Here is a 72089-nt window from a genome sequence, read left to right on the forward strand (position 1 = left end):
CTTTAGTTTTATCGACATTTATATTCAATTTCCATTGTAATGATTTAACAAGCTGCAAGTCAGCTTCTGTCTCTGACATAAGGAAAACGTCATCGGCATCTAGTAAGATTGAAACGTTCATTTATTACTACACCCTTGCCCAGAACTCTGATGGATATTGCCTGATCGATTAATATGTTTCATAGCTGGCGACTTGGCTGCACAACCCGCAAAAAAATTGAGCAGGTCCCCCCCTAAAATTGCTTTTATGATTGCCGATTAGGCTAAAGATTTTAAACCAAAAAAATAACTTGCCTCGGAATAAGTTTTGAATGGACGGACAGACAACTGAAAACAAAACGGGCCATGGGTTTCCCACCCCTATAAAATCAAAATTAATTCCCTCTGAAAAAGTACAGTGACATTGCCCGCAGACTACCCAACCGCAGACCAGGCAATGTCACTGTACCGGGACATTTCATCAATCAATGACAATATGCGGTCCGCTAGGACTACCTGAAAAAAATTGAGCAGGGTTCTTCCCACGGAAATGCATTTTTGGTCAGCTCCTTGAAGATTATAAACAAACACAAATCACTTCCCTTTAAAAGGGTTTTCAACGGACAGACAACCAAAAAAAAACCGAGCAGATAGAATTGCTTTTGAACATCGATCATCAAGCGGCGTTGGCCTACCTGGCAGAGTCTCGAGGAGTCGATCGCTTTCCAGCTCTTTCGTCTGACTTTCGCTTCCCAAATTTGTCTTCTGACTTTATCACTTGGAAATCTATACATCTTATATTTCCCAGATTCGTTTGAACAACCAAAAGCAGAACAACCAGTCATTTTGTTTGGCAATAAACAACATTCCCGTACCAAGCTGACGTTCACGCACGGTGAAGTTAGACACAAAATGGCGCCACGAAATCACGTGACCAGAAATATCGGGTCAGCGCATGGCGCAACTCTCTTTATACAGGGACTCTAAGTATGTACAATTATAATGTGAGTACATCTATAAAGTATGTACAATTAGAATGTGAGCATATCGATAAAGTATGTACAATTAGAATGTGAGTACGTCTCTAAAGTATGTACGATTAGAATGTGAGTACATCTATAAAGTATTGTTACGTGTGTGGGTGTAGGTAATGAATTACCCTAGTCGAGATAGAATTGGATAGATTAGCGCACCCCGAATGTCAAGAAGAAGAAACCTTCATGGATCCAAGTTAGGCCGACTGTCTGGTAAGATCGTACATGTGTCTCCATACGAGGGATGTTGCTATGCTAATTAGGTTGGGCTGAAGAATAATCTCCAGTGTGTATTTGCCCTGTTACCGGCTAGACTCTGCCTTGAAGGACCGTGATTGACAGGCACGCCCCGAGCTTCGTCATTGGGCATCAAGCAGGCCATGAGGCCCCACCCCGAAAGGAATGATTGGTTTAGAGATGAGATTATGTGATGAGACGTCAGGATGGGTCGAGTGTGACGTCAGTGAGGGACAAAGGAGGGTGAGTCCCTCCCTCTCGCTCTCTTTGTCCTGGGCTTCGTGGCAGGTGGTCACAGTTTGGCTCTCTCTCTTGTTACGTGTTCCTCCCCGACCCCCTGGTCACGATGTACCTCCGAGCCCCGAGAGGAGCCACGGCAGAAAAATATGTTATTCTGTGTCAGAAATCAATAGTGAAACCACACCAATGATTATAAACAAACAAATATTGTATTAAAAATCACACAAGAATAACGGTACAACAAACAGCAATCCAAAGTACACTCAATACATCTTATGATGGTACCATCAACTAGCATAGGATAACTCACAGTGTTCCCAGTGAGTGGAAAAACCTTCCCCAATGTCTCTATATTCCCATCCTCAAGACGAAGTTGACTCCTGTGAGGATGGCAAGGGCAGTCGCACCACCGAAGCAGCTCAGCTGTAGGCGGTCGAAGCGACGCAGAAAGTCACGTGGTCCAAAACTAAGCAAACTCGCGGCGGAATGGGAAATCCCAAAGTTCATCCAGGTATGAACGTTCCCTGGTTCAGTCGGCGAACCGCCACTTAATCTCCAGACTCAGCGTTGTGCACACACATCCCCGACAGACGACAGGATGGTGAAGAAAAGCTACCGCGTAGCTAAGACCTTTTGCGATGAACAAAACGCGAGGGTCAAAATGGCCGACGGCTCTTACCCAGCGAGGATTCTTCGGAATTGCAACGCCCAAACCTGACCACGCAGGTTTATCAATCCCCCAACGCAGGTTTATCAAATCCACACCTATCGCAGGGACTCCTTTCAAGGGACCTCAAAGTTCACTCGCAACTTTCGTTCGACAACGCTCGCTACGGAGCTTGAAACGACTCGCTTCTTGTCCGACCTCTCTCGCCACGCCCTCGCCTTCTTCTTCTTCTTCCTTCTCGTCGTCATCCGGTTTCCGGTTGCATTTAAAGTTAACCCTTTTACATTGTGATAATACTAATGGCCATTTCACTTAAACAATGATAATAATAATACATAGAACCAGAAGTGTGTCAAGTGGATGAAAACCACAACAGCGGAAGTGACGAATCCGTAACACTCTGTCCTAGGCTTCGTGGCAGGCGTTCACAGTTTGGCTCGCTCTCTGGTCCTGGCTTTGATAGTGGACGGTCACGTTTTATAATGCTCTACCTGTGCCTTCGGCGGAGGCGGCTGCACTTTGAGCGGTACATGCTAGCGAGGCGAGTGATACGAGCCCGGTGGATCGTGACAATCGGAGGAGGAGGAATTTCGGCTGCCGCTCCGTGGGTCGGTGGCTGCTCCGGGCGTGACTGCACGCCATCTTGTGCGCTCCCCGTGCGGCGACTCCCATTCGATGACCACCAGGCTTTCAAGGGCAGTTTGGGGACGCCAGGCTGAGTACCGGCCAACGCACCACACAAACACATTTTCTTTTATTTATTTATCCCTGTGTCTGTATATGAGTCAATTTGGAGGGTCCCTCATTTCGGAATTTTAGCTTACCTCACCTTCCCTGTTACTTTGCCTTACTTTCATAAGCCCCGTATTTATTGCATTCCATTGTCGTACCTGTCTTGTTCGTTTCTGTATTCCTGGCTTCGGATAAACCTCCGTCACGTCCGTCCGTTCAACTAAGGCCACGGGACCTCCGTTTCCCTCGCGCGCCATCCAGAAGAACTGCCATCGATTCGGCTCATACGCCTCGGAGTCGAAGCTCGATCAGCCTTCCGTTTCTGGGGATCTTCATCCCTGGCGACGTGACAGTATGTACAATTAGAATGTGAGCACATATATAAGGTATGTACAATTAGTGTGAGTACGTCTATAAAGTGTGCACAATTAGAATGTGAGTATGTCTATAAAATATGTACTATATAATCACACGAAACAAGTCTGGGCGAGGGTATGCAATCTTTGATTGCTTGTTATAGTTTGTTATTGTGATCTAGCAGCTATACAGTGCATTCAGAAAGTATTCAGACCCCTTCACTTTTTCACATTTTGTTATGTTGCAGCCTTCTGCTGAAATCGTTTAATTCATTTTTTCCCTCATCAATTTACACTCGATACCCCATAATGACAAAGAGAAAACAGAATTTTAGAAAGTTTTTCAAATTTATTAAAAAGAAAAAACTGAAATATCACATTGACGTAAGTATTCATACCCTTTGCTATGACACTTAAAATTTAGCTCAGGAGCCTCCCATTTCTCTTGATCATCTTTGAGATGTTACTACACCTTGATTGGAGTCAACCTGTGGTAAATTCAATTGATTGGACATGATTTGGAAAGGTACACACCTGTCTATATATGGTCTCACAGCTGACAATGCATATCAGAGCAAAAACCAAGCCATGAGGTCGAAGGAACTGCCTGCAGAGCTCAGAGACAGGATTGTGTTGAGATAGGATTGAGAGACAATATAACATGGTGGTTTGCACGGGGAAACTCGTAGTTGAAGAATGACAAATTATTAAATAAATGGAAAACTCGGGAAAAGACGAGCACACAAGTGACAAGTTTGTAATGTGTCTGTGCAGGACCAAAGAAAAGGTCATTTGCGGAATTCCGGAACTCTGAGTAATGCAGCTGTGCTGGTCATCTATGGGTAACATATTATGGCATGGATGTGGGATCAGGAGGCAATAACTCAATCGCTTGTAGATTCAGCAAGAGCTGTCTGTGCAGGATGCAAACATGTTCTACTGCTGCCTCGGATGCAGTATTGAAAGTTATTCTTTTGATAACAAACTAAATCTTTTTTGTTTACTTGTTTGTTTACTTTGTCTACTTACTTTTGTTAGTTTAGTTCTTTGTTTACTTGTTTTTGTTCATTTATTTGTTTGTTTACTTCATTTTATTGGTTTACTTCATTTTGTTTGCTTGTTTTTGTTTGCTTGTTTTTGCTCGTTGTTTACTTTGTTTACTTGTTTGTTTGCTTGGTGGTTTACTTGTTTGTTTCCTCGTTTTTTTTGTTTGTTTACTTGTTTGTTTACATATTTACTCATTTGTTTAATTTTGTTTTAAGCCTGGAATTACCAAGTCACCTCCTAATACTGGTTTTCATGAATCATTAGTATTTGCTGTTAAATGCCAATTAGAATGCTTGATGTTTATGATTGATTTAATTCAATGATTATAAGAAAATATATTTTTGGGGTGTGTCTATTTATTACATATGGCCTACCTGGGGATTTAATTCAATGATGTTGTGGTTGTGTGCTTCCCCTTCTCTCCCCATCTTGTCTTCCGCTCCCTCTTTTTGTATATTTTGTTTGTCTGGTTTGTTTTGTTTGTTTGTTTGTGAAATAAATGTTAGCTCTTTCACGAGCCTCGATTCAGTATACAAAAAAAAAAAAAAAAAATGATTGGGGCAAGTGCATTAATGGTCATGGTGTTTATTGGGGACGGGGGAGTTTGTGGTTGGGTTTAATTTCCGCCTTAATTGCATAAGTAATAGATGGTGCCTTGCGGATATATAAAAAAGCCAATTGTAATATACTTATCATTATAAGGTTTCATTGTTCATTTTTAACTTTCCGCAGGAGATCTAGGAAACCATGTGCTGCCCCCATCGGAGGCCTACGATATCATGGTATGCATTGGACGTTTGAGTGATGCAATGCTTTAACTGTTTGGTGGTTTGAGTTTCATTTTTATATCGCATAACTTCCGTTTTACATCAGGCCATTCCAGACCACCATTCTCCTCTACATTTTGGGTCATGTCTATTGATATGGAAAATCACAGTCCAGCTGGACTAACAACCACAGTCAATAATCCAATTTTGGAATGGCAACCAATTGACTCGAGTGACCGAGACGGGCACAAGCAACTTTCCAATAATTTATGGGTTGTGTGTGGATGCCAAACAAACATGGATGAATTCTGAATACCGTGTGGGAATCGAGGGTTAAGTAGACCATTTCCTTCAATAAATCTCATTCTTGTCTCGCTGTAATCTTATCTGGGTAGGCAGGGTATTGTGTGTGCCATCTGATATGCCACTTAGTTGTACACATTAAAAACCCCACTAATGTTTTGAAAAGTAGAGGTCAATGTGTTGGTACCCTGGCCAAATGTCAAGATGGTGCCGTAATATGGGAATATCGTTGGCTTCTGCATAACAGGCAAAAGTCTACCACACTAATGATGCAACCATAGACACTGTGCACTATTAGATGGATCTCTTCATTTAAAACTCCATCCAGAAAAGAAAATGCATTAGGTACTCTCCGAAGTAGCTTTGGTTTTCCAGAAGAAAAATACATTTATTGGAGCAACCCTTATTAAGTTCTAATTTGCTTCCTTGTTTGTTTTAAAGAAAATGTAAAAGTTACCCAGCATCATCTTTTTTTGAGCAAACAAGCGATGAATGGATTTGTTCTATTATGACGGACGAGTCCTTTCATTGAATTGAACATGATCCACTTGTTCGCACTTGACAGCTTCTTTTCCATGGGAGAAAAGTTGAATTGTGTTATAACACATTATCATGGAGTACGGTAGTACTTCATATTGAGGGATGATCATGGGGAAAAAATGGCCACCGCATCAAATGGGTACAAATGTGTGCAATGCTCAAATATAGCATTGCGGTTCTCATTCATGTGCTGTTTGTAATGGATTGCAGCTGTGGAGGAACCCAGGTAAGATTTGAAATGGCAAAGGGCTTACCTTGTGTAGCTTTTCTTGGTTGCTTTGTGCGGCTTTCCCTGACTATAGGGGCTGAGTGTTAATTGTGTGTATGCACATACATACATATACAGTAAAGCCTCGCTGGCCGTGGGGTTACTGTCCAACCCCCCAAAATGAAAGTACAAAAACATGAATAAATAAATAAAAGACATGTAATTGGTGCGGAGGGAGAGAAAGGGTTGCTAAAATTGAAGCGCAGATGCGTAAAATCGCAGACCATGTGCTCCTGGACTGCGAGGTTTTACTATATATATATGTATACACACCTACACACCCCACCAAGCAAGCTTATATGTTCAAGATGTTTTGATCCTAAAGCAGCCTCTTCAGTAAAGGTCTGGCTCTGCTGTCAGTATTCCTTCCTTCATTCAACAAAGATTGATATTCAAGGAATATCGTTGGACTTTAGTAATCAGATCTAATGTGGATAACTTAAAATCAAGAATTGACACTGCATTCAAAAAGGATAGAGCATGGACAAACAGCCATAGGTTGGCAATCATAGCACAGGCTTTGATGGACCAAATGCCCTCCTCCTGCTTTGAAGTTCCTTGCAAGAGAACTCATTTTAAAAGAAAGATCACGATTTTTTATTTTTTTTGAACAGCATGGAGTATCAAAGGTGGAGGAACATCCTTATTACCCTCGCCTGAGGAGAGGGTATTGCATTTGAGTCCGTTTGTTTGTCTGTCTGTCCACACAGAATAAATATGATTTTCTCTGCAACCGTTGGTCCAATTGACAGGAAATTTTCACCATCGGTGCAACTCCACCTGTAGAATTTTTTTTTAATGATAATTATGACGTCATAGGTCACGTTGTTCGGCCGCCATCTTGGAAAAATAGAAAAACTTTGCACCTCTATACTGATGCAGTGCCCTCTGCTGATTGGGCAGGAATTTGGAATGCTGGCGATAACTCACCTAGTCTTCGTGAAGGACACCGTGGGATCTTTGACGTTCACCAATGAATGCCACAAGACTGGATCCCCGTTTAAGGTCCATCCGAGGGATGGCACACACGCACTGATGAATCACCTGGCCTGTGAAACACCAGGATGACGATTTGTAGATGCGTCGGGATTCAAACCCAGGATGGATGGCTTAGAAGCGAGTGTGCGTACCTCTAGGGTCATATCCTGTCAGTGCGGAACACCAAACTATGGTGAAAGTACAAAGAGTATTTCATAATTATCAATTTTCAAATTGATATCACTAGTACACCCGCTCACTACGGGTGCGGAAAGAAGGGTCATTCCTCTTATGGGTATATAAGATTACAGTCGATCTATGGTCGGGTCTCGATAACATTGGGTGTGTGTTCATTTACCAAGTTTCTTGTGGATAGATCGCCAAGTGGTTTTAGTATTTGAGCAAGCACTCCATTCAAAACCGTTAAGGAACGGCTGGCTTGGCAAGCGCAAGCCAGCTGCTTGCTAAATGAGCACACGCCGGTCTTCCTCCCTTTCAGTTTCGTATCAAACAGGAGGAGCGAGTTTGAAAATTTTGCACCAAAAATGCCACGGTAGCGGCAGAAAGGGCCATGTTAGCAACCCAACATTTGTGGGTTATATAGAGTACCATAGACCTTCGCTCAGTTCTGTAAGTAAACCTTACTTCACAGATGTCGGGATTCCTCCAAATTTCTTCATTTAGTGTTATAAAGAGCATCGGCGACTGTTTAAAAAGCTGAGCATACGTGTTTGTGGTTTATAATATTTTTACTTCCTGGAGAAGCCGTTGCTCCCACAGAAACGCGATTATAACTATAAGCTATTTATACACGTTATTACTGCAGGAAAAACGCCTTGGGGATGTGGGACATTATTAGTATTAATATTGTTTTGTAATAACATTAATAATATGCGATTATCATTACTTTTGTTATTAAAAGCGTCTTTGGAAAAACGCCACGATAAAGCTAATTTAACATGGATATACACCTCAACATGCAACGCCTTTGACGGCAATGGCGGGGAATACCCACTCTGGGGGGAGAAAACCCCCTTAGGGAGGGGGGGGGGCAAATGAATGCGCTACAACCTTCATTGTGTAACCCTTCATGACCCTGTCAAGTTTGGTTGAGATTGGATAAGTAACGACAGAATGTATTGTCGTCAAAAATTCATCAGACAGACAGACAGACACGAAATGGCACATTTTAGTATGATGATAAGTACACCTGTATAATTATAGTCTTTCGAATATTTCTCCTTTATATTTAAGAAGGCAATGGAAAGTAAGTGTTTTTTGACTCATGTGCTTGTATTTATTCTCTGAGAAGCAATCGAAGATTTATTTTCAAAATACGAATGAGATGCAAAAAGAAGAGTTGGACAACACAAGCCAGCAATTTCCCACAAGCACAACAAGGTGCCCTCCTCTGTTTCACCAGATGGCTGAAGCTGTCCACCCAAGAGTTCCTGCCCGCCTTGCCAAGCTGGAGGCTCTGCAACATGAACGGGGCCAGCTCGCACACGAACACTTGCAGCGAAAGCTTCAGGAGGCAGAAGAACGCCTAAAGGTGACGGTGGCTTAAGTCGTCGTCGTCTTCTTCTTCTTCTTCTCAAACATGTCTCATGTGATACTTTTCTTTGGGAAGTGAACACAGGCCAGGTACCTCTTACAGGTGTATGTCATGAGATGAGTCGCTTTTGAGTGTTGAATTGCTTTGCATTTTTCTATCGGAGTAATAATCCAAAGTGTCTTATTTAAATATATACTCTATTCGTCAAATATCTTGCCCTGAGATCCTATATTTCAATGGAATTTTTCCATTGTTTTGTGAAAACACAAAGCATCTCCTCAACCTAGAAAGCATCTGAAAATGCAAAGCCCATCCGCATCCGTTTGTTTTCCAACGTCTTTTTCTTCTTCCACATGCTAAAAATGACGAAAGCAGTTTAAAAATACAAAATGAAAAATTGATTATTTTATGCAGGCTTGACCTTTGACCTTTTGATCTAAAGAAGAAAAAAAAAACAATCGGCTTCTAGGTTTTGATTGGTGAACCAATTCAGTGATCCAATACGCAAATTCTTTAAATTTCAGATAAATTGCATGAAATTGATGATTTTGTGCAACCTTGACCTTTGACCTTTTGATCTTGAAAATAGCATTTGGCTTCTAGATTTTGATTGGTGAACTAATTAGGTGTCCTTGTATGCAAATTCTTAAAATTTCAGGTCAATTGGATGAAAATTGACGATTTTATGTGATGCTGACCTTTGACCTTTTGACCAAATTATTAATTTGCCTTCTCCATATTCTCATAATAAAGCTTTATTGAAAACCTGGTGACAAAACTCAAATGGTAAATTCAAATTTCAGGTGAATTGGATGAAAATTTATGATTTTGTGAAGTTGACCTTTGACCTTTGACCTTTTGATCTAAAGACACAGAAGTGATTGGAAAATCCCGTCTCCTGGTGCGTAGGGAATGGGATAATAGAACAACACTTGATAGAGCGCATACCTCCACCTGGCTGAACAGTTTGTTTTGTATCCCACTGATAGGCCAGATCTGAATTGGGGGCTGAACCAAAATCTAATTGGCTTGTTTTTGTCACCGACCCAACACATCCACCTAGTTTTGTCATAATCTGTCCATAACTTTAACACAAATGAAACATCGTGCTGACAGACAGATAAACAGATTGGGGTGTAAACAACCTCCGTCAACCTTTAGTGGTGGTAGTAACATCAGCAAGAACAGTGGAATGTCCTCATCTTATGATATTGATAGTGCAGGTGTGGCCGATTGCGGCTTCTTCTTCATCTTTTGCACATAGCATCATTTGCTGAAGGCGCAGCACAGATGCAGTGCCCCTTTATTTTCGAGCAGGAATTTGTGATTTGTCCAAGGTGCCGGCGATAGCTCGCCAACTTTTCACGAAGGAGACCGTGAGATATTTGTCGTCCACCAACGATCAGTACCTGCAGACCCAGGTAGATAGCTCGGTAGAGAGTGTGCATACCTCTCGGCTGATCTGCCATCCCACAACTTAACGTGAGACGATGACACTCATTCCACGTCGCTACGGCTATGGTGCCTGAGACGTGACGACTACAAAGTCAGGAGATGTGTACACTGTATATACATATAGTGGACAAAAAATGGATACATCTTGGTAAATGAGGGACACCAAGCAATGGCTTCTACACAGGTGTGGCCCAAGTTTTAATTAAGTTAAAAAAAACTTCCCGGTATGCTTAGGGTCAAGTATAAATATGCTGCTCAGGCCTGTTTGCCTATAAATTTACTTTTTTTTTTATGTTGAAGGCTCCAGTCATGGACTAAAGTCATCATCGAGGCAAGGCCTTATAAATAAAATAACTGCAATGATAAATGTGAGAATAGAAAAATAAAAGAGAGAGAATGTAAAGGTGAGCAGTGAAAATGAGTAAGAAAAGTGTGTGATGTTTGTTTGCGAGAAAGAGAGATTGAAGCTCACCCGGTAGCTGTAGCTTGAGTGAGACAGAAAGTAAGACCAGCAATCCTGACACGGAGAGTGTAAGATGGTTCCGGGCACCACTTTAACGCTCCTAAGTCTGAACGGTAGTACCACCCTGAGCGGTTGCTGTATAGAACCTGCTACTTAAAGAAATAGGGGCAATACCCCTGGCGCTCACCTGGTAGAATAAGCTGTATACTGCACTGACTCAAGGTATTTTAAACCAATTTCAATGGTTGCTAAAAGACAGGACAGCATGTAGAATCATACTAACATAATCATAAGACTTTAAACAAACAAACAAACAAATACCTAATTTGGGGGGCAACCCCCCCTCGCCAAATTTTAGAAGACACCGTCTCCTTACTGTATGGCCATTGGCTTACTGAGGGAGCTCATCCTCCCTTTTACAGGTATTGTTTTTAGTTCTGCAGGGTGTCACAGTCACGCTCCCCAATGACAAGCCAATGAGGGTAGTCGGTTTAGTTGCTGACTACCCGATCCTGTGGCAGAAAGTCAATCAACTCACACCTGCACTGGGTTGCATGTTACCAGTGGTAGTCAAGAAATAAACTGATCTGACTAAGAATGATGGCTGGCATGCCTGCAAGGGTAGCCCAATGGTTTGATGAGCATGACACTGATGTCATGGCCTCAGTCACCAGATCTAACCCCAATCAATCATTTATGGGATATTCTGCAACGATGCCCGAGACAGAATTTTCCACGTCCATCAAACAGGTGTGAGTTGATTGACTTTCTCGTGCAAGAATGGTGCCGCATCCCTCCTGCAGAATTCCAGACGCTGGTGGACTCTATTCCATGGCACGTACATGACCCTTGATGACACAAGTGAGTTGAGATGTCTATTCCATGGCACATACATGACCCTTGATGACCCAAGTGAGTTGAGATGTCCATTCCATGGCACATACATGACCCTTGATGACACAAGTGAGTTGAGATGTCTATTCCATGGCACATACATGACCCTTGATGACCCAAGTGAGTTGAGATGTCCATTCCATGGCACATACATGACCCTTGATGACCCAAGTGAGTTGAGATGTCTATTCCATGGCACATACATGACCCTTGATGACCCAAGTGAGTTGAGATGTCCATTCCATGGCACATACATGACCCTTGATGACCCAAGTAAGTTGAGATGTCTTGCTCCAACTCATATTTGTCAAATTGCCCCTTGTTTGTCATGGAAATATTTACCTGCTATGTTATTGTGTCAAAGTGTGTGCTGCCAATCTTTAAGTGGATAACGAGATGGTTTGTTGACCAGTTGGTTAATTTTGTTGTTTGCTTTTTTAGATTGTTTTCCTCGTTTAAAAGAATGAGTAATAGTTTGCGGTTTCTATTCCGGCATTGTTTGAGCAGCTCCTTTCATTCATGAATTTGATTATCGAGCGATGGACGACGAGGCCATTCAAAATTGCTTCATGATGCTTCGGTTACCTTGTCGAGTTGCGCTTCATTCCAGGTCGTCTAGCTCTTGCAGGAAATGGAGAGGATGAGATCACGTAAAGCAACTTCAATGGAGAGGCAGGTGGTGGAGGGCGTTCAACGTGCTCGGGAGCAGTCGTCGTGGCCTATGGAGGCAGCTGGTCCATTGAAACACGATGAGTATTAGAAATGTGTACATTAAATGTGAACATTGAGGTTGGAACAGTTGGTGACCGAAAACCCTGAATTTCAATAATTTCTTATATCGACAGGTAAATGTGATTGATGGCAAAATGATAATAAATGCTGAACAAAGAAGTTTTTATTTATTATTTATTGGATATATATATATATATATGTGTGTGTGTGTGTGTGCCTCCTTTGTGAAACATTTATGGTTTACATTCGATCTGCTCATTAAATAATCATTGCAAGCCCCACCCGCACCTGCTGTGCTTTTGTTTAATGCTGAAACCATAGATGAAAATACGAGAGGGGATGGGATTCTAATGTTTTATAAACCAGGTGGAAAGGTGAGCCACCCATCCCACTCCCCGTCACCCCCACCTCCTCTTCTGCGACCCCTCCCTCATGAGCAGATCTTGCTTGTTTGCCTTGGGTTCTATCTGCCACTGGCCTGCACTAGTTATACTGTACGTGTGTCTATGTGCGTTAGTGTTATGTCCATCGCTTGTCTGCCTTTCGTGGAGTAATGATGGCCTGTGGGTGCTGGTTGCATCATTTATTGGGGGTGTGGCTGCTACTGATGCCCTCTGTTACCTGTAAACTGGTACTCATTTTCCTGACAGAAGGATGATAGGCTGAGTCGACCCACATGGTGTTAATTCAACGGCTGACAGTGGCTCAAACTCTAAGATGTGAAGCCAGCCACCTTTACCGTTAAGCAGCAAACACTAGGCTTTGCAGGTACTCAACATTGTAACAAAGTATTGCACCAAGTCAATGGTTACTAAAATGTCGGTACTGGTACTAGGAAAACATTTTGACGCGTTTTGTGCCAAATTATTTAAAAAAAATAAAGGTTTAACTTCAAAGCAACCTCCATTGGCCCAGAACTTGGTGGATCTTTTTATTTATTTATTTATTTATTTTCAAAATCTCATTGTTTTTTTATTTTTAGCTCTACTGTACAAACATGTAAAGGTACTTCTAAATCTCCTGATGCCCCCCCCCCCCCTCTCAATATCCATAAGACCTCACCATCTCATGATGTGGAACACAAATGTAGTAATTGTCCCAGGTTCTCATTATTTTTATGAACTTCGAGTCAAACATCGATGCGTAACGCAAAATGCACTGCGTGATCAACACGTACCTGCTGCCAGCAACTCAAGGTGACCAAGGACCTGCTGATATCTAATGGTGATTTTTTTTTTTTCCCCTGGGGAGGAGTGGGGGGCATACCCCTGGAACCCCTGCCTTACCCCTCCACATTGCTCGGAAACTTCAAGGTTGGAATGTCTGCCATTCGTGTCTAGATTTCACAATATAAAGATGGAGATCTTCCTATTTCTGACCCTTTTTTTTTTTTGTATACAAGGTCGAGGCTCGTGTAAGAGTTAACATTAATCACAAAAAAAAAAACACACATAAAACATATGATAAAGGGAGCGGGAGACAAGATTGGGAAACAGGGAAGCACACAAGTACAACATTTGAGAGCAGGGACATCGGGAGATCTGTGGGTGGGAGAGGGCTTGGGGGGAGGAGGCATGGGAAGGGGGGGGGGTGGGGGAAGTAAAAAAAACTCATGGACACTGCTCGGACTTCCAGGAAAGAAGTCGGTATTTCAAAAAAGTGGATCTGGGGTGAATTAACGGGGGTAGAAAAGATCAAGGTTTTGGATGGGGGAAGATAAGAGATGGTGGTGAGCAGCTGTTTTAAAGACCTGGAGGGAGGAGTGGGATTGAAGAGAGTGAGGGAGTTTGTTCCAGAGGCGGGAGAAAAGAGGAATGAAAGAGTGAAGGTGAGCAGTTGAAAGTGAGCACTTTGAACTTGGAACCTGTGATCAGTTGGTCGGATGACAGGTATCTGTTAAGAAGAGCATTGAGGTCCAGATGCTCTTTCCGCAATGGTCCTCTCGAGGAGGGGTGGAGCTTATCTCCCCCCGTACAGCTTTTCTGGGAGTGGTGACGATCAGGTGGGCGGGGCTTCTGTCTAAACCAGGTGGAACGGGAAAGTGTCATCACGTACGACGCCCGAACTCTTGCCCGTGAGCAACATGGCTTTATTGGGACTTGCTGCCATTTGTTGGACTCCAATTTAAATTTCTCCAAATGTAAATCAATTGTTGTTTCCATTTGTTATCAGTAAAAACAATATAATTCGCAGTTCGAGGAAACTCGATTGAAGAGCATTGGCGTGGTGCTATTAGCACACCTGCACGCAGGTATTCCGGGTTTTCTTATGGATTTACATCGTGGATTTAAAAAAAAAACGCTTTTCCATAAACAACTATTTCTTTAAGAAAACTGTTTTTGAACTTTTTGTAATCCAGGTACGAACAACGACATTGATATCGCAGGATGCAGAAAGACACGACCTACACGAAGATCTTCGTGGGTGGTCTACCTTATCATACCTCGGATTCGTGTCTCCGGACTTATTTTGAAGCTTTTGGGCAAGTGGAGGAAGCGGTCGTCATTACGGACCGGGAGAGTGGCAAATCTCGTGGATATGGATTTGTGAGTACATACATTACTCACATTAAGTTAGGGATATTGGCAGGTTCTTCGGTGTGGTTAATTTTGTGTATTAATTATGTTGAAAAAAGTTGTTGGTCCTAATTCTATGGTTATTAATGAGTGTGAAAAAACACAGCATTCTTGATTTCAATACCCTAACCCTAACCCCCATTAAAAAAAAACCCACTCCCACAATATCCCTAACTTATTGTGACTAGTGTAATATATATACACACATACATCTGGGCAGTGTCTGTGTGGTCACTGAACTACTCCCTCAAACTTTTGTTTCCGTGGTTGTGAGCTGTTTTTAATAACGTGGTGGTGAGGTGTTTTGAATTACGTGGTGGTGAGGTGTTTTTAATAACGTGGTGGTGAGGTGTTTTTAATAACGTGGTGGTGAGTTGTTTTTAATAACGTGGTGGTGAGGTGTTTTGAATTACGTGGTGCTGAGGGGTTTTGAATTACGTGGTGCTGAGGGGTTTTGAATTACGTGGTGCTGAGGGGTTTTGAATTACGTGGTGCTGAGGGGTTTTGAATTACGTGGTGCTGAGGGGTTTTGAATTACGTGGTGGTGAGGGGTTTTTAATTACGTGGTGCTGAGGGGTTTTGAATTACGTGGTGCTGAGGGGTTTTGAATTACGTGGTGCTGAGGGGTTTTGAATTACGTGGTGCTGAGGGGTTTTGAATTACGTGGTGCTGAGGGGTTTTGAATTACGTGGTGCTGAGGGGTTTTGAATTACGTGGTGCTGAGGGGTTTTGAATTACGTGGTGCTGAGGGGTTTTGAATTACGTGGTGCTGAGGTGTTTTGAATTACTTGGTGGTGAGAGGTTTTGAATTACGTAGTGCTGAAGGGTTTTGAATTACGTGGTGCTGAGGGGTTTTGAATTATGTGGTGGTGAGAGGTTTTGAATTACGTGGTGCTGAGGGGTTTTGAATTACGTGGTGCTGAGGGGTTTTGAATTACGTGGTGCTGAGGGGTTTTAAATTACGTGGTGGTAAGGTGTTTTGAATTACGTGGTGGTGAGGTATTTTGAATTACGTGGTGGTTAGGTGTTTTGAATTACGTGGTGGTGAGGTGTTTTTAATAACGTGGTGGTGAGGTGTTTTTAATAACGTGGTGGTGAGTTGTTTTTAATAACGTGGTGGTGAGGTGTTTTGAATTACGTGGTGCTGAGGGGTTTTGAATTACGTGGTGCTGAGGGGTTTTGAATTACGTGGTGCTGAGGGGTTTTGAATTACGTGGTGCTGAGGGGTTTTGAATTACGTGGTGCTGAGGGGTTTTGAATTACGTGGTGGTGAGGGGTTTTGAATTACGTGGTGCTGAGGGGTTTTGAATTACGTGGTGCTGAGGGGTTTTGAATTACGTGGTGCTGAGGGGTTTTGAATTACGTGGTGCTGAGGGGTTTTGAATTACGTGGTGCTGAGGGGTTTTGAATTACGTGGTGCTGAGGGGTTTTGAATTACGTGGTGCTGAGGGGTTTTGAATTACGTGGTGCTGAGGTGTTTTGAATTACTTGGTGGTGAGAGGTTTTGAATTACGTAGTGCTGAGGGGTTTTGAATTACGTGGTGCTGAGGGGTTTTGAATTATGTGGTGGTGAGAGGTTTTGAATTACGTGGTGCTGAGGGGTTTTGAATTACGTGGTGCTGAGGGGTTTTGAATTACGTGGTGCTGAGGGGTTTTAAATTACGTGGTGGTAAGGTGTTTTGAATTACGTGGTGGTGAGGTATTTTGAATTACGTGGTGGTGAGGTGTTTTGAATTACGTGGTGTTGAGGTGTTTTGAATGATGTGGTGGTGAGGTATTTTGAATTACGTGGTGGTGGGGTGTTTTGAATTACTTGGTGGTGAGAGGTTTTGAATTACGTGGTGCTGAGGGGTTTTGAATTACGTGGTGCTGAGGGGTTTTGAATTACGTGGTGCTGAGGGGTTTTGAATTATGTGGTGGTGAGAGGTTTTGAATTACGTGGTGCTGAGGGGTTTTGAATTACGTGGTGCTGAGGGGTTTTGAATTACGTGGTGCTGAGGGGTTTTGAATTACGTGGTGCTGAGGGGTTTTGAATTACGTGGTGCTGAGAGGTTTTGAATTACGTGGTGCTGAGGGGTTTTAACTTACGTGGTGGTAAGGTGTTTTGAATTACGTGGTGGTGAGGTATTTTGAATTACGTGGTGGTGAGGTGTTTTGAATTACGTGGTGTTGAGGTGTTTTGAATGATGTGGTGGTGAGGTATTTTGAATTACGTGGTGGTGAGGTGTTTTGAATTACGTGGTGGTAAGGTGTTTTGAATAACTTGGTGGTGGGGTGTTTTGAATTAGTTGGTGGTGGGGTGTTTTGAATTGCTTGGTGGTGAGAGGTTTTGAATTACGTGGTGCTGAGGGGTTTTGAATTACGTGGTGCTGAGGGGTTTTGAATTACGTGGTGCTGAGGGGTTTTGAATTACGTGGTGCTGAGGGGTTTTGAATTACGTGGTGCTGAGGGGTTTTGAATTACGTGGTGCTGAGGGGTTTTGAATTACGTGGTGCTGAGGGGTTTTGAATTACGTGGTGCTGAGGGGTTTTGAATTACGTGGTGCTGAGGGGTTTTGAATTACGTGGTGGTGAGGGGTTTTGAATTACGTGGTGCTGAGGGGTTTTGAATTACGTGGTGCTGAGGGGTTTTGAATTACGTGGTGCTGAGGGGTTTTGAATTACGTGGTGCTGAGGGGTTTTAAATTACGTGGTGGTAAGGTGTTTTGAATTACGTGGTGGTGAGGTATTTCGAATTACGTGGTGCTGAGGGGTTTTAAATTACGTGGTGGTAAGGTGTTTTGAATTACGTGGTGGTGAGGTGTTTTGAATAACTTTGTGGTGGGGTGTTTTGAATTACGTGGTGGTGTGGTGTTTTGAATTACGTGGTGGTGTGGTGTTTTGAATTACGTCGTGGTAAGGTGTCTTGAATAACTTGGTGGTGGGGTGTTTTGAATGACGTGGTGGTGAGGTGTTTTGAATTACGTCGTGGTAAGGTATTTTGAATAACTTGGTGGTGGGGTGTTTTGAATTATGTGGTGGTGTGGTGTTTTGAATTACGTGGTGGTGAGGTGTTTTGAATTACGTGGTGGTGAGGTGTTTTGAATTACGTGGTGGTGAGGGGTTTTTAATTACGTGGTGGTGAGGTGTTTTTAATTACGTGGTGGTGAGGTGTTTTGAATTACGTGGTGGTGAGGGGTTTTTAATTACGTGGTGGTGAGGTGTTTTTAATTACGTGGTGGTGAGGTGTTTTGAATTACGTGGTGGTGAGGTGTTTTGAATTACGTGGTGTTGAGGTGTTTTGAATGACGTGGTAGTGAGGTGTTTTGAATTTTGAATTACGTAGTGGTGAGGGGTTTTGAATTATGTCGTGGTGAGGTGTTTTGAATGACGTGGTGGTGAGGTGTTTTGAATTATGTCGTGGTGAGGTGTTTTGAATGACGTGGTGGTGAGGTGTTTTGAATGACGTGGTGGTGATGTGTTTTTAATTACGTGGTGGTGAGGTGTTTTGAATTACGTGGTGGTGTCAGGTGTTTTGAATTACGTGGTTGTGTGAGGTGTTTTGAATTTTGAATTACGTGGTGGTGAGGTGTTTTTAAATGACGTGTTGGTGAGGTGTTTTTAATTTCCTGGCTGTGAGGTGTTTTTAATTTCGTGGCTGTGAGAGGTTTTTTATTACGTGGTGGTGAGGTGTTTTTAAATTACGTGGTCATGAGGTGTTTTAAATTACCTGGTCGGGAGGTGTTTTGAATTACGTGGTGGTGAGGTGTTTTGAATTATGTGGTGGTGAGGTGTTTTGAATTATGTGGTGGTGAGGTGTTTTGAATTACGTGGTGGTGAGGTGTTTTGAATTACGTGGTGGTGAGGTGTTTTGAATTACGTGGTGGTGAGGTGTTTTGAATGACGTGGTAGTGAGGTGTTTTGAATTTTGAATTACGTGGTGGTGAGGGGTTTTGAATTATGTAATGTTGAGGTGTTTTGAATGACGTGGTGGTGAGGTGTTTTGAATTACGTCGTGGTGAGGTGTTTTGAATGACGTGGTGGTGAGGTGTTTTGAATTACGTGGTGGTGAGGTGTTTTGAATTATGTGGTGGTGAGGTGTTTTGAATTTTGAATTACGTGGTGGTGAGGTGTTTTTAAATTACTTGGTCGTGAGGTGTTTTTAAATTACGTGGTCATGAGGTGTTTTTAAATTACGTGGTCGTGAGGTGTTTTTAAATTACGTGGTCGTGAGGTGTTTTTAAATTACGTGGTCGTGAGGTGTTTTTAAATTACGTGGTCGTGTGGTGTTTTTAAATTACGTGGTCGTGAGGTGTTTTTAAATTACGTGGTCGTGAGGTGTTTTTAAATTACGTGGTCGTGTGGTGTTTTTAAATTACGTGGTCGTGTGGTGTTTTTAAATTACGTGGTCGTGTGGTGTTTTTAAATTACGTGGTCGTGAGGTGTTTTTAAATTACGTGGTCGTGAGGTGTTTTTAAATTACGTGGTCGTGTGGTGTTTTTAAATTACGTGGTCGTGAGGTGTTTTTAAATGACATGGCCGAGGTGTTTTTAAATTACGTGGTCGTGAGGTGTTTTTAAATTACGTGGCCGTGAGGTGTTTTTAAATTACGTGGTCGTGAGGTGTTTTTAAATTACGTGGTCGTGTGGTGTTTTTAAATTACGTGGTCGTGAGGTGTTTTTAAATTACGTGGTCGTGTGGTGTTTTTAAATTACGTGGTCGTGAGGTGTTTTTAAATTACATGGTCGTGAGGTGTAATCGTCCCAAACTTCCTGTCTGCACCTGTCTCTCCTGTATGTATGTGCTGAGGGGTTCTTTTTTTTTTTTTTTAATTAATAATTTCAACCTTGATCTTCAACCTAAATTTCTTATAAAAATGTAATTTCACAAACACGACAATAGATTTGTGCAAAATAATTGTTTGTATTGTGATTGTTGTAAATCATGACAACACAGCAACTCAGGTTCTGTCATTATCCTCAACTAAAACAGGCTCGTCCCTCAGTAAAGTGCGCTCGCCGAGCCAAGCTAGAATACACACACGCACACACACACCATTATAAGACGTACGCCTATGTATACCTGGGCTGTCAGGGTGGCTTCAAGATACCTTCGGGTTGTCCAGCCTGGGTTGGACCCTCGATTCAGCAATAAACTATTATCCAGGCTTTTGTTTAGTTACCAAGCAGCTTGCCAAGCGAGCCGTTCCGTATTGACGTTTTCGAATGGAGTGCTTGCTTGAGTGCTTGAGCCACTTGGCACTCTAAAACACTACAAGAACTTGGTAACACACCTCTGGTGTTTCTCAAGCAGGGCGATTCATCAATGTGCGCAATGTCTGTTATAGAAGGACGTGAAGCCGGAGGACCTGTGTGCCAGCTGCTTGCCCTTGGTGGACCTTTAGGACTCTTGGGTTTCTTTCGTGAAGAGGAGGCGAGCTATCACCGGCACCCTGAAAGAGATTACAAACCACCTCGTTATAACCTTCGCCCAGGAACTACCTCGGCAACACTGATGCTCTCTCAAGAGTCTGGTTTTTTTTGTTTGTTTTTTTGCTCTCTCTCTCTCTCTCTCTCTCTCTCTGCCTCCCTGGCAGTGAAACGAAATTGAAAATCATTTCAAGCAGGAAACTTACTGTTTACGGACATTATAAAGGACACAAACGGGCATGAATAACTAATATACGGTCGCGTGTTAGATAACGTGGTGTAATAGCAACTGCGTCAACGGTGGTAAATTCCAAAAATTAATTTACTTATACGACCTTTACAATCTTAATTTTATTACAGCGTAGCCCATCGGGCAAAGCCGTCTCGAACAGTGTTTGTCTGTCCGTATGTATGTATTTATGTGTGTATGTCCTCTCAAACGTACACCAATCAGAGCTGAGGATCTGCTCACATGACAGGGGTGATGTGATGTCATTACAGCGATACGACGGATGACTCCACATACCGCCATTTTAATTCCAATTTCGTTAAGGCCGAACATATCGTCGAACCTGTCATATATCACAATCATCATGCTCTACCTTTATGTTTTTCATTCAGTGTAAAACACAAACAAACCGATTGTTAAAATGATCATCAAATGTCGAAAGGATAGGCGTTACTGGTCTTCCAATGACACAGTACTTATGACACAGTATTTCCATGACCTTAGGCTTTATGCCACACCTTTAGGCCGCTTCGGACAGATTAGTCCAGGTTTCTTAATACAGTATTACCGTTGTTGTAATAATAATGATATCCTTTATAATAAAAATATACCAAATATAATCATAACACTGCAATCCCTTTGTCGTGACTGCAAAGTTACTGGATTGAAGTGGTGTATGTTCATTGTTGACTCAAAACATATAGAATAAACCGGTGTTTCAATGCAATATCTTCACTTCCATTGTGACAGACAGCTTAGAGACTTGGAGTACTTCAAAATAATTAAACACTTACATTACTTGCAAACTGGTATCTCCACCCAGGTCATACAATCCTCTTCAACTAAAGTATCAAACAAACCTGGCTATGCACTGTTAGACTCTCGGTCTTGTTTTAATTTAAATCGGGAGAAACCCGTGCTACGCACGGGTGGGAGGCCAGAAGCAAACAGGCGATGCAGATACGGCGAATGCTAAAGCATAAAACCAATAAATTCCACATTCCTGTAGCACCTTCAGTCACACGTCAGACATGGACAACAAGTTCGTGAAGGACTTCCATGAAAAACGTACCCGTTGGCAAACAAACAGGTACGTTCACGTATGGAAACATCGATCGTGGGTCCGTGGCGAATCTGCATATGGTGATCCGCGAAGTTCACGTTCAGAAAGTAGAAACCGTCACGGCATGTCGTCATTCACTTGAACTCGATATCTCTTTTTTTATTCCAAACAACATAACTCCAATCACAAATTAATCACAAAATAAACTTTTAACAACATTGTTAATGTTTCCTTCATTGTAAAAACTACCAAATCAACAGTTAAAAGGCTTTTGAGCCGATAGCTGTTACGGCCTTGGCAAGATCGATGGGAGACAGCGATATGTTAGCGTATTCACCGCCCAAATAGCTATGTAGAATTCTCTCATGTAGAGATTAAATGTCGTTTGAACTTTGGCCGAGGTCATTCTTTACTTTTTATGATGTTTATATACGAATTATGTTTAATGATGTTTAATGATGTTTAATGATGTTTATATTGGTTTTGGGTCGTCCTTTCTGCATATCTCGTGGGATTGTGTTACATATTTATGTGAATGTATGTGGATTACCATTCAGGTCTTTGCTTATCCGTGTGTAGTATATTAAGGGTTGTTGTGATTGGAGGGTCAGGAGCCCTTCTGAACAAGTGGCCGGAAACGGAAGTGACCGGAAACGGAAGAGAAAAAGACACGAGGAAAAAAAGGACGAGTATTCTTCTTCCTCGCCCGATCCGACGAAAGTGGGGATTGATTGAGCCGTGTGGAAAAGCGGCGTTCCCGAGCCTGTCTGGCGAGAGGAGTTACCGGGACGGATACCTGCCCGGTGGACGTCAAACTGTCGTGTGGCCGTGCACCGACCAAGCGTTTGGCGCCGTTCGCGACACCGTCAAAACAGACGCGTACGGGTCGCCCGTTGGGGCCTAACACGCCTTGCAAGCGGCGTGGGGTTTGGCTTGCTTTCCCGTACCCGCTTCGCGTGGCCACGAGGGGCTGCAGCCGGGGTGCCTGGTAGCGGTACGATACCTGCCCGGTGGAAACACGTCCACCCGGGGTTCGTTCAACCGCCCGAGTGCGGCTACGCCGACCATCATCTTGGTCAGGAGGGGCCCAGAGACCTTGTGCGGGACCGAGACCAAAAGGGGGTTGTGAGTACTCACCGGGACACACATATATAAGATGGCCATCTTAATCATAGGGAATTGATTGTGGATTGAGAATTGTTGATGGTTGTGTATTGTTGATTGCTCGGGGAAAATCTCCGTGGTTGTGTCATTGAAATTGTATGGTATCATTACCATTGGAAATATATCCTTGAACATCAGTTGTCTCTTGGGTGAAATTCATATGGATTGCGTGGCGAAAGCGCATATATAATACAGATTTCTGGCGAAGTTCCTCTCACGGTCCGGGGGTCACCGAGACCAGGTATTCACCGAGGGGACCACGTAACAATTGTGAGTTTTTGAGAGACGGCCGTGATGGTGGCAAGGGGGTTGGAATGCTCTCAAGCAGGGACTCAACCCGTGTCCTCATGAAAGGTCTTTGTCCGAGGTCACCGAGTCTGATCGGTGCAGCTGTGCAGCAATCGGTGCAGCCGTTTGTGCAGCACCCGGGAAAACAACATCGTCACAATGAACGTTATGCGAACGCGAATGTTATGCGGGAGTCCAAACCTGAGAATGCTGGAGACCAAAGCTGAAATTGGGGAAACTAAATGGCCTATTTTACTCCTGGAGATCCCAGGATTACCCACCCAAAATATAGTTGCGATCGGTTCAGCAGTTTTTACGGTACCTTCGAATGGGCAGACAGACAGACAGACGGACATTTTTTACGGCGTAGCCCATCGGGCAGAGACGTCTAGAGCAGTGTTTGTATGTCTGTATGTTTGTCCCCTCAAACGTATACCAATCAGAGCTGAGAATCTGGTCACATGACAGGGTGATGTGATTATGTCTGATGTCATTACGGTGGTACATCGGCTTGTATTCATTTTACGCACCGCCATTTTGATTTATATGCCGTTCATGCTGAACCATATAGTCGAACCTGTCATATATCCCAATCGCCATGCTCTACCTTTACGTTTTTCATTCAGTGTGAAATACAAACAAACCGATTGTTAAAATGACCATCAAATATCGAAAGCATCAGCGTTACGGATCTTCCAACAATACGGTACATATAGGCCTTCGGCGTTATGACACGTCCGCTTCGGACAAATTAAACCCAGGTTTCTTTATACAGTGGTATTGTTTCAGTAGTATCGTTTTCGTAATAATAATAATAATAATAATAATAATATTATAGTAAATATAACCATAACACTTTAATCCCAATGTCGTGAATGGAAAGTTGATGGATTGAAGCGGTGTAACCGCGGAAGTAAGGAATTCACCTCGGTTTTTTAAAAAGAATATAATTTTTGGAATAATAACATAACGTTATTATTATAGTAAATCTAATTGCAACACTAATCCCTTTGTAGTGACTGCAACGTTACTGGAGGTTAAATACAGTGTATTCAGAAAGTATTCGGACCCCTTCACTTTTTTCACATTTTGTTATGTTGCAGCCTTGTGCTGAAATCGTTTAAATTCATTTTTTCCCTCATCAATCTACACTCAATACCCCATAATGACAAAGAGAAAACAGGACTTTAGAAAGTTTTAATAAATTTATTAAAAAGAAAAAACTGAAATATCACATTGACATAAGTATTCATACCCTTTGCTATGACACTTAAAATTTAGCTCAGGTGCCTCCCATTCCTCTTGATCATCTTTGAGATGTTTCTACACCTTGATTGGAGTCCACCTGTAGTAAATTCAATTGATTGGACATGATTTGAAAAGGCACACACCTGTCTATATAAGGTCTCACAGCTGACAATGCATATCAGAGCAAAAACCAAGCCATGAGGTCGAAGGAACTGCCTGCAGAGCTCAGAGACAGGATTGTGTCGAGGCACAGATCTGGGAAAGCCTACAAAAAAATATTTGCTGCATTGAAGGTTCCCAAGAGCACAATGGCCTCCATAATTCTTAAATGGAAGAAGTTTGGAACAACCAGGACTCTTCCTAGAGCTGGCCACCCGGCCAAACTGAGCAATCGGGGGAGAAGGCCTAGAACCAGATGAGGTGACCTAGAACCAGATGGTCACTCTGGCTGAGCTTCAGAGATCCTGTGTGGAGATGGGAGAAACTTCCAGAAGGACAACCGTCACTGCAACACTCCACCGATCTGGGCTTTATGGCATATATATTGTTACGGACACGGCTAAAGATGTTGCTTGACCGAGCGGAATGGCCGCCGTGTTCGTACAGTTTACCCGATTACCCCCAACTCACCCGATTCCACTCGAACGTTGGCCAAATCGCGCTACGCTAAATCAATGATTGGAAAGGACACAACGACTGGGATAAATGAAACGACGCAAGGGGTACAGTTCTCAAGACCTCCGGAGGAGGATATAATTAGTGGTGGAGAAAAGGGGTAGATTACAAGGTAGAGTGAGGTAAAAGACACAGAAGAGATAGGCACTTAGATACAACCTTATCTATCCCAGACAGACCACAGACAAACGGAACAAGACTGACTTACACAGGGATTGATGGCAGGGAAGGACAGGTCGGTTGATAGCACAAGGTGCACCTTGGCTCGGGGACAGGATCAAGCACGGTCCAAAAGATGCAGGGAGGTGTCACAGCGCTCGGAGGTGGCGTCTTTCTTCTCCAAGCTCAGCGCGCATCTGACGTCACCTCCCTCTTCCTGCGCATGCTCAGCGGGGAGTCACACACCCTCGGCTCATTGGCTCCGCCCCAGATGGGACCGGTCCGCCGCTTCTATTGGGTGCGGGGGTTACCGGGCTCCGCCCTTGACGAGGAGCTGACAGCGAGCCCCTACGTGGTAACCCCGTCAAGCACATGTTCGATGGCGGCTCGTTGGAAAGGCCTGGTGCCCTCCCAACACCCCCTACCAACCAAGCCGGAGTGAGGACGCGCACTCCCCGCACCGCCGCCGTTGTTGTTGTTGTTGTTGTTGTTGTTGAACCGTGAGGAAGAGCTGCGGGGAGGTATTGGGAGGTCCTAAACTTCCTAACGGTGTCATACAATCACATTCTGGTGCAACGAAGAGTCAGAATTAATGGAAACGAGTCCTTAACTGACATAGACTAAGAATAACTAGCAAGATGTCCTATAGTTGTCTACGTGAGATGCGGTGGACCTGGATGCGACATTTAATGGGGGAAATAGGGGGAGGTCGGGTCTACAGAGTGTTGTTTACAGAAAATGGGACTAGGGAATGGGGGATTGGGGATAGTTGGGAAGTATTGAGGAAATAGGGGAATATTTACAAGCGGATATGGATGGATGCAAATCCCATATCCGCAACAATATATATATATATATATATATATATATATATATATATATATATACATACAGTATATATATATATATATTTATTTATTTATTTATTTATAACTGAAGTATGGAATCCGTATGTAATTGAAGACATTGATGCTATTGAAAAAGATCGTTTACACGTAGAATTCCGGGATTATGTGGTTATTGGATGAAGAAAGATTGGAACTTTTGCATTTGAATTTGTTAGAAAATAGAAGATTGGTTCGAGATCTTGTATTTGTATGTTGGATGTTTTTGGGATGGTAGTTTTACCTTCTCTTTTTTTATTTTCCCAAAAATTTGGTCAAGGAAAGAATCATGCTCATGGTTTAAGATGTACTTGAGCTAATAGACATTCGGAATTTTTTTTTTTTGTCCATCAGAATTGTACCCCTATGGAATTAATTGCCTCCTAATGTTTTTTGAGTTAATACAGTTTCTGGTTTTACAAACTGAATTAAGATTCAGCATTTTCTCAATTTTAAAGTTATACTGCCACAGCCGGAAATCGGCCAAACCGTTCCCTGGCCTTGATTACTGACCAACATGTTAATGGTGTATACAATTGTTGCTTGGATTGTAAAAAAAAATTTGTCCTTAGACGGTTTTGGGTTTTTCTATTTATTTATTGTTTTTGTTTTTTTGGGACTGTCAGGTCAAATAAAAAAAATATTGTTCAAACGTTTTTATTATTATTCCATAACACTGATCTTATGAATGTTGAAGCCTGTTTGTAAATCGCAGGCAGGAGAAAGTCGTGAGGAGACCTTTTCATTACTTACAAGGACATTCGCAGACAACGGACAAACACATGAAATATAGTATTTGAGCCTGGGTTCCACAGATTATGAGCCAGGTGTTCAGATGGGAACACCAAACAGGCCAATCCAAAATGGCATGACAAACTCTCACTTTGTAGTTCCTTTTCCTATTGAGCCGTATCTTCAATCCCATCTTGAGTCTCTCCACGGCCAACAGAATGCAAAGCTTGATGGCGCCTGAAGAGTTTACATTGACCTCTGTGGCTCCGGTTTAACTGGTCAAAGTCTTTGTTTCAATCTTTGTGGTGTGATTGGGCTCCAGGGAGCTCACTAAGCTGAATTGTGAGGTGTGAGGTTATAAATCTCCAACCTTGCTGTCCTGGGTACAGATCACCTGCACCAGAAAAGCTCCTGCCATTGTTGTGAAATCTTGAGATTGGTCTACAATTTATGTACTTTCCTGTACATTTGGAAAGCAGTTTGTATCATTTAAGTTGCTCCTTTCTGCTGGTGTCCATGCAGGGGCTATTTGGGGGTTAAAGGCAATGCTATTGAACAATGATGTGGGAACTTCACTCCACAAACCCACACTTTATGCCCATAAATGTAAACTGGTGCCCCTCACAACCTCATCCATAGGAGATTTATTCTTTTCCATAACGTCCCCGATTATTCCCCTCTCCTTGTGGGGTCACCCAGGTGGGAAGGTTTCTGAAACCAGTTGGCAGGGTCCAAGGTTCAACTAGCTGGAATACGTAATGTAGCCAAAGTGCTCATGGCAATAACTCCTCTACTGTTGGTGAAAGACACCGTGGAATCTGTAATGTCCATGAACAACCAGTGCTGAAAGATGGTTCCTCCTGCCAAAACATCATTTAGATGGACAGTGAACACACTCATAGACACCTCCTGAATGTGGAACACCTGGATGACAGTTTATAACTGCGTCAGCCCAATATGTAGTCTTATTATCTCCGGCACCGAAGGTAAACGGAGGTTGTTTTCACCCCTGTCTGTCTGTTTGTTTGTCTGTGAACAGGATATCTCAAAAAGCTGTGATTTGCTGGACAGGTTGGATGTGTGACACGGACAAAATGATTAGATGTGGGGGAAGAACCGAATCCGGGTACTAGGATTTTTAAGTGATTCTTCACCATTTAGAGATATGGGGCCAAAAACGAAATATGGCATGATATCTCAAGAAGTTATGGACAGATTCAGACATAACTAGGTGGACATGTTGGGTGTGTGACAAGAACAAGCGATTCCATTTTGGTTCACGTCCGGATGCAGATTCGGCCCATCAGTGGGATGCAAAACGTAAACTGTTCAGCCTGGCAGAGGTATGCACTCTACCGTGTACCATTCTAGTTTCCCTGCACTCACGAAGCGAAAAGCAGGGTTAGACATTCGGGTGCGTACGTCTGTGAGGCGTACGCGTCTGAATTTTTTAAAATTCTATTTCTTGGCAACCGTTGGTCCGATTGACACTAAATTTTACGATAGGAGCGCCTCCGCGTGTAGAATTTTTTGTTCATAATTCTGACGTCATAGGTCACGTGGTACGGACACCATCTTGGAAAAATATTGCACCTTTATATCTCCCAAGCCGCTCAATGGAAAAAGTTGAAACAAGGCTCATTGGCATGTACTCCCCAAAGGGAATAAGATATGATGATGATGATGACGACTTCACCGGTGCCTTCATTATGACGTCATAAATGGACAAGTAAAACGCTTGATCTGATCAGTATAAAAATAAAATTTGTACCACAGGAGCGCCTCATCCTGTAGAGCATTTTAATGATAATTATGACGTCATAGGTCACGTGGTACAGGCGCCATCTTGGAAAAAGCGAAAAATGTTGCGCCTCCATATCTCGGAAACCGTTCCATGGAAAAAATTGAAACATGGCTCATTGTAACGAACTCCCCATGGGAATAAGATATGTTAATTATGTCATCGGTACATTTATTATGACGTCATAATTTGACAAGTATAACGCTTTATTTGAACAGTATGAATTGTTTTTTCTCTGCAACTTTTTTTTGGATACAAGTTCGAGGCTCATGTAAGAGCCAGCACATTAAACACAGATGAGCACATAAAACACAAAAAACATAAACCAACACAAAACAATAAAGGGGGCGAGACAAGATGGGGAGAGAGAGAGAGAAGCACACAAGCACAACAGTAGAGAACAGGGACATTGGGAGGTCTGTGGAAGGGAGAGGACTGGAGGTGGGGGGAAGGGGGAGGGAAGAGGTACACGGTATAAAACAAATTGACACCACGAGGAATTTCAGGAATTGAAAGAGGTGGATTTGGGATGAATTAACAGGCGTAGAAAAGATCAAGGTTTTGGATGGGGGAAGATAAGAGATGGTGGTGAACAGCTGTTTTAAGGACCCGGAGGGAGGAGTGGGATTGAAGAGAGTGAGGGAGTTTATTCCAGAGGCGGGAGAAAAGAGGAATGAAAGAGTGAAGGTGAGCAGAGAGTCTTGATTTTGGCAGTTTAACCATAAGAGGGTTGCTGGCAGTTCTTGTGCATCCTGTAGGAGTAATTGGGGGACATGGCTGGAGGAGCTCAGCCGGAGAGGAGTCGGGGGAAGACAGTAAGACCACCAACCTGCCTGACCACCAACCTGAGTGAGTGAAAGGCCCTCAGAGATAGCTTCATCGCAGGAGATTCCAATGATTCTGAAAGCTTTGGTTTCAACAGCGTGAAGACGAGCTAGGTGTGAGGCAGGTGCACCAGCCCAGAGGGGAGAACGGTATTCCATTGAGCTGCGGATGAAAGCCTTGTATGTGGTGAGGAGCTCAGGTGTGCCAAGGAAGGACTTCGCACGACGGAGGATGCCCAGTCGGCGACTGGCTTTGGAGGCCAGATTTGAAATATCGTTTTCCCAGGAAAGATCATGGTAGATAGTGAGACCCAAAAGCTTGAGCGACAGAACTTCTTGGAGAGGATTGTTGAGAAAGTAGATGGAATGGTTATCCAGTCGGTCTTTTCGGAGAGACATAGTGAGAATGTGAGATTTGTCAGGATTGAAAGACATGTTCCACTTGTTTGACCAGTCTGTGATTTTGTCCAGGTCTGCAGAGAGTGAGGAGGCTGTGGACTGCCTATCGGAGGGATGAGACGGAAGGGGTGAGGAAGGGTGAGGGGGGAGTTTAGGAGGGAAAGGGGCAGTTTAGGAGGGGAGGGGTGAGGGGGGAGTTTAAGAGGGAAGGGGCAAGGGGGGGATTTGAAAGGGATGGGTGATGGGGGAGTTTAGGAGGGAAGGGGCAAGGGGGGAGATTTGAAAGGAATGGGTGAGGGGGAAGATTAGGAGGGGAGGGGTGAGTTTGGATTTTAGAAAGTGTTGTACGATTAATGGGAAACGAACATTTATTGCAAAATGAGTTTCTTGTGATTTTCGAGTCTGAATGAAATGAATGAATGATCGTTTTAAGGCCATTTTTCCCCGCTAAAGCGGGGGTTAGCCTTGTGGGCCCCATGACAATCATGGTTCCCTGTTTGAGGCTCTATAGTAACATTCACAATTGAGCGATGTGTGCACTCCCCTCTGTCCTTTGACATCTATTCATTGCAATGTGATCTATCTGTATGTTCGTAATTCCATCTGGTGAGGTCCATGTCTGCAAATATATTTCTTCGTGCTGAAACAAAGTTCGCATTTCGGGAGCTCTCCATTCTTGCCAGCATTAGTTGTTGGACGTTAAAGATCCCGTCGTGTCCTTCACGAAGAGTAAGCGAGTTACCGGTGGCAACCTGAGCAAATTACAAATTCCTGCTGGAACCTACTCCCGGTTCGTGAAATATTGGCGCCAAAACCTTTCTCTGGCCGATCCCACAAGATGGGAATATGGCCGTGAAAAAAAATGAAGTGCAGTTGAACCTCGCCATCCACGGGGGTTACATTCCTGCAAACCTCCGCGAATGGTGAACAGTTTATAACATGCAAGCCAATGAGATACGTTCCAGTCCCCCAACATTCAGTCCAAAAATCATGAATAAATTTAAAAAATAAGACATTTAATAGAAAAATAAGAACAATTGAGAAAAATAAGAGCAAATAAGCAGCAATTGCCATCAATAAGTAGGCTTTTCTGCTTAGAGTACCTGTACAGTACAGTATTGTGATGTTCAGTTGTTGTTGGGTAGCCCTGGTCAGTTCTGCTGGAACCGGCTTGTATGGCATGGAGATAGCCGATCAATCTCCCAGGAACAACCCGCAGATCCCTCACATCTATTTTGCTGTGTTCTTGCTTTAGTGGAGCCAGGGTGGCACAGTCTTCTATAATGTGTTTTGTTGTGTGGAGTGGCCTGGCAGACGTTGCATGTGTCGTCGGTGGCATCCCCGATAGGCATCTCCGATGCAACAGAACACAAGGAACATGGGGTTCTTCTTCTTCACCACAATCTACCACGCTTCTTCGTTTTCTTCAGAAAAATGATTCCTTTCTACTGTTCCTTTTTTTCTGTTGCATCCTCATCGGAAATATCGGCGTGGAAAAGGAGAAAGGACGTCTAAAAGTTAGCGCGGATACATGAAATCGCAAACCATGAACACGCGGACAGCGAGGGTTTACTGCATACATGCATTTAAATTGAACAATAAAAAAATATGTTATTGTTGTGAAAACATGTTTAACGTCTTTAAATAACCGTTTGAGAATATGTAATGAAAAATGAAAAAGTTTGTTTCTTGGATGATTGTGAGAACATTTTGAACGCTGCACACAAAATGTGCAGTTCTCACTATGAAGGTCTCGTGCTTGAAATGTCACTTCACCTTTCCCACCATGTGCTTGAGAAACTTCCTTGTCGCTACATGTGTGGTTGACCACCTATCCTCATTGGGACCTTTCCTGGTCTCTAACCGCCATGGCTCCATGACATGGTAGCTTGTTAAGAGGAAACATCAGATCATAGAATGTTACTTCGATAATGTCTGTTCATACAGTATATTTGTATGCATCTCTGTATATCATGGCGTAGCAAGTCTCCACTGCTGTGAAACAGCTGAGCTGCCGTTAAATACGGCCGTGGTAAGTCCAATTTATTTTATCCAACCCTGGGAATTCAACAAGCAGGATGAACCTCATGTATTAGGTAAATCACAATGCTGTGTGTTCTTGACTGCAGGTAACGATGGCAGACCGAGGGGCCGCTGAAAGAGCTTGCAAAGAACCTAATCCTATCATTGACGGACGCAAGGCCAATGTGAACCTGGCCTACCTCGGGGCCAAGCCTCGTGTTCTACAACCAGGTCGGTATCCATTCCGACATTATTATTGGTGTCTGCATCATCACGATAATGATGCTCTATGTACAAAGCTTGTCAGATCGGTGTCGTCCATGTTTACAAATAAAAAAGTACTGTATATAGTTTATTTATTTTATTTTATTTTTTTGTATACATAATCGAGGCTCGTGAAAGAGCTAACATTTATCACACAAACAAATCAAACAAACAAACAAAGTATATAAAAAGGGGAGCGGTAGACAAGACGGGGAGAGAAGGGGAAGCACATAAACACAACATTTGTGAGGGACATCGGGAATGTGTGGGAGGGAGAAGGCTTGGGGGGAGGCGGCGTTGGAAGGCGAGGGGGGTGGTGGGAGAAGTATAAACACAAGGACACCAAGGACTTCCAGGAAAGAAGTTGGTATTTCAAAAAAGAGGATTTGGGGTGAAATTAGCGGGGGTAGAGAAGATCAAGCTTTTGGATTTTTTTTTTTTTTTTTTTTTGTATACCGAGTCGAGGCTCGTGAAAGAGCTAACATTTATCAAACAAACAAATCAAACAAACAAGCAAACAAAGTATATAAAAAGGGGAGTGGTCGACAAGATGGGGAGAGAAGGGGAGGAAGCACACACACAACATTTGAGAGCAGGGACATCGGGAGATGTGTGGGAGGAAGAGGGCCTGGGGGGAGGCAGGATAGGTATAAAACGCAAGGACACCAAGGACTTCCAGGAAAGAAGTCGGCACCTCAAAAAAGTGGATTTGGGGTGAAATTAGTGGGGGTAGAAAAGATCAAGGTTTTGGATTGGGGAAGATAAGAGATGGTGGTGAACAGCCGTTTTAAAGACTTGGAGGGAGGAGTGGGATTGAAGAGAGTGAGGGAGTTTGTTCCAGAGGCGGGAGAAAAGAGGCATGAAGGAGTGAAGGTGAGCAGAGAGTCTTGATTTTGGCAGTTTAACGATAAGAGGGTTGCAGGCAGATCTTGTGCGACCTGTAGGAATATTTGGGGGACAGAGCCCAGAGAGAGCTGGGGGAGCAAGGCCGGAGAGGAGTCGGTAGAAGACGGAAAGACCACCAACCTGCCTGCGGTGAGTAAGTGAAAGGCCCTCGGAGATAGCGTCATCGCGGGAGATTCCAATGATTCTGAACGCTTTGGTTTCAACAGCGTGAAGACGAGCTAGCTGTGAGGCAGGAGCACCAGCCCAGAGGGGAGAGCAGTACTCCATTGAGCTGCGGATGAAAGCCTTGTATGTGGTGAGGAGCTCAGGTGTGCCAAGGAAGGACTTCGCATGATGGAGGATGCCCACTGCCCAGTCGGCGACTGGCTTTTGAGGCCAGCTTGGAAATGTGGTTTTCCCAGGAAAGATCGTGGCAGATAGTGAGGCCCGAAAGCTTGAGTGACAGAACTTCTTGGAGAGGATTATTCAGAAAGTAGATGGGAGGGTTGTCCAGTCGGTCTTTTCGGAGAGACATCGTAAGAGTGTGAGATTTGTCAGGATTGAAAGACATGTTCCACTTGTTTGCCCAGTCTGTGATTTTGTCCAGGTCTGCAGAGTGAGGAGGCTGCAGACTGCCGATCTGAGGGATGAGGAATGGAGCGGCAGAGAGTTGAGTCATCAGCAAAGAGATAGAGAGGATTTTCAAGAGAGTCAGAGAGATCATTGATGAAGACCAGAAAAAGCACATGGCCCAGAACACTGCCTTGGGGAACTCCAGCCTGAACAGGAAGAGGAGATGAGAGAAACCCATTCAGGGCCACACGTTCACTACGACTAGAGAGGAAGTCCGCCAGCCATGCATGGAGATTTCCATGGATACCAAAGGAGGAGAGTTTGGTGAGCAGAGTGGGGTGCCAGACCGTATCGAAGGCACGTGATATGTCGAGGGAGACGGTTCTAATTTCCTGTTTGGCATTGAGGACCTCCATCCATTGTTGAGCCAGCAGAAGCAGCATGTTCAGAGTAGAGTGACCTGGTCTGAAACCAAATTGATGATCAGAGATCAAGCCATTGGAGAAGAGGAAAGATTTCATATCCGAAGCAATGATGGATTCCATGACTTTGCTGATAATTGGGAGAAGGCTGATTGGTCTGTAGTTGCTAGGATCTGTTTTTGCATCTTTTTTGTGTAAAGCGGTGATGTTGGCTGATTTCCAAGCAGATGGCAGTTGACCTTGAGCAAAAGAGAGGGTGAAGAGAACAGAGAGAGGGAGTGAAAGAGCGGAAGAACAGGATTTTAGGACTCGTGGGCTGATACCGTCAGGTCCAGTTGCAGAATCAGAGTCGAGGGTTGACAGAAACTTTTCCACCTTGTCAGGAGGAGAGGACACGGAGTCCAGGAGCAGCTGGGTACGACTGGGTACGGTGGGTACAAAGAGGGATGGGTTTGGGACGCAAGATTTAGAGGCAAACACAGAGTTGAGGCATTCAGCTTTTTCACGTGCGGAGTCAGCTGTGTAGCCGTTTGAGTTAAGGGAGGGGATGGAGGGGGAACAAACACCAGAAACATGTTTGACCAGACGCCACCAGGATTTGGAAGAGGGAGACAGATAAGAGAGTTCGGTCTTGAGAATGGAGAGATATTGTTTCCTGGCTCTCCTGAGGGTGGACACACACTTGTTTCGGGCTTTGTGAAAGGAAATGAGATTTCCTTCCGTTGGATTTGCTTTCCAGGAGACGAAGGCAAGTTGTTTCTGGGCAACAGCAACAGCAACAACAATAGTTTATTCAAATGTTTGCACTGGAATGACTTAAGGTGGTCTACCGAAGCTACGTACCTCTGTGGATTGTTGAAAGGTATTTTCTATTTGTGGATTAGTAGAGGTATCATACATCTGACAGGTGGGTGCAAAGGTAGCACACTTGCCTCTGAGCAGCCTTGTCTGGTTTGATTCCCAACTCCGACTATAATCTGTCTGATTGGTGTTTCGCAGGCAGATTAGTGATCAAGAGACTTTCGCTCCGCTCTCACCTCTTGTTCATTTGTGGCTTGTACCGTCCTCCCAACAGCGACGACTCCATTTACGTCTCTGTCACAGACGACATGTACAAACTCTTAATCGCTCATCCCAACTCTCTTCCTCATATGTGGTGACTTCAATATTGTCACCGTGCTAATTGGGCTGGGTGTTGCTACTTCTCTCACCAACCATGGCACTCCTGCAAAGGACTTCTGTGACTCCATGGAGGACTGACTCATTCTCACCCAGACCTCTCCCAATGGCAAATCTTCCCTTCTGTATTTGGTAATGGCCGACTATCCTACCAGTGTATCTTGCTCTTCCTCTGCCCCAATTGGCTCATCTGATCATGTGCTTGTGAAGGTCAACATCTCTGGCCATTTTCAGTGAACAGCCTCAGTGCTGGCGAGTCTGGCAGTTCACTCAAGCAAACTGACAGGGACTGCAATCAGCCATCGTGGGTTTTAGGACTGGTCTCCTCTATCTACTGCCCCTGATATCAATTCAGCCTGGGATTTTTTCCACAGAAACCTGCTCTCTCTTATGCTTGGATTAATCCCATCTCGTCTTCAGTTATCTTATCCATCCTCCCGTTCTTGGTACTATGAATCCTGTGGTGAGGCAGTTGCTATAAAACAACTTGCATTCTCCTCCGAGAAGGCAAATCCAACTGAAGGCAACCTCAGATCATTCCTCAAAGCTCACAACTAGAGAGTGTCCACTCTCAGGAGAGCCAGAAACCAACATCTGTCCAATCTCAAGAATGAACTTTCAGAATTTCTCCCTCCTCTAAAATTTGGTGGTGTCTTCTCAAGTCGGTCTCTGATGTATGCACTCCCTTCCATCACTTCAAATGGCACCAAAGCCGACTCCGCTCTTGAGAAGGCCTGATGGCTCAATTATATGTTTGCTTCAAAATCTTGTGTCCCTAACCTCTGTCTCTCTGTTTCCCTCTGTACCTATCCTTCCCTGTCATATCCAACTGCTCCTGGACTATGTGTCTTTTGCACCTAAGAAGGTGCAAAAGTTTCTGGGAACGTTCAACTCTGACCGGAAGTTCTGCAACTGGACCGGACGGCATCAGCTCACTCGTCCTAAAAACCTGCTCTGCTGCTCTTGCACTTCCTCTCTCTGCCCTTTTCACCCTGTTATTTTCAAGGTCATCTTTCATCTGCTTGGAAATCATCCAGAATCACAACATTACTTTAAAAAGTGCTAAAAACGGATCCCCTCAACTACAGACGAATTAGCTTTCTGCTAATCATCAGAAAGGTCATATAATCCATTATCATATTGACCTGACCAACCCACTACACAAGGGGGAAAGGACTATACTGCACATATACTATGGAAATAACGAACTAGGGAACCTGTATATGTTGTATGCGTTTCCAGGGAGAGGCGGTGATGGCTTCTCATAACTGTCACAAGATATTATTGAAAAACCAAAAACTCTAATTTCACCACCATACGCCTCAGGATAAAGGTGACAAAACCGGAATTGACATGGCATAGAGAGGTTGATGATCCAGTCGGTGATTTGTTGACATGGATGAATAAATGATAGACAAGAATGCCCCATAGATGTTCATTGTTCAATCAAAACACTAGGCCTACATCTGTTCCCAAAGACAAGCGAATGCAGACTCTTTGCCAACCTGCCACCTCTCTCTACCATGGTTAGAAGGGATCGTTTCATGATTACCTTACTGTTGTGAAACTATTGAGAATATCTGACGTATCCTGGACTGAGTTGTGTGATGTGAAGGACGACGCAGAGCCAAAGCGGTGACGATGTAGGGAAATATCAGGTCTGTGTTGGCTGGAGTTTGGGGTCAGTGGCCTCCAGTGTTCATGAATTTCAATCCTCGGATGAGTATTGAGGTCACACCTACACAAGTTCTCACCAACAATGGAAGAAAGCAAGTCACGTATGGCAAATAGAGTCGGTGTTTATACCGTGATCTGGGCCAATGTTTGGATATCCGTTCTGTACACAAGTATTGAATGAGCTGGAGTTTGCGGTGTTGGGAATGTGAACCATAAGCCGATGCATTTACACCTTCATTTGCCAGAAAACAGATTGTTGTTTTTTTAACTTCGCCAGAAAAGCAAACACATTACACAGATGAGAGACCCAGGCCATCTTCAACCCAACTTCCACACATTCCCAATTACATAGCCGTCCCAATCTACCCATGCGTGACAGGAAACTACACCCCTGAGTACCTCTCCCCCTCCCTAGTTAGAGATTCAGCTTCTATTTTGTGTAACATAAGTGGGCAGATGTTCACACAAACTTTGCAGGACCTGAAAGCTTGAAAAAAAAGAACGAGTTTGTGAAAAGCCTTTTCTAGCTTTAAAATTTGGGGAAAATATGTTGTTCTAAGGATGTCTTTTGATGCAGGAAAGACCACATAGTCATGTGGTCCTTCCATAGGGACTTGCTGGGAAATCCCAAAATTTCTGTATAATGAAGAATTAAGCATTGGTCTTGCTGGTGAAGGCCAGTGTCGATCTGCGTCGGCGGACAGGAAGCAATGGATGAAATCAAAAGGATGTTGATTGAGGTATGTTAACCACAATATGAAGCAAGGAGTAGCTGATGTTTCAGACGTTGACCCTTTGTTTCCTCTAACGAAGTGTTAACACCCGAAACATCAACTTATCCTTGTTTCACATGGCAATTGATATACCTCGATCAACATCCTGTTTATTTCATCCATTGTGGCCCAGATTTCTGCAGTCAACCTTTTGGGAGAGGTACAGTGTCTGGTGCATCATGTTTTCACCATAAGTTGCAATATTTATTTGGCTTCAAGTTGGCCTGCAGACGACCCACCCACCCCCTCAGAACTCACCACAGTACCAAGTCCTTGATCCTGTGCTGTACACTGCTCTCACGGTATACAAGGCCCTCATCTGAAATGTTGTGGAATATGGTTGCCACTCTGTGGGCTGGTGCTGCTTCTTCCCATCGTATCCACCTCGACACCCGATAGTTACTCATTGCAGATAGGTCGCTGGCCTAGCTGTTGTATCCTGCTTTTGCTTCTCCTAAAGTCTCACCTCCCTGTTAGTGTTGCCCCATCCAAGTCACGTGTTCCATGAGAAATGGAAACTTTTTACACTCCTCACATACCGTCATGGCCAAAAATTTGTTACTCTCCTCACATACCGTCGTGGCCAAAATTTTTTTACTCTCCTCACATACCGTCGTGGCCAAAAATGTGTTACTCTCCTCACATACCGTCGTGGCCAAAAATTTGTTACTCTCCTCACATACCGTCGTGGCCAAAAATGTGTTACTCTCCTCACATACCGTCGTGGCCAAAAATTTGTTACACTCCTCACATACCGTCGTGGCCAAAAATTTGTTACTCTCCTCACATACCGTCGTGGCCAAATTTTTTTTACTCTCCTCACATACCGTCGTGGCCAAAAATGTGTTACTCTCCTCACATACCATCGTGGCCAAAAATTTGTTACTCTCCTCACATACCGTCGTGGCCAAAAATATTGGCACCCTTGCACTTTTTTCAAATAATGCACCATTTCATCCAGAATATTTGTTGAAATTAAAATATCTTTTGGTATCCACAGATGTATTTCTTTGGTTTGCAGAGGAACAAAACAAAACAAAAAATTACTAAATCTTAGCTTATTCCACACAGATATCCTAAAATGGCCCAGACAATATTATTGGCACCTTTTAGAAGTTGTTTGAAATAAGTAGATTTCAAGCAGGTGATTCTCCTTTACTTTGGAATTAAACTCACCTGTAGTGAGTTGCAGGTGCCTGAAATATAAAATCACTCATTCAACCAGTTTGAATAGAGAAAATGAGTCATTCTGCTGTTTTGTGTCACTGTTTGTACCGCAATGACCATGGAGAAAAGAAAGAAAAACAGAGAATTGTCTGAGGAGGTCAGACGCAAGATTGTAATCAAACATGGACAGTCTCAAGGCTACAAGTCCATCTCCAGAGACCTTGATGTTCCTGTATCCACCGTACGCAATGATATCAGGAAGTTTAAGGCGCATGACACTGTAGCCAACCTCCCTGGACGTGGCCGCAGGAGTAGACTTGATCGAAGATTGCAGCGAAGGATTATTCGAATGGTGAAAGCACCTCGAACAACTGCCAAACAGATTCAAGCTGACCTTCAGACACAAGGTAGGACAGTTTCAACTAGCACGATCCGTCGCCAACTCGATGAAAGGTAGGAGGTAGTTCCATGTTAGGAGACCCAGGAGGAACCCCACTGCTGAGAGAGAGATATAAGAAAGCCCGACTAGAGTTGTCCAAAACACACCTGAACAAGCCAAAATCCTTCTGGGAGAATGTCCCGTGGACAGATGACACCAAATTAGAGCTTTTTGATAAAGCACATCATCTCTATGTTTACAGAAAACAAAATGAAGCCTTCAAAGAAAAGAAGACCTTCCCTCCAGTCAAACATGGAGGAGGTTCAGTGATGTTTTGGGGTTGCTGTGCTGCCTCTGGCATTGGGTGCCTTGAATGTGTGCATGGTATCATGAAATCAGGAGATTACCAAGGCATTTGGAGCACAATGTTCAACCCAGTGTCAGATCGCTGGGTCTCTGTCGAAGGTCATGGGTCTTGCAGCAGGACAATAACCCCACATTTCAAAAAGCACCCAGGAATGGTTTAAGACAAAATGCTGGACCGCTCTAAAGTGGCCAGCAATGAGTTCAGATCTAAATCCCATTGAACACCTGTGGGGAGATCTGAAAACAGCAGTTGGGAGAAGGCACCCTTCAAATCTGGAAGAACTGGAGCAGATTGCACAAGAAGAGTGGGAAAAACTGCCAGTAAAGAGGTGAAGGAATGGCTATAGGAAGCGCTTGACTGCAATTATTTTGTCCAAAGCTTGTGCCACCAAATATTAAGTCTGGGGTGTCAATAATTTTGTCAATGCCATTTCTTTTTATTTGCTGATTTAAAAGGATATATTAAGTTCTGAATAAAAAACAAAGGTTCTGTAATATTAACAGTGAAATAAAGAATTGTGGAGACCAAATACTTTTATTAAATTCAACTTATTTTTCGAGAAAATTGTGAGTTATTTGAAAAAAGTGCAAGATTGCCAATATTTTTGGCCACGACTGTAGTCTCTGGGTTGCATTTACCTGAATTATCTCCGCCACCGAAGGTGGACGAAGGTATTGTTTTCACCCCTGTCTGTTTGTCTATCTGTTTATCTGTCTGTGAGCAGCATATCTGAAAACGTTAAGGTTGGATTCGTACGAAATTTGATGGAAAGGTTCGGTGTGTGACAAGGATGAATTAGTTCGATTTGTGTGAAGATCTGGATCCGGATACTATACTGAAACGCAAAAGAAACTTACCACCTTTGAAACCTTTAAATATCAACAATAACACTGTGTGTAGTAAATGTGTGAACTTATTTGTGGACAATAGTGTCCTCACTGTCAGACAAAACGGTCACGGATGGTCACTTGAACCTTCAATGGTCACTTCATAGCACAGCTGTTGAACAGCCGTTTTGACTGTCAGCGATTAGCCAAGGGGTATGGGATGATTTTAATGAGCCGCACGTGATGTCTTGATATTGGCTTTAAAAAGGCCAGTGCAAAATGGGCATTTCAATCAACATACACGATTGTCAAGGGATCAACGGCAGCGTGCCCTGGGCATGCTGCAAGGTGGACTGAGCTACTGTGAGGTGGCATGTCGCCTTGGTTGTTCACACCAGACGATATCGGCCCTGGTGGACAGAGACATCCTCCACAACTCTGCAGATGACAGACCTCGATCAGGGAGGCCAAGAGTCACCACTGCAAGGCAGGACAGGCAGATGGTCCGACGTCACCTGCGGGATCGATTCCGTCCAGCATCCCACACTGCGGCAGAAACTCCGGGGAAACCGCAAAGAAACTTACCACTTGTTTGAAGGTTACCACTAACTTACCACTTACCACTTACCGCAAAACAGCTGTGCTTTGAAGTGACCATTGAAGGTTCAAGTGACCATCCGTGACCGTTTTGTCTGACAGTGAGGACACTATTGTCCACAAATAAGTTCACACATTTACTACACGCAGTGTTATTGTTGATATTTAAAGGTTTCAAATGTGGTAAATTTCTTTTGCGTTTCAGTATAGAATTTTTCAAGCGAATCTTCACCATTGAGAGATGGGGCCAAAAACGACATATAGCACGATATTTAAAAAAGTTGTGGACGGATTATGACAAAACTAGGTGGATGAGTTGGGTAGAAGAGAAGTACAAGCCAATTCGATTTTGGTTCAGGTCCAGAAGCAGATCCGGCCTATCGGTGGGATCCAAAACGTAAACTGTTCAGCCCGGTGAAGGTACGCTCTCTTTCGAGTGCCGTTCTCGTTCATTTATTTATTTTTCTCGCACATGGACCCGGATTTTTCAGTCTTCCTCAAGCTTTTACTTTTAAGGCTTCATCTGCTTCCCAATGCCCACATCATGGTATCTCCCGTCTCTACCTCTGAGCTTTACTACACCTGCTGAGATCCCGTCCCTTCACCTGCAGCTCCATTCATGCTTCTCGTACATTCTATCCGGCCATCTTGTTGTCCTGTTTTTCTGTTCTTCCACTTTGTTGTTCACCCTCACCACTGTAAAAATAAAAAGTAACAATGGTGAACTACCAAGTGTGTTCCTTCTCATGGCAACTCCTCTGGTCGTACCGAATCTCGTCTCAAGGAAAGTCGTACATCGACACAACCATTCCTTTAGCTGTTTATACTTGTTTTCAGAACCTGCATTTGTGTGACTTGAGGCTCCGCCATTTTCTCCACCACATTTGCTCACACTACCTTGATGTCGTCAACGAATTGAATTAATTATTTTTATTCGTTTTCCATCCCAATTTAGTTGCCGTCGACTTAGCCATTCGGGTGAGCCTTTTGCCAGTGTTTGTTTGATGTATTTCCTTTTGACACTTCTCGCTCCGCTGGGTTATTCCCCTCGCCACTCTCGGCCCCTCAACCCCTCCTGTTTTTATTTTGCTCTTTTGACGTGCTTGACGTTTGTGATTGGCAAAGTTTTTGTTTACCGTTTTGTTTTGCAGTTTGTCATAAATGTGTGCACATATTATAATGTCTCCATACGTAATAGGTGCATGATTTTTGTTTCTATACATTTACTTTTGTAAGATTGTTGAACCCACAAACACCCAAAATCACAGCTTGACGGTGGAGAGTGACTGCGGTGTCCTCTGATGACCTTTTTCCTTTGTACAAAGTCAAGGCTCATGGAAGAGGTAGAATAAAGTACGGATCAGCACACAGAACAAAAAGGAAGAGCAGAAAGAGAAGAGAGTAACACCAACAGCAGGGTCGTGGGACAAAATTGACAAAAATGGACAAACCAAGGGATGTGGGTAAGAATGAGGGGAAGGCGAAGATGCCGGGAGTGAACGAGGATACAGAAGCAAACTCTCAGGAAGGAAAAGCTGAAAATTTGGAACGAGGTGGGTTTGGGGGGTTAACAAGGGCAGGAAAAAATCATGGATTTGGATTGGGGATGATCATAGATGGCGGTGACCAACTATCTTGAAGCCTTGGAGGGAAGAGTGAGATTGACGAGAGATGGTGGGGGTGTGAGATTTGTCAGGATTGAAAGACACATTCCAAGTGTTTGATCAACTTGGGATTTTGTCAAGGTTTGAGGAGAGGGATAAAGCTGCAGTCTTCCTGCCTGAAGGATGAGGGATGTCATGGCAGGTTGGAGTCATCAGCAAATAGATAAAGAGGATTTTCCAGATAGATTGTTGATGAAAATTAGCAGTGGGATGGGACCTAGAACATTAGGCCCCCATCCTATTATATCATCCTACTATACAAAAAGAAAAGGGGGAAACACCAATGGCAGAGTAGATTTGCGAGTGAGACCATGGGGATGTGGAAGAGGAGACATGGGGGTGAACAAGCTGAGACACAGCAAAAGAGCAAGGGGAAGGTGGCAAAGAAACAGAAAAGGAACAAACCAACTAACAACTAACAAACAAAAAGAGGTGAGGGAGAGGAAGAAGAAATGGGGAAGTTGGTTCCACAGGTGGAGGAAAGAGGAACAAATGAGTGGAGGTGAGCAGTGAGCCTAGATTTGGAGAGTTTAACAAGGCCGTGTGCACCCGACAAACTTGGGGAGGCCCGAGGATGTGCAAGACCAAAAAGGAGGTGTTCCACAGGAGGTCCAAATGATCTTGAGGGTCTTGCTTTTATGATTTTGCTGATGTTAAAATTGAGAACACTTGCAACGTTGACACTGCACCATCATTTCCATATTTCACTCGTTTGCATGTGCACATGTATCCCAAAATGAAGTGAAGGTGTGAGTGTGCTATTTTTTTGTCAAATAAATAAATAAATAATGTGAGGTCCGACATAATAAATCTATTTCTGATTCTGTTCTCGCCCCCTCCCTGAATACAGGCTTTGCTTTTGGCCTACAGCAGTTCCTACCATTACAACGTCTTTGCGGGTAAGGCCAAGGTATTTGTACTTCATCGTTCGTGTCGTTCACACTGGTGACCAAAATGTCCATTTGCACGTATTCCTCCACCCACAGTTTTCAGACACAGTACATCTACCCCCAATCGTTTCTGCCATCCAGCCTCGTCATCCCAAACCAAGGACCAGCCTCGTCCCTGGGTCACTCCCCTTATGCAGACCTGTCCGGAGCCTTGTACATGCCTCCGCTTGACCCTGGATACCCCTATGCCGGGTCTTCCGCTGCCTTTGGTCTAGCAGGCACACCTTGCTCCATTCAGGAGCCTTTGTTGCACACGCCGACACCTACAGCAGGTGGCTATGGTACCTTTCCACCTCCTGCAGCACACCGACCCTGATATTTGACTTATTTGAAGCGTCCAAAAGATGTTTATGCGACTGGTTCTTAAGGTTCTTTTTAATTTCAAGCAAGGACTCTAATTTTAAGCACACTAGTTTCATGGTGTTATGTAGGGGAGGGAATAGGGAATGGGCTGCTATTACATCCTAAACAATACCGGATCAACCTCAAGGTGAACGCAATAAACAGGTGACCCCTAGGAAGACGTGCAATGGATTTAACAAACGGAATTCTCAAATCCTCATCGTATGGAATGATGACGTATCACGAAGGTGTTGTCAGAGTGGAGGTTTAAATCAGGCTCACAGAAATGGATACATGAAGTATGATGCATGAACTTTTTATAGGTTAGATTTGTAATTTGTTCATAAAAAGTGCATTTAAATTAGAACTTGAGCTGAGTTCAGTATCTCCTCATACTTTGCTTGTACATGTTCGACATAAAATGTCCCCCGAATGTGTCCGCCTTTTCTTAGGATGATTTGCATGTTCAGAAAGTTCTTGTAATGTCGTCATTTTATTTGCAATAAAGATTTAGCACAGTTGGCTCCGTGAATACTTATTTTTAATGAAATATTGAGGTGATTTTCAAAATGCACATGACCTCAGACCTGTTGAACCCAAAATTGGATCGGTACATCTTTGCATCACCGTACACACTTGTACCAAGTTTACAACGTGTAAACATGTTTGGTGTAGATTTGTAACTTACGGCGCTAATTTGCGTATTCTCAAGACACCATACGATCTTCAATGTTCATCAAATGATGCGAGCAGACGTAACTAGTTTGACGTCCTTCCGATGGTGCCCTGGATGTCAAACACCAGTGTGACTGTTTCTTGCTGGGTCAGGATGCAAACCCAAGTGAGTACCCATATTGCTAGACTATTCTGCCTAAACCCAAAGCCTGGTGTTGGCTTAGCGGTTAGGGTGCCAGCTTGGGATCCTGGGATCGAATCCCGGTCGATCGCCAGGGGGGTTGACTCAGCCTGTCATCCTTCCGAGGTCGGCAAATTGAGTCCCAGTTGACTGGTAATTCCCTGTGTGTCGCAAGAGGCGACTAACAGGGTTGGCGGCAGGAATGGCATCCGGCCATAAAACATTGCTTCAAAAAGGGGAACACGGTGCCCAAAAAAGGCCAACCCGTGCTCTGTGGGGGAAAATGCCCTCTAAAGGTGATCCAATGAAATATATACTGAAGATAGATGGAGGCTATGTTTTCACCCCTGTCTTTGTCTGTGAGCAGGATATCTCAAAAGGTTGTGGACGAGTTTTGACAAAACTTGTTGGATGAGTTGGTAGGTGACGAGAACAATCCGATTTCGATTTTGGTTAAGGTCCGGATGCACCTACGGCGTATCTGTGGGATACAAACCGTACACTGTTCAACTTGGCAGAGGTATGTGCTCCACTGAGTGCCGTTCCACCTTACAACTGGAATTCTTAGAGATTCGTGTCCACCTGGATAATCTTTCTGTTGATCAGAAACAAACTTATGAAGATGGAAATCCAAAGCACAACAGTAGACGTCTAGCCACGGCCAGCAGTGGCAGATGGATCCTCTGGCTTAACGTCCGCCCAATGAAAGGTGCACATATTGATGCATAACCCTGCATGTGCAGCACCATGGTGGTCTATATTCTGCTTAACAGCACAGGAAGCCATAGGTCGATAGTTTACATCGAGATTGAAACCCAGCCGAGAGCTCTGAGGTGACTGTGCATATTAATTTACCTTATACTTACTTCCACATTGGCATTGACTGCTATTGGCATATTGGCGTTCACCTGACAATGCTGTTGCTGACGACTCACCAACTAGTGATGGAACCGGTCTGGTGCCGGAGTAGCATTGGGATTCTCATGTATGTACTCGTGAATATCTGCAGCTGTAGACGAACCCGGGTATGGTTTGAAACAGCAAGGGCTTACCTTGTGCAGCTTTTCTCGATTGCTCTTGGTAGATTTCTTTGGCTAGAAGACCAGGTGTGTGCGTGCGTGCGCTTGTGTGATAGTGATAGGGGACTGAGCTGAGGTTTTCCAGGTTGCTCCTTCTCGCACAACTGCAAGTGCAGCATATTCAAGTTACTGGCAACCACACTGAAACTTTATTTGCGGATTGTTTTTATTTCTTTATTGTTCCTTTCAAGAGATTACAGTTCTGTGCCTTATGTGGCACCGGCTTGGATTGACAGCACTTCCCTTGCGGTGATTTCCCCTATTTGCTGCCATGTTTCTCCATTTTCAGGGTGCTGCGGTTTCCTTCATTAACTTCAAGGACAGATTCTGCACATATTTGGAAATACATTCCAAGCCGTGTTTAAGATCTTTGTTTTCCTGATCACTCTTCTGCCAATCGTTCCTCAGCAGGTTGACCTGTGATATTCAGGACGGACAATGTCAGCATCACATCATTCCATCACAAGAATTGGTAAACATTTCTCCGTCTGTCGCACAAAAATCTTATGTCTGCATGAACCTCCTGTTCTTTCGCCTCCATCCTCCTCTCCATGTTCTGCTTTTCTATTTTCTGCTTTTCCTTTAGATCTATTAACCTCTGGTTTAAGCGGTTGTTGTATCCCGTTAACTGGTCCATCTGTGACATCACACCATGGTTAGGGCACCGGGAGACAACAGTGAGAAATAGGTATTAATGAATACTTTCAACTTGGACACAATGAAGTCACTGGAAAGAACCGGTAAAGTTGCCTACCTTGTTACGGTACATCTCGTTCATCTGGAGTGTATGGTTAAGTTTATCTTGAATCTGGTGCGAGTTCCTCAGGGATGAATCTTTTGGCTTGTCATCACCTGAATGGGTCTTGTTTGCAGATCTTTTGCGCTTCATGTGGAATATTTTCATAAAACATGATGACAAATGGAATTTCCTCATTTCTTTTTTGAAGACCGGTTCAGGGAGGGTGATTTGAATATAGAGAGAGAGTGAGAGATGAACAATTATTTACATGTACGTGATTATAGCGAAATATGTATGTAACAATGTTCAACTACTATTAGCACCACCAATCATTCCCACCTTCTTGTGGTATCGGCTGGAGAATGTTTACCTCCACCACCAAAGGGAGACCCCTGTCTGTTTGTTTGTCTGTGAAGTGGATGTCTCAAAAGGTTATGGTCGGATTTGGATGAAATTTGGTGGACGGGTTGGGTGTGTGAGAAGGACAAAATTGACAAAACTTGGTCCACATAATGACGGATTATGACAAAACTTGGTCCACACTATGACGGATTATGACAAAACTTGGTCTGGATTATGGCAAAACTTGGTCCACATTATGACGGATTATGACAAAACTTGGTCCACATTATGACGGATTATGACAAAACCTGGTCTGGATTATGTCGGATTATGACAAAACTTGGTCCACAATATGACGGATTATGACAAAACTTGGTCCACACTATGACGGATTATGACAAAACTTGGTCTGGATTATGGCAAAACTTGGTCCACATTATGACGGATTATGACAAAACTTGGTCCACATTATGACGGATTATGACAAAACCTGGTCTGGATTATGTCGGATTATGACAAAACTTGGTCCACAATATGACGGATTATGACAAAACTTGGTCCACACTATGACGGATTATGACAAAACTTGGTCTGGATTATGTCGGATTATGACAAAACTTGGTTCACATTATGACGGATTATGACAAAACTTGGTCCACATTATGACGGATTATGACAAAACTTGGTCCACATTATGACGGATTATGACAAAACTTGGTCTGGATTATGTCGGATTATGACAAAACCTGCCATCGCGTCCCGACAAAATTATGGCAAAAAAAAAACACCTCACCACCACGTCATTTAAAAACACATCACCACCACATAATTCAAAATACCTCACCACCACGTGATTCAAAACCACCACCACGTTATTAAAAACACCACAACTACGGAAACAAAAGTTTGAGGGAGTCGTTTAGTGACAACACAGACACTGCCCAGATGTGTCGATATATAGATAAATGACTGTACCTGAGTTGCTGTTTTGTCATGGTTTAAACCAATCATAATTCAAACAATTATTTTGCACAAATGTATTTGTAATATACGTGATATTACATTTTATAAACAATTGAAGTTGAGAAAAAAAATTCCCCAAAAAAATTCCAAAAAAATAAAATTGGGAAATATTTCAAAAAAAAATTCCCTTAGGACATACCGACGGGAGAGATATGTGCATACCAGAAGTTTGGTACGATTTCACAAAAGTTTGAGGGAGTAGTTCAGTGACAAGACAACACAACACAAGACAGACACTGTATATATACATATGCACATATTTATCCACACACTTGTAAGGTGTCCATTGAATTTGCAAGGCTCGTACAGATTCAAACCTCCACAAGAAAATATCTGTTGATATATTAAATTTAAAATGGGGTTTTAATACAGGATTCCGAGTCTCAAATCGACCTTATTTACAAACCGACTTTACAGAACAATTTAAACCGCAATATCTCTAACTAATTGCCTGAATTATAATAAGAATCGGGATTAATTACCAAAGGACTGCAGGATGTCGGCAGTCTATACTTGGTCTCCTCCCTCCAGGTTATTTCGGAAATAACGGTTTTCGAGAGAAGAAACGATTAATTGCACGAGCGTCCTCGCGTCATTTTCTACGCGATTACGTCATTTTAGAGCGTGGCTTAGTGGAGCGGCTGGCGTTCCATCGACGTCTAACAAGAATGATCTCTATGGCCACAACCTACGACAAAATATGCCAACGCCGCCGATTAGGAAACGCCCATTTATTGTGCAATATGGCGCCCATTCCAAAATTAGGTAACTATTTTTTAGGGAGGCACAGACTGTGCGTGTCAATGATGCTGACAGCCTTGATTAAACATTGCAGGCAACGGTACCCGCCCTAGGGGCGGGGCTTCAATTGGGAGGCCCAAATGAAAAGGTAAAATATCAGAAATTGAAGGCTTTTTGTATTTTAAACGATTCATATTCATATTATACTTCTAAAAATACTGTTTAGATTTTGATGATTTGCGTGTGATATTTAACGGATGTTGATATAAATCGCGCCTCCAAATTGAAGCTCCGCCCCCCGGGCGGGTACCTTCATAGATAATGGCGACACAACATAACTTCGCATCGCAGTGACGGTGACCACCAATATGGCGGCTGTAAGACGCTGCTATGTATCATTAGGGTTGGCGGCTGCTAGAATCCAAGAGAAGGATTCCGAGGGAGATACCCGTGCTGGGCACGGGTGGGAGGCCAGAAGCAAACAGGCGATGCAGATACGGCGAATTAGTGTAGCAGCATAGCAAACCTGTTGTGCATTTTGTGATACAAGCACCAAATTTGGTACACTAGTAGACTATCATATTATGAAAAGATCTGGATATTGGGCCATCTCAGATTCAGAGATTTGATTTTTGCAAGATTTCGATTCGATTGGGATCGAAGAGAACACCTTCTTCGTCTTCTGTACAGTGAAGTTGCCAGCCCTGAATTCTCTGGCTACATCTGGGTGCTTCATTGGGAGTGCAACCGTGTCCCTCAGGTGAACAGGGACCCACCTGGCATAGTGTGTGTGGTCTAAGGCATGGAACCATGGGACCAGTTCCGTCAGGGCATCGAGGTACATCGTGAATGAAGCCTGCCGCAGAGAACGCACGTAGACCAGTACCAACATCTCTAGTTCCAGCACAGTTGCCCAGTACTGAAAGTTGGGAATGTCTTCTCCTCTCTGGTGACACCAGTCTTCGAACTCAGGCAGGTCTTCTGCATCATCAGCATATGTCATACAGTGGCGTTCATACGCACGGTGTTGCAGGATGTGCAGTGCCGCTGCAGTGATTTGATGAGCTCTTCTTGTGCGGGTGACGTGGGCAGCTCGTAGGAAGGAGTCGGCCGTCCCTGGCGTTGCAATCTCAGCTTGCAAAATCTGCAAATCTTGCAAAAATCAAATCTCTGAATCTGAGATGGCCCAATATCCAGATCTTTTCATAATATGATAGTCTACTAGTGTGCCAAATTTGGTGCTTGTATCACAAAATGCACAATTCTTTTGAATATTTGGGCTAAGCCGCCCCACTAAATGCCAAAGCATGACACCAATAAATTCCACATTCCTGTAGCACCTTCAGTCGCACGTCAGACATGGACAGCAAGTTCGTGAATGACTACCATGAAATGCGTACACGTTCGCAAACAAACGGGTACGTTCACGTATAGAAACATCGATCGTGGGTCCATGGCGAATCTGCATATGGCGATCCGCGAAATTCACGTTCAGAAAGTAGAAACCTTCACGGCATGTCGTCATTCACTTGAACTCGATATCTTTTTTCATTCCAAACAACATATCTCCAATCACAAATTAATCACAAAATAAACTTTTAACAACATTGTTAATGTTTCCTTCATTGTAAAAAGTACCAAATCAACAGTTAAAAGCATTTTGAGCCGATAGCTGTTACGGCCTTGGCAAGATCGATAGAGACAGCGATCTGTTAGCGCATACACCACCCAAATAGCTATGTGGAATTCTCTCATGTAGAGATTCAACCCATGTCCTTATAAACTATCCGTGGATATCCGTGTCCTTATAAACTACCCGTGTCCTATATAAGCTGTCCTACGTTTGAACTTTCGCCGAGGTCATTATTTACTTTTAATGATGTTTATATACGAATCGAAAATAAGATAATTGGTTTTGGGTCGTCCTTTCCGCATATCTCATGAGATTGTGAGTTGGAGAGACAACCGTGATGGCGGGGAGGGGGGTTCAAGCAGGGATTCAACCCGTGTCCTTATAAAAGGTATTTGTCCGAGGTCACCGAGTCCGATCGATGCAGCGGTTTGTGCGGCACCCGGGAAAACAACATCATCACAATGGAAACATCGTCACAATGAACGTTATGCGAACGCGAATGTTATGCGGGAGTCCAAACCTGAGAATGCTGGAGACCAAAGCTGAAATTGGAAAAACTAAATAGCCTATTTTACTGCTTGTTAAAGTGGATATCTATCTGGGAATTCTCAGAGAGCCTCCTCAGTGTCGACGAGTCTGGCATTTCACTCAAGCCGGACACGGTCTTCATGCAGCCATCAATCATCTGAACAGGTCTCCCATCTCCATTGTCTCTGACATAAACTCATCCTGGGAATTCTTCCAAAGCAAACTGCTCTCTCTCATGCACAGATTCATCCCATCTCGTCTTCAGTTGTCATATCCTTCTTCCTGTCCATGGTACACTAAATCTTGTGGTGAGGCAGTTGCCATGAAGCAACTTGCCTTCACCTCATGGAAGGCAAATCCAACTGAAGGCAATCTCTGTTCCTTTCAAAAAGCTCAGAACAAGTGTGTGTCTACCCTCAGGAGAGCCAGGAAACAATATCTCTCGACTCTCAAGATTGAACTCTCGCAAACCTGTCTCCCTCCTCCAAATCCTGGTGGTGTCTGTCAAATCTGTTTCTAGTGTTTGTTCCCCTCCATCCCTTCCATTACCTCAAACGGCTACATAGCTGACATCGCATGTGAAAAAGCTGAATGCTTCAACTCTGTGTTTGCTTCAAAATCTTGTGTCCCTAACTTGTCTCTCTCTGTACCCACCTTACCCAGTCGAACCCAGCTGTTCCTGCACTCTGTGTCCTCTCCTGACAAGGTGAAGAAGTTTCTGTCAAACCTCGACTCTGATTCTGCAACTGGACCAGACAGCATCAGTCCACAGGTCCAAAAATCATGCTCTGCCACTCTATCTCACCCTCTCTCTGTTCTTTACACCCTCTCTTTTGCTCAAGGTAATCTGCCATCAGCTTGGAAATCAGCCAACATTACCGCTTCACACAAAAAAGTTGCAAAAATAGATCCTTGCAACGACAGACCAATCAGCGTGCGCCCAATAATCAGCAAGATCATGGAATCCATCATCGCTTCTGATATTAAATCCTTCCTCTTCTCCAATGGCTTGATCTCGGATCGTCAATTTGGATTCAGACCAGGTCACTCAACTCTGCCCAATCTGCTTCTGCTATCTCAACAATGGATGGAGGTCCTCAACGCCAAACAGGAAATCAGAGCTGCTCCCTTGACATATCTCATGCCTTCGATACGGTCTGGCACCCCGCTCTGCTCACCAAACTCTCCTCCTATGGTATCCATGAAAATCTCCTTGCATGGCTTGGGGACTTCCTCACCGGTCGCAGTCAACGTGTGGCCCTGAATGGAATTCTCTCATCTCCCCTTCCTGTTCAGGCTGGAGTTCCCCAAGGCAGTGTTCTGGGCCCTGTGCTTTTTTTGGTATTTATCAATGATCTTTCTGACTCTCTGGAAAATCCTCTCTCTCTCTCTCTTCGCTAATGACTCCACTCTCTGCCGCTCCACATCTCAACCCTCAAAACGGCCGTCAGCAGCGTCTTCACTCTCTGCAGACCTGGACAAAATCACAAACTGGTCAATCAAGTGGAACATGTCTTTCAATCCTGACAAATCTCACACTCTCACTATGTCTCTCCGAAAAGACCGTTTGGAAAACCCTCCCATCTACTTTCTCAACAATCCTCTTGAAGAAGTTCTGTCACTCAAACTTTTGGGCCTCACGATCTGCCATGATCTTTCCTGTGAAAACCACATTTCCAAGCTGGCTTTCAAAGCCAGTCGCCCAATGGGAACCTCCGTCGTGTGAAGTCCTTCCTCAGCACTACTGAGCTCCTCACCACATACAAAGCTTTCATCCGCAGCTCAATGGAATACTGCTCTCCCCTCTGGGCTGGTGCACCTGCCTCACACCTAGCTCAGCTTCACCCTGAAGAAACCAAAGCTTTTTAGAATCATTGGAATCTCCCACAATGAAGCTGATTCTGAGGGCCTTTTTCTCTCACCGCAGGCAGGTTGGTGGACTTTCTGTCTTCTACCGACTCCTCTCCGGCCTTGCTCCTCCAGCTCTGTCTGTGCTCTGTCCCCCTGATATTTCTACAGGTCGCACAAGATGTGCCAGCAACCCTTTCTTGTGAAACTGCCAAAATCAATACTCTCTGCTCACCTTCACCCTTTCATTCCTCTTTTCTCCCGCCTCTGGAACAAACTCCCACACTCTCTTCAATCCCACTCCACCCTCCAGGTCTTTAAAACAGCTGTTCACCACCATCTCTTATCTTCCCCCATCCAAAACCTTGATCTTTTCTACCCCCGTTAATACACCTCAAATCCACCTCTCTGGTATCTCCCACATGTGGATGTGAGTGAGTGTGTGGATGTTGTGTGAAATTAGCAGTAAAATTAGCATTCGATTTATTTCGAAAGTATTTCTATTATATATATTTATTTCGATTAGTCGAAAGCGGAAAGGCGAAGGAATCCGGTCATCACTGCCAGCAGTTATAAAGTGGCAGATCTAGTTTTAATTCCGATAAAATTCCGATATACATCCGATTGAAAATCTTTTTGTTATGGTATCGGTGCAATACCCTAGAGAGAATGTTGCTTCCTTCCATTGGAATGTTTGAAATAGAGTCAGCCGTTATTGTGCTTGGGATGATGACTTTTATCAACAATTCTGTGGATGAAGAAATCTGCAATTTTGTGAATCTGCAATCTGTTACCTTCGTGATGTATTTTTGGCATATTTTTTTCATTCTTATTAGTTGTCAAAACGTTCGAGAATAAAAGGCATAGCTTTTAAATGCTCATCACTTCACTCCATGGTGGTTTTAAAGTGAATATTTGAATGGGCGTCCATTTTTATGCCTCTGCCCCCAAAGGTGGCCGGAGGCATTGTTTTCCGGTTGTCCGTCCGTCCATCCGTTTGAGCTAAACCTCGTTTTTCTCAGCAACCACAAATCCGATTGAGACGAAACTTTCAGGGTAGGAGCGATGCCCATGTAGAATGTTTTAATGATAATTGTGACATAATGGGTCACGTGGTATGGCAGCCATATTTGATTAAACGCAAATAATAATAAAATTATTTTTATGGAAAAAAATTATGGAAAAAGTTGAAACTTGGCACATTGTCAACTACTCCCAAGGTGGAATAAAAGCATGATAATGATGACATCATCAGTGAAGTGGTATATCAGCCATAAATGTTTTCATCGAATGCCTTATCCTAAAAATCGAATTGCATGCACATGATCTATGACCCATTTGTATTGAAATATTAAATTTATGACATTATAGGTCACATGGTTTGGCAGCCATATTGGATTTAACCTAAAACCTTAAAAAACCATCTTCTCCCAAACCACCAACGCGATCGACTCAAAACCCTACGTGTGGTGTCGACTAGGCACTGCGATTAAATGTTGATCACCAAAACGTCATCGGTCACATTGTGTGGCAGCCATATTGGATTGAAGGAAAATATTAAATAATTATATCTCCGAAACCGCTTACTTTATTGATGCAAAACATTACAAATGTAATCTAACACCATTGCGTGTAGATTGAAAATGATGACGTCGTAGGTCATGTGGTTTGGCAGCCATTTTGGATAGAAAAACGAACCTTACCGAAAAAGATCAACACGAAACTTCAGAAACGTGATCCCCTGCCGATACATATGCAGAGTGTACATTTTTGATGTCATATGTCACGTGGTTTAGCAGCCATATTAACTTGAAAGCCGATATTTAAAAAAAAACCCTAATCCGAAACCGCTTCACCGATCGATGTGAAACCTGTCATGGCTGGTGAATATGTGATACTTGAAAACAGCTGAAGGGATTTAAATCAAACTTGTTTGTTTTTAGGACAGTGAACGAGGACATCCACCCATTGCCACGCTCAGGGATTATGCGGAGTCATATTGGCGACGCAGTCGAATTGCTGTAGTTTGTCATGCCATCCTTACATAAGAAGCATTATCGTACTCCATGACAAAATGCCTTAATGACTAAACTTATTCTTGATGGCAATGTAAGATTATTATTTTGATGGCCATGTAAGGCAGCTGTCGGTGATTAACCAATATTTAATTGGACTTATAGATCCCGAAAAGCAATTACGCAACAATTGGTTCCACTCTGCCAACTAATTATCTCCGCCACGGAAAATGGAAGGAGGTTATGTTTTCACCCGTGTCTGTCTGTCTGTCTGTCTGTCTGTCTGTCTGTGAACAGGATATCTGAAAGTTGTGGACGGATTCTGCCGAAACTTGGTGGAAGTGTTGGATATGTGTCAATGACTAAATGATTGGATTTTGGTGAAGATCCGGATCCTGATCTGGATCCGAGAATATTTTTAAAGTGATTTATCACCATGGAGAGGCAGGGCAAACACCAATATGCAGTATAGCACGATGTTTCAAAAAGTTGTGGCCGAATCCAGACAAAACTTGCTCGACAGGTTAGGAGTGTGACTATTTTGCATGATATTTCAAAAATTATGGACGACTTAGGACAAAACTAGGTGGATGAGTTGGTGAGGCAACAAGAACAAGCCAATTAAATTTTGGTTCAGGTGCGAATCCACATCAAGTATATCAGTGAAATACAACAACAACAACAACAACATCAACAGACATTTTAAGGCCATTTTCCCTGCTAGAGCGGGGGTTAGCCTTGCGGGCCCCATGAAAATCTTATCCATTTTCTGCATCTCCCCTTGTTAACACCTTTGCCCGCATTTCTTCTTCCACCACCTTCAGCCAAGTCTTTCTCGGTCTTCCCCGTCCTCTACTTCCTTCTACATTCATTTCCATCATTCTTCTCAACCAGTCACTTTCATCCTTCCTCAACACATGACCAAGCCATCTCAACCTGTTTCTCTTCACAGCATCCATCACAGGCTCTATTCCCATCATCTTTCGCAATTCATCATTTGTCTTCCTTTATCTCAACGATACTCCGCACATACACCGAACCATTCGCATTTCCACCCTTTCCAGCCTTCGTTGCTGCTCTACATTCATTACCCATGTCTCACTCCCATAAATCATAACACTTCTCACACATGCAGCATACACCTTTCCCTTCAGCTTCAACGACACTCCCCTCCTCGTCAGCACGCCACTCAGTTCCCGAAACTTCTTCCATGCACATCTCACTCTAGCAACCGTTGCCTAGTCTGATCCACATTCTCCATTCAGCATGTCTCCGAGGTAGAAAAATGTTTTCACACCTTCCAGCTTCACGCCGTCTCCAAGATCTAATTCAACATTTCCTCCATCTGCAGCTCCCTCTGTGCACACCCTACACTTGAACATCGCTGCCACACTGGTTAATGACCCTCTCAGCCCACTACATTTTTGATGAACCCACTCTGCGTACATTGTACATTGAATGGAGTTCACTCCGACACCCTTCATGCACACAGCACACGGCCACTTCCCAGTTCTTTCCACCCCACCACATGCTTTAGCACTTGCCATCACCTTGGTTTTTTCCGATATTCACCTTCAGACGTTTTGTCTCCATACATTCCTTCCACTTGTTCATCTTCTCCTTCAGTCCAGCGATACTTTCCGCAATCAACACCAGATCATCTGCATACAACAACTCCCACGGTAAACCCTCCTTTACGTTCTGAGCCAGCACCTCCATCACAGCTACAAATAGTAGTGGACTTAGTACCGACCCCTGATGCACTCCCACCTTCACCTCAAACTCACCACTGTTCCCGTCCTTCATCCTTACAGCTGTGCGCGCTCTCTCGTACATTGCCATCACTACTCTGATCAACCATTCCTCCACTCCTAACTTCCTCAATGCCCATGTCAATACTTCGTGTGGAACCCTATCGAATGCTTTCTCCAGATCAACAAACCCAAGAAACAACTTCTTCCTCTTCTCCATGTACTTCTCCTGCAACTGCCTTACATTAAAAAGCGTGTCTGTCGTTCCTCTTCCTGGCATAAATCCAAACTGTATTTCGTCGATCTTCACTTTCTTCCTTGTCCTCCTCTCCAGCACCCTTTCCAATACCTTCATTCCATGCTCCAATAACCTTATCGCTCGATACAAGCCACAGTCCAGAGTGTCACCTTTCCCCTTTTATAGAGGGACGAGAGTTCCCAACCCACTGGAATGCGGCCTTCTTTCACCACCAGATTTCAGATCTCTGTCACTCTCTTCACTCCCCAACTTCCCGCTGCCTTCAACATATCTCCCACAACGCCCGTCGGCCCTCCCGCTTTTCTACTCTTCATTGCTTTCATCGCTTCCTCAACTTCCTCCTCAGTTATCTTCTCTGCCGGTCCTAAATCTGGGTTACTCTCTATGTTGCCGTCCCATTCATTCTCTGCATTCAACAGTATTTCCATATATCTTTTCCATCTTCCTTTAATTCCATCTGGGTCCACAACGATTTGTCCCACTTCATCCTTCAAGCAACTCACCCCCATCACATCGCACCTCTCTTTCGCTATCTGCTTTGCAATCCTGAATACCGCTCTCTGACCCTCTTCCGAATCCAAGCTTTCTCCGAACATTTTCCTACATTCCTCCTGCGCCTTTGCTACCTCTTTCTTTGCAGCCTTCTTGGCTGCCTTATAAATTTCATGCTCTGCCTTTTCTGCCCCCGTACCCTTCGCCTTCTGCCACTCCTTGAACTTCTTCCTCTTCTCGTCAATCCTCTTTCCAACTTCATCATCCCACCACCGTGTTTCCGAGTGCCTCGGTGGTCCTTTTGTCCATCCACATCCCTCACCAACGGCTCTCAACAGACTATCTTTCATTGACTTCCAACCACTTTCAAGGTCAACCACATCGTCCTCCACCATACTCAGCCTCTCTTTTAATGCCTCACTCACTGTCACCACTTTCAACCTCCACACCTTCATTCTCGGTTGGTTCTTCACCCGCCGAGGTCTCCTCAGACCTTTCACCCTTATGTCACAGACAACCAAGTGGTGCTGTGAAACAGCCTCCTCCCCCGGGATCACCTTTGTGTCCCGGAGGTGTCCCCTACCTCGCCTACGCACCCACAGGTAGTCAACGGTTGTCGTCAACCCACCTGACGTGTATGTAACGAGCTTATTATCCTCTTTCTGGAACTGAGTATTACAAACCAGCTCAGCAGCAAACTTCAAAATCCTTTCACCTTCTCCATTCCTCACACCATATCCGTAACCCCCATGAACTCCCTCAAAATACAAACTGGAATACAAACCCTAAATAAGATCTGTTGCATGATTGGCGGCATGATACTTGCTCGTACTCGGTCTTTTTGTGCGGTAACACGACATTGGGCGCGTGTGATCCCGCGGGAAGTTCTGGGGTAACTGGCTCTCGTGGACTTTTAAGACACGCCAATCTCTTTAGAGTTTTCTCGAGACGACATCCATCATACCATTCATAGATATGAAGTGAATCGGATGGAAATTGGCGACCCTGACCTTTTGTCCTATTAACTTCAAAATCAATAGGCTTCTTGCTTGTGACTACCTCTACGAGGTAGTTAGGTTTTGTGAAGGTCGGTGTGAAAATGCAACCTGTAAGTGAATGACAGACAGAATAACAGACCAGACCAAGCAATATGCGAGTACTTGCCAATCTTCAATTTCGCCAGTAGCCAACAGGGGTACATAGATAGCCTCTGTCCACCTTGGGTCCACTTTCCACTGTGGCGGAGATAATCACATGATGCAACAGGAGGTCAAGGTGCACCCTGATGCCCCTGCGCATGGACCTTCGGTGCGCCCACCCGCTAGCATTTGCTGACACATGATAATGACTTACGTATCGTTTCGAAAATAATAAGCTGATAAAGACAAATGCTGTCATTTTGGGCCGGTCTTGGGCGGAGGGACCAAGGGATGGTATTGGCCACGACCCAAAGGTGATGCACAAACTGCGTATGTTACGCACCAAAAATCATTCCTCACCTCTGGGAAGTTAAGCATTATGAGTACACGGTGCTGTGGGTGGGTGGGTGTGCACGTGCACCGACATTTTGCAAAACCTTGAATCTTCCCGTGCGTTCACATCAAAACTGCATGTTTCTCCGATTACCATGTTCAATTGATTCTCACCGTCCTTCATCCATCTCATCTTCTGTACATTCATTCTCTCCTTCATTCATTCCCAACGTCCTTCATTAATCTGATATCTCCTCTTGCACATTAATTTTGTGCTTCACTCGTTATAATCACCGTGCTTAATGGGTTCTCACCGTGCGTTATTCATTCTCACCGTGCTTCAATCATTCTCACGGCGGTTCATTCGTTATGACCGTTCGTCATTATTTCTCACCGCCCTTCATTCATTCTACCCTCCATTCTACCCCATGGTGTTTGGGCCTCGTACCGCCGCTTTATAATGTCTCCTTTGGCGTGTTTTGACGATCCCAGGATAACACGTCCACGTGCTGGTAATTTGTTTCACGTTTCACGTCAATTTTATACACCATTTCGACTTAAATATGTATTGTGTAATAATGATTGTTATATGACGTAATAATGATTATTTCATGACGTAATAATGATTATTACATGACGTAATAATGATTCTTACATGACGTAATAATGATTCTTACATGACATAAAAATGATTATCACATGACATAATAATGATTATCACATGACGTAATAATGATTGTTGCATGATGTAATAATGATTATCACATGACATAATAATGATTATCACATGACGTAATAATGATTGTTAAATGATGTAATAATGAGTGTTATATTGTGTAATAATGGTTGTTATATTGTGTAATAATGAGTGTTGTGTAATAATGAGTGTTATATTGTGTAATAATGATTGTTATATTGTGTAATCCTAATTGTTATTTTTTGTGTAATATTGAGTGTTATATTGTGTATTAATGATTGTTATATTGTTTTTTTTGTTGTTTTTTTGTATACTGAATCGAGGCTCGTGAAAGAGCTAGCATTTACTTCACAAACAAATCAACCAGACAAACAAAATATACAAAAAGAGGGAGCGGAAGACAAGATGGGGAGAAAAGGGGAAACACACAAACACAACATCCGAGAGCAGGGAGATGTGTGGGAGGGAGAGGGCCCGGGGGGAGGAGGCATGGGAAGGGGGGTGGGGGGGGAGGGAGAAGTATAAAGCACAAGGACACCAAGGACTTCCAGGACAGAAGTTGGTATTTCAAAAAGTGGAATTGTGGTGAAATTAGCGGGGGTAGAAAAGATCAAGGTTTTGGATGGGGGAAGATAAGAGATGGTGGTGAACAGCTGTTTTAAAGACTTGGAGGGTGGAGTGGGATTGAAGAGAGTGAGGGAGTTTGTTCCAGAGGTGGGAGAAAAGAGGAATGAAAGAGTGAAGGTGAGCAGAGAGTCTTCATTTTGGCAGTTTAACCAAAAGAGGGTTGCAGGCAGATCTTGTGCGACCTGTAGGAATATTTGCGGGACAGAGCCCAGAGAGAGCTGGGGGGGCAAGGCCAGAGAGGAGTCGGTAGAAGACGGAAAGACCACCAACCTGCCTGCGGTGAGTGAGTGAATGAGAGGCCCTTGGAGTTCGCTTCATCGCGGGAGATTCCAATGATTCTGAATGCTTTGGTTTCAACAGCGCGAAGGCGAGCTAGGTGTGAGGCAGGAGCACCAGCCCAGAGGGGAGAGCAGTATTCCATTGAGCTGTGGATGAAAGCCTTGTATGTGGTGAGGAGCTCAGGTGTGCCAAGGAAGGACTTCGCACGACAGAGGATGCCCAGGCGGCGACTGGCCTTGGAGGCCAGATTTGAAATGTGGTTTTCCCAGGAAAGATCATGGCAGATAGTGAGACCCAAAAGCTTGAGTGACAGAACTTCTTGGAGAGGATTATTCAGAAAGTGGATGGGAGGGTTGTCCAGTCGGTCTTTTCGGAGAGACATCGTAAGAGTGTGAGATTTGTCAGGATTGAAAGACATGTTCCACTTGTTTGCCCAGTCTGTGATTTTGTCAAGGTCTGCAGAGAGTGAGGAGGCTGCAGACTGCCGATCTGAGGGATGAAGAATGGAGCGACAGAGAGTAGAGTCGTCAGCAAAGAGATAGAGAGGATTTTCAAGAGAGTCAGAGAGATCATTGATGAAGACCAGAAAAAGCACAGGGCCCAGAACACTGCCTTGGGGAACTCCAGCCTGAACAGGAAGAGGAGATGAGAGAAACCCATTCAGGGCCACACGTTGACTACGACTAGAGAGGAAGTCTGCCAGCCATGCGTGGAGATTTCCATGGATACCAAAAGAGGAGAGTTTGGTGAGCAGAGCGGGGTGCCAGACCGTATCGAAGGCACGTGATATGTCAAGGGAGACTGCTCTAATTTCCTGTTTGGCATTGAGGACCTCCATCCATTGTTGAGAAAGCAGAAGCAGGATGTCCAGAGTGGAGTGTCCAGGTCTGAAACCAAATTGATGATCAGAGATCAAGCCATTTGAGAAGAGGAAAGATTTCATATCTGAAGCAATGATGGATTCCATGACTTTGCTGATAATTGGGAGAAGGCTGATTGGTCTGTAGTTGCTGGGATCTGTTTTTGCACCTTTTTTGTGCAAAGCGGTGATGTTGGTAGATTTCCAAGCAGATGGAAGATGACCTTGAGCAAAAGAGAGGGTGAAGAGAACAGAGAGAGGGAGTGAAAGAGCGGAAGAACATGATTTTAGGACCCGTGGGCTGATCCCGTCAGGTCCAGTTGCAGAATCAGAGTCGAGGGTTGCCAGAAACTTTTCCACCTTGTCAGGAGGAAAGGACACAGAGTCCAGGAGCAACTGGGTATGACTGGGTATGGTGGGTACAGAGAGGGATGGGTTTGGGACACAAGATTTAGAGGCAAACCCAGAGTTGAGGCATTCAGCTTTTTCACGTGCGGAGTCAGCCGTGTGGCCATTTGAGGTGAGGGAGGGGATGGAGGGGGAACAAACACCAGAAACAGATTTTACCAGACGCCACCAGGATTTGGAAGAGGGAGACAGATAAGAGAGTTCGGTCCTGAGGACAGAGAGATATTGTTTCCTGGCTCTCCTGAGGGTGGACACACACTTGTTTCGGGCTTTGTGAAAGGAAATGAGATTTCCTTCCGTTGGATTTGCTTTCCAGGAGACGAAAGCAAGTTGTTTCTGGGCAATTGCCTCACCACAAGATTCCGTGTACCATGGACGGGAGGAAGGGTATGACAACTGAAGACGAGAAGGGATAAATCTGTGCATGAGAGAGAGCAATTTACTTTGGAAGAATTCCCAGGATGAGTTGATGTCAGAGGCAGTAGAGATGGGAGACCAGTCCAGATGATTGATGGCTGCTTGAAGACCGTGCCAGTTGGCCTGAGTGAAATGCCAGACTCGTCGACGCTGAGGAGGCTCTCTGAAAATGGTCAGAGAGATGTCCACTTTAACAAGCACATGATCAGAAGAGCCGATTGGAGCAGAAGAAGAGCAGCAGACATTTTCAGGGAAGTTAGTCATAACCAAGTCCAGAAATGAAGATTCTCCGTTGACTGGGATCCGGATTGGGAAATTGACAGATTGTGTCAGTCCCAGTGAGTCACAGAAGTCCTTTGCTGAAGAGCCATGGCTGGTGAGAGAGGTACCCACCCCCAGCCAACTGGCATGGTGACAGTTGAAATCACCACATATGAGGAAGAGAGAGTTGGGATGGGTAGATAGAAGTTGGTCCATATTATCAGACAGCGAGATGTAGATGGAGTCATCACTGTTTGGTGGACGGTACAACACGCATATGAACAAAAGGTGGGAGCGAAGGGGAAGCCGTAGCCAAAGGTATTCCTGGGGGTGAGGTGGAGAGAGGGCAGTGCAGGGCGAGTGAGGAAGAGAGTTTTTTATAAAGATAGCAACCCCACCTCCAGGACGAGGCTCAGGTCTATCATACCAGAGGAGGGATTAACCTGGGAGAGATACCAAGGAATCAGAGACATCATGAAGGAGGAAGGTTTCTGTTTAGCAGATCACGTCTGGTTTGTCAGAAGCAACCTGTATGGAGAGATCAGTTAAGTTTGAGTGAAGGCCCCGGATGTTTGAGGTCCATACTGTTAAGGAAGAGGAAGGGGGAGCATCGGATACAGAACAGGGGGGGGGGAGCGGTAGGGCAGGATGTGGAAGAGGAGGAAGAGGTAGGGAGAGCTGTTGCAGGTGTGTCAGAGATTACAGAATAGCTTGGAGAAAGGGAAGAATGGGGCGGACAAAAGGTTTGATGGTGATTGGGTGAGGCGCAGTGAGGTGTTATTTGAAGAGGGGGAAGAGTGAGGCAGAAGGTTGAGGAAGATGAAGGTGAAAGTTGGAAGGGGGAAGAAGCGGGGAGGACGCTTTGAGGAGGAGTGGTGAGAGGGGAGTCTAGGAGGGGAGGAGTGAGGGAGAGTCTCGGAGGGGAGGGGTGTGGGGGGAGTTTAGGAGGGAAGGGGCAAGGGGGAAGATTTGACAGAGATGGGTGATGGGGAAGATTTGGAGGGGAGGGGTGTGATTGGATTTTGAAAAGTGTACGATTTATGGGAAACGAACATTTATTGCAAAATGAGTTTCTTGAGACATTCGAGTCAAAAATACGTTTGAGGATGCTGAAGGATGGGTGGAGTTCTGGAGAGTTTAGGGAATGAATGAAAGATGCACTATAAGAGATGGAATTTTTTTTTTGAATGAATAGAATTGGTGAGCAAGTCGAAAGCATCCTTTTATAGAAGAAGTAGAAAAAAGTGTTATAGAATATGACATAATAATAAAGTTCTTCAGGGGACAGATGAAACATGTATTAACAACTTGATCACGTGATCTCGAACAACGTGGTCGAAGAACGAAAGAACAAATAACGAAGAACGAAAGAGCAAAAGAACGAAGAACGAAAGAACAAATAAGAACGCACAAGCGGATAAGAACAGGGAAGGAAAAAAAATTTTTGGTTTTTTTTTGAGATTTTAAAACAAGGGAGTATGGGTGAAAAGACCGTGAAAAACAGAGACCGAAAGTAGTTGCAGCGCGATCGAAGAACCGCTGAGACAAAAAACAAAAGCCTCAAGCCAAGGTCTGAGGACACGGTAGCCTACTAGTACTACACTAGGCCTCAGAATACACGATACGAAAAAACCGACGATTCTGTACACAGGTATGAAAAACCAACACCGAGAAACCTATTAAAGTCACCCCAATAGGTACATGCACCGAAAGAAAGATAAAGATACGACAAAAACACACATGTGAAAGATCACTTAGCTTCGAAAGCGTGAGCGCATGGAACAGCTTCGAAAAGACGTGACCTCCCCGTGGTCACGGCACTGATAAAGTGTCACTTTGTCACTTCAAGCCGCCTCGCCTCACCAGATTGCAATATAGCAATCATTATTGTGTAATAATGATTGCTATATTGTGTAATAGTAATTGTTATATTGTGTGTTAATGATTGTTATATTGTGTAATAATGATTGTTATATTGTGTAATAGTAATTGTTATATTGTGTGTTAATGATTGTTATATTGTGTAATAATGATTGCTAAATTGTGTAATAGTAATTGTTATATTGTGTGTTAATGATTGTTATATTGTGTAATAATGATTGCTATATTGTGTAATAGTAATTGTTATATTGTGTGTTAATGATTGTTATATTGTGTAATAATGATTGTTATATTGTGTAATAGTAATTGTTATATTGTGTGTTAATGATTGTTATATTGTGTAATAATGATTGCTATATTGTGTAATAGTAATTGTTATATTGTGTGTTAATGATTGTCATATTGTGTATTAATGATTGTCATATTGTGTATTAATGATTGTTATATTGTGTATTAATGATTGTCATATTTTGTATTAATGATTGTTATATTGTGTGTTCATGATTGTTATATTGTGTAATAATGATTGTTATATTGTGTAATTGTAATTGTTATATTGTGTATTAATGATTGTCATATTGTGTATTAATGATTGTCATATTGTGTATTAATGATTGTTATATTGTGTAATAATGATAGTTATATTGTGTAATAATGATAGTTATGTTGTGTAATAATTACTGTTATATTGTGTAATAATGATTTGCCGGTGTGTACCCCGGTTTAGAATAGGTACACCGTATCCCTGCGTGTCGTAAGAGGCGACTCAAAGGGTCGGCGTCAGGAAGGGCATCCGGCCATAAGAACATTGCCTCAAAAATAGAACCATGACAATTTGGAGAAGATTGTCATGGGGACCGCAAGGCTAACCCCCGCTCTTGCAGGGAAAATGGCCTTAAAATGCCTGTTGTTGTGTGTGTTGTTGTTGTGTAATAATGATTGTTATATTGTATACTAGCAGGAGTACCCGTGTGTACGAGCAGGAGAGGGAGAGGGAGAGGTGAGAAAGGGAGTGGAAGGGGGAGGTGAGGGGAGGTAGAGGTGAGGGGAGAGGGAGGGGAAAGATTTACTACATATACGTACATATTTTGGTGGGGGGGGGTAATGGGCGGGGATTTGACAGGCCCCACCGTTTTGGGGCAGGGGGGCAGGGGGGAAGGGAAGGAGGAAAACTTTTCCTATGCAAAGAGTGCTTCATAACCTCAGTGTTGCACAGGCAAAAAAAGGAAATTGTAATACCCACTGCCACCACCACCAGGTGGCGCTACACAGTACACATTTACATAGAGAATTTACGCCCCTTTCCCGGTCCCCCACACTAACCAGGGAGGCCGCGGCCACATAGGCTATATTACCCCCCTGACCCCCTTCCCAGACAAAGTTGTATTTGTATTTGTACCACGAGTAAAGTATAAAAGTGTTTATAGCTGGAGTAACCGGTGTTGCTCAAGCGAAAAAGAAACATTAACATATTTGAAATGAAGGCAAATATAATGGAAAAGCAATTGCATCCAAATCAGAATCCATCACAAATGTCAAATCATCATTTTACCTTTTCGTTGAATATATGCTGGTGAATGTGCCGTTTATCACGTTTCTGAGTTAAGTAAGATGCCTTTCAGGAAGAAGAAGAAGCCTTACCACCAACTTTGACTGCTTCCGGAATTGTTTTATTATTTGTGTTCAAATGTCTGATTGTTTTGTATTCATTTATGTGAATGTGTAATTGTATATAACTGTCATTAATCAAAAAGGCTTAGGCACTATAGAGTGATTACAGCGGTCTATAGATATCCTAAAAAAGAAGTATTTTTTTTTTCCAATTTTTTTTTAGTTTTATTTTTGCCTAATACACTCCCAGGTACTCACTGATGAACCTCTGAAAGTTTGACGAAGATCCGTTCAGCCATCTCTGAGAAAAATGGCGACACAGACAGACAGACAGACCAACGGCTCTGTTTTAAAGTAGATGGGTGTGCATATATATTAGAAATTCTTAAAGCAGAGTTTATTACCCTCGCCAGAGGAGAGGGTATTGTATTTGAGTCCATTTGTTACTTGCCGGAATATATTCACCAACATAGCACGAGGCACCAACATGGCGGCTGTTGAAGGAGCTGGGGCTCCCACGTCGATCGGAAGAATGGACGCGACAAAAAGCTGGAATTCATCCGAGTTGCTTTAATCAAACCAAACACTCAGGCACTCTCAAAAGCCCGTTTATCGGGCAGCAATATATATACATATTATCCCGGAGCGTTTGCCCAGGAAAGGCGAGAGGGGGCGTGGCCCAGCGTCCTGGCTGCGGCCTGGCAAGTTGAGGGCGAGCCTGCCCGGGCATGCCCGGGCATGCCCGGGCGTCCCGACCGAGGCCTGGCAAGTTGAGCGCGGGCCTGCCCGGGCGTCCTGGACGAGCCCGGCATGGTGATCGCTCCGCGTCCTTGATAGGTGCAAGGCGATTGTGAAAACCCAGCGGTAGCCGCTACACACGTCCCCCCAGAATCGACTTGCACCGGCAGGGTCAATTTGAGGGGGGTCCTGATGACCCGGCCGAAGCGACCCCTGGCGGGTCGTGGGAGGGGGTCCGGTGTGGTGGTGGGCGGTCGAGTGGGGGGCACCGTGGACGGGGGGGTGGCCTCGCCGCGGCGGAAGGGCCACCCGTGGTGGGTGGTCGACGTCCACGTGCGCCGGCTTGAGGCGGTCCACCGCAATCCGGTCCGACCTGCCGCCGATGTCGATGACGAACGACTTGTCGTCCCGTCGCAGCACCCGGAAGGGCCCGTCGTACGGCGGCCGGAGTGGCCCCCGATGTGCGTCGTGACGCACAAAAACATACTCCGCTGTGCGAAGTGCTGGGGGGACGTAGGACTGGGGGTCACCGTGGTGGGATGTTGGCACGGGGGCAAACCGTCGGGCGGCCTCCTGGAGGTCCGAGCGCTGGTGAGCTGCGGACCAGGGACTGGTAGCGTCGGGCACGAATTCGCCCGGGACGCGTAGCGCCTGGCCATAGACAAGCTCGGCGGTGGATGCCTGGAGGTCCTCCTTGGGGGCCGTGCGGAGGCCCAAAAGGACCCACGGCAGCCGGTCGGCCCAACCGCCGTCTTGAAGGCCGGCCATGAGCGCGGCCTTCATGGAGCGGTGGAATCGCTCGCACAACCCGTTTGCTTGGGGGTGGTAGGCCGTAGTACGGTGGAGCTTGACCCCCAGGTTGCGGGCGACCGTGCCCCACAGCTCGGAGGTGAACTGTGGTCCGCGGTCTGACGAGATGTCCGCCGGTGCGCCGAAGCGGGCGACCCAGGTGGCGATGAAAGCCTGCGCCACGTCGGCGGTGGTGGTGGAGACGAGGGGAACGGCCTCCGGCCACCTGGTGGTCCTGTCCACCATGGTGAGCAGGTGTGTGAACCCCCGTGACGGGGGTGAGGGGGCCCACCAGATCCACGTTGACGTGGTCGAAACGTCGTTCGGGCACGGTGAAAGGTGCCAGCGGGGCCTGGGTGTGTCGGTGGACCTTGGCCCGTTGGCAGGCCGTGCAGGTGCTGGTCCAATCGCGGACGTCCCGACGAAGGCCGTGCCAGACGAATCGCGCCGACACCAGCTTCTGGGAAGCTTTCCGGCCCGGGTGGGAAAGGCCGTGGAGGGAGGCGAAGATGCGGCGTTGCCAGGTGACGGGCACGATGGGGCGAGGCTGGCCTTGGGAGACGTCGCAGAGCAGGACAGTGTCCGCGAAGGGGATGTCGGCCAGGCGGAGGCCCGTGTCCGCCGCCCGGAGGGCTTGCACCGTGGTGTCGGTGGTTTGGTCCGCCGCCATAAGCGCAAAGTCCACGCCCAGGTGGACCGCGTTCGCGCTGGCCCGGGAAAGACAGTCGGCCACGGCGTTGTTTTTGCCGGCGACGTGCCGGATGTCCGTGGTAAACTCCGACACGGCGGAGAGGTGGCGCTGTTGGCGGGCCGACCACGGCTCCGTGACCTTGGCCATGGCGTAAACCAACAGCTTGTGGTCGACGAACGCCGTGAAAGGTCGGCCCTCCAGGAGGTGGCGGAAATGGCGGACGGCCAGGTGTAGACCGAGGAGCTCCCGGTCAAACGTGCTGTATTTGAGCTCGTTCGGCCGGAGCTGCCGGCTGAAAAAAGCGAGTGGCTGCCAAACCCCGTTCACCCATTGCTCATGTACGGCGCCCACCGCGTAGTCGGAGGCATCCGTGGTGAGGGCGATGGGAGCGTTGAGCACCGGGTGAGCGAGCAGTGTTGCGTCGGCGAGGGCCCGCTTTGAGCTTTGGAAGGCCGCATCCATTGCTGCGGACCAGGCGATGTCGTGCTTGGCCGGCTTGCCCCGGAGGGCTTCGTAGAGGGGCCGCATGAGTTGAGCAGCGCGGGGCACGAAGCGGTGATAAAAATTCACCATTCCCAGGAATTCCTGCAGGGCCTTTATGGTGCGGGGACGCGGGAACGTGGTGATGGCCTCGACCTTGGTTGGCAGCGGCACGGCCCCGTTCTTGGTGATGTGGTGGCCCAAAAAATAAACGGCCGTCGTGCCGAAGTGGCATTTGGCCGGGTTGACGATGAGGCCGGGCTCGCTGAGGCGCCCGAACAGTGTTCGGAGGTGGAGGAGGTGCTCGGCCTGGGACGTGCTGGCGACGAGGATGTCGTCCAGGTAAACGAAAAGGAACGGCAGGTCACGCAGCACGCCGTCCATCAAGCGCTGGAACGCCTGAGCCGCGTTCTTGAGACCAAATGGCATCCGCAAGAATTCGAATAAGCCGAACGGCGTGATGACTGCCGTTTTAGGGACGTCGGCCGCCCTGACAGGTACCTGGTGATATCCCCGTATGAGATCAATTTTCGAAAAAATGACCCGTCCCGCCAGACGGGCGGAGAAGTCTTGGATATGCGGGATCGGGTACCTGTCGGGGGTGGTAGCGTCATTGAGACGGCGGTAGTCGCCACACGGGCGCCATCCACCCCCCGGCTTTGGCACGATGTGCAGTGGCGAGGCCCACACGCTATCGGAGCGCCGCACGATGCCGAGGTGCTCCAACGCGTCGAATTCGGCCTTCGCCACGGCGAGCTTGGCTGGGTCGAGGCGGCGGGCCCTGGCGTAGACCGGCGGGCCCGTGGTTGGTATGTGGTGCTCGATCCCATGCCGTACTGCGACGGCCGAAAACGTCGGCCGCGTGAGGGCCGGGAACTCCGTGAGCAGGCGAGCAAACTCGTTCGCCGCCGGGACGGCGCATGCCAGCTCGGTCGGCGAGGAGCTGCTCAATGTGCATACCAGGGAGCTGAAGGTTTCGGCGTTGATTAAACGACGCCGTTGGACGTCCACCAGCAGTCCGTGTGCGCAGAGGAAGTCGGCGCCTAGCAGAGCCATGGGCACGTTTGCGGTTACAAACGTCCAAGCAAAGCGTTGGCCGCCGAAGCAGAGGGTGACGTTGCGCGGGCCGAAGATGCGGATGGTCGATCCGTTGGCCGCAACCAAGGAGGGGCCGCAAACCGCGGATTGCCTGTCCTGGTCAGAGGCGGGTATGACGCTCAGTTGGGCGCCAGTGTCGCACAGGAAGCGCCGTCCGGACGCTTTATCCGTGATGAAGAGTAAGATGCCCGTGTGGCCGGCGCTCATGGCTGGTAATGAACGCCGGCCCGGCCGTTTCCCGGCCCGCCGAAGGTGCACGGGGGTCGGCATGTCCGGGCCTTCTGTCCGAACCTGGCATGATAGTAACACCACGCTTGGTCAGGTGGAGGCCCCGGTCGTCGTGCTGGAGGTGGTCAGCTCGGTGTAGCGGCCGCCAATTGCGTCGGCAGTTCGGTCGTCGACCGTGCCGGGTGCTCGGGCGCCATGGGTGTTGCGTCGGACGGCGGTGGGTCCCATGTCGCCGCTGCGATGCGCTGTCCTGCGGCGGAGATCTTGTCGGCTTCTCTGGCAAGGGCACGGGGATCTGTGATCGTCGTGCTTGCCAGGGCGAGGCGTACCGGGTTAGGCAGCTGACGGAGGAACAGCTCCCGGAACAGGAATGCCGGAGAGTGCTCGCCGAGCAGTGAAAGCATGTAGTCCATTCGCTCGGAAGGGCGCGTGTCGCCGAGCTCGGGCAGGTCGAGCAGGCGCCGTGCGCGTTCCGCCGATGGGAGGGCGAAAGCGTCGAGGAGAAGCTTCTTAATCGCGCCGTATTTGTCAGCGGCTGGCGGGCTCTCGAGGAGGCTCAGGGCGCGGGCCGCGGTGGCCGAACCGAGCGCTGCTACCACATGGTGGAAGCGGGTGTCGTCGGCCGTGATGCCTCGCAGGGCGAACAGGGAATCCGCCTGTGCGAACCAAACCGCCGCGTGAGCCTCCCAGAAGGTAGGCAGTTTAAGGGCGACTGCCGTGTCCATGTCGGTAGGTCACCAATGAAGGAGCTGGGGCTCCCACGTCGATCGGAAGAATGGACGCGACAAAAAGCTGGAATTCATCCGAGTTGCTTTAATCAAACCAAACACTCAGGCACTCTCAAAAGCCCGTTTATCGGGCAGCAATATATATACATATTATCCCGGAGCGTTTGCCCAGGAAAGGTGAGAGGGGGCGTGGCCCAGCGTCCTGGCTGCGGCCTGGCAAGTTGAAGGCGAGCCTGCCCGGGCGTCCTGGACGAGCCCGGCATGGTGATCGCTCCGCGTCCTTGATAGGTGCAAGGCGATTGTGAAAACCCAGCGGTAGCCGCTACACTGTAAGATTAAAATCTGGCTTCAAGCCGCCTCACCAGCCAAAGCCTTCAACCAGACATATTAACACGCTCCTCCCCCTTCATTCCCGTTCTTCAAAGCAAAGCGGTAAAAATTGTTGTATCGCCATTATATATTACAAGCAACGGTACCCGCCCTAAGGGCGGGGCTTTAATTAGGAGGCGCAAATAAAAAGGCAAGCTATATTCCAGCAAGCCCTCGGTCTCTGACCGATTTTTCATTTGTCTGTCTGTTTGTTGGTCCGCACAGAATAAATATGATTTTCTCTGCCACCGTTGGTCCGATTGCCAGGACATTTTCACCATTGGTGCACCTCCTGCAGAATTTTTTAAATCATAATAATGGCCTAATAGGTCACATGGTATGGGCGCCATCTTGGAAAAACCGAAAAACTTTGCACCTCTATATCTCCGAAAGTGCTGCATAGAAAAAATTGAGACATGGCCCATTGTAAAGAACTCTCCATTGGGAATAAAATATGTTAATGATGATGTCATAGGTGCCTCCATTATGACGTCATAATTCGACAAGTACAAAACTTCATCTGATCAAGATGAAATTTATTGAGCGTCATCTAGGGATAAATTGGTGGAGAAATTTTTTTTTATGTCATCAGTGACGTGGTTCTGCTGCCATATTTGTTTCAACAGAAAAGCATTTTTAAAAAACACTAAAAACACTTCCTGGCGAGGGTCTGCAATCTCTGATTGTTCTTTCTTGTTTTTCATGGAAATGGTTTCTTCCTACATTAAGTGGAATAAAAACATGAATATTGTACTATATGCGATCAGCATGGCGTAATTAATCTTCATGGTCCGAATACATCAAATGGTTGAAAGGTCTTGTAAAATGAAATACCTGCCATATTCGGGAGTGTCCTACTTATTCAACATGCAGTTCTTTGGATGTCCAATTGCTAGCTCATTGGGCATTAGAGAAGGGTAAAATTATCGAGGTTGGAAGGGTCACCATTTCAACTGTTCAGTGTGAGACTGGCTCTTGGGCTTGGAGAGTCAACATTGGCTTATATCATATACATGACAAGACCTTAGAAGGTGTCTGGGTATTTTAACATTAATTACAAGGAAATTGGTCAATGCTGTACACTCATGATTACAAAGATGGCCCTTCCTTGTTAGTTCCTGGTTCGGACACTGGCCTCAGGTCACTCTCACAGTCTCACTCTGAGCTGCAGACCTGCGTGTCATCAAAGGTAGATGTGATTACCTCCACCACCAAAGGTGTAGGAGGTTAGGTTTTCACCCCTATCTGTCTGTTTGTGAACAAGATATCTCAAAAGGTTGTGGACGGATTCGGACGAAATTTGACAGGAGGTAGCGTATGTGACAACGACGAAATGATTAGATTTTGGTGAAGATCCGGATTCGGA

The 72089-nt window shown here is 45.0% G+C and overlaps 1 protein-coding gene across 1 annotated transcript; it reads left to right on the forward strand.

Moving 5' to 3' along the window:
* The first annotated feature begins 14273 nt into the window (after positions 1-14273).
* LOC137412636 (RNA-binding protein 24-like) lies at positions 14274-44314 on the forward strand. Its single transcript, XM_068097924.2, has 5 exons — positions 14274-14498; positions 14607-14793; positions 31826-31949; positions 43343-43391; positions 43479-44314. Exons 2-5 carry the CDS (start codon positions 14635-14637, stop codon positions 43756-43758), a joined length of 612 nt encoding a protein of 203 aa, XP_067954025.1. The 5' UTR covers positions 14274-14498; positions 14607-14634; the 3' UTR covers positions 43759-44314.
* Positions 44315-72089: the final 27775 nt, after the last annotated feature.

This window comes from Myxine glutinosa, chromosome 13, assembly GCF_964187855.1.
Source record: "Myxine glutinosa chromosome 13, kmMyxGlut1.1, whole genome shotgun sequence".
Taxonomy (NCBI): Eukaryota; Metazoa; Chordata; class Myxini; order Myxiniformes; family Myxinidae; genus Myxine; species Myxine glutinosa.

Excerpts from the sequence above, each read along its gene's own strand:
- LOC137412636 (XM_068097924.2), top strand. The coding sequence starts at position 14,635 with ATGCAGAAAGACACGACCTACACGAAGATCTTCGTGGGTGGTCTACCT. Across the intron at positions 31,950-43,342 it reads GCCTCGTGTTCTACAACCAG|GCTTTGCTTTTGGCCTACAG; the intron begins GTCGGTATCCAT and ends CCCTGAATACAG. Across the intron at positions 43,392-43,478 it reads CCATTACAACGTCTTTGCGG|TTTTCAGACACAGTACATCT; the intron begins GTAAGGCCAAGG and ends CTCCACCCACAG.